We start from the raw sequence: 72,089 nt of genomic DNA, 5'->3' as shown, positions 1-72,089 counted from the left end.
GATATGCAGAAGGAGTCTTAGGCCGCACCTGATCGGCTTATTTCCACTGGTCTCGTTAGTGGGATCAAGGTATAGTGTTCTCATCACTTTTAAGCATGCTTCATTTTCCTTTTGTTGTCTTACAGTAACATCTTGTTGATCATCTTGCAGTTTATTCAAAAGATGATTACTCTGGGCCAGAAGTTCCAGGACGCTGATACTGAAAGAATCACGCTGTTGAACAGCAACACCAGGCTGCTCCGCACCATATCTAGACTGGAGAGAGAGAGAGAGACAAAGCCAAGGCAGACTTTGAAGAGGCCAAAGACAAGCTTGGGACAGCCGAAGATAGCCTCAATCAGGCTTTGGTTGAAATAGAAAAAACCAAAACAGCTGCTCACGAGGAAGGCTATCAGAAGGGGTTTGATGCTGCTACAGCCAGCTACGTGGAATAGATGCCAGCTATACAAGACCAGATCTGGGGTGCCAGCTAGGAGGCTTGTCTGACAAAGGTTGGTATTGCTAAAGACTCTATCCTCTGGGTAGAAAATGATCTACCAAGCCGCCAAGCTGCAGCCCCTCAAGAGCATGATGTTTCTCCTACTGATGATGTTGATCAGCAGATCGACGATTTTGCAGATTCTGATGAAGAGATACAAGTAGAATCGCAAGATGTTGTCGAACATTTGTCTGTTCGGGAAGTGACCCTCGAGACTGTTGTTCCAGAGGAGAATGCTGCTGCTGGTGGTAGTTCGGCCGGAACTGATGTTCTCCCAGAGATTCAGAACCTAGACTGGATTTGCAGGCAAGTATTTATAAGTTTTGTTTTTGACTCAAACAATTTGGCTGGTCCTGCGTGACCATGACATTCGAGCCCTGCATGGCACAAGTACTTTCTCTATTTGGGTAATTTTTCGGTAATACAGGTATTCGGCCCTTTGTGGCATAACCATACAATTTGCTCGGCTCCTCTAGTATTTGCTTATGTTCGGATGCAAATAATTTTATCTAAGTATTTCGTACTTGGATCCATTTAATCACATGTTTGCTTGCGTATAAGCATTCAGTATTTAGCAAAATACTGTGAACATCATTCCACTTTTTGTTCTTTCTAAGTTTATCGTACTTAAATGCTTTTCTAAGTCTCTTGTACTTTCAAGTTTCACGTACTTAAAAACAATACAAGTGTTTCATACTTGTACTCGTTAAGTTTCACGTACTTAAAAACCATACAAGTTTTTCATACTTGTATTCGTTAAGTTTCACGTACTTGAAAACCATACAAGTTTTTCATACTTGTATTCGTTAAGTTTCACGTACTTAAAAACCATACAAGTTTTTCATACTTGTATTCGTTAAGTTTCACGTACTTGAAAACCATACAAGTTTTTCATACTTGTATTCGTTAAGTTTCACGTACTTAAAAACCATACAAGTTTTTCATACTTGTATTCGTACACCATTTAAGTTCCACGTACTTAAATGTATAGGTGCTTGTGCCCTCTGCTCCCCAATACGAATAAGGGAAACGAAGCTCGTAGTTTGTATTTTAGACAAATACCAAGAATGCAATATATATACTTCAAAAAGTGATTTTATTCATAATCTGTGAAACTCAAGAGGGCGTTATTCGTACCCCTTGCAACTAAAATGACAAAACTAGAATAAGGGAATTATATTCGTAATTCCCACACAATCACGGAGTGCAATCTAAAACAGAACTTAATGCTTCTAAACAAAGAATTTTCGTAGATTATGGACATTCCAAGGCCTCAGAATTGGATTACCATCCAAATCTGCCAATTTATAGGCCCCTATGCCTACAATCTCGGTTACTCGATACGCGCCTTTCCAGTTGGCCCCCAGCTTGCCTTCGTTGGCCACCTTGGTGTTGCCGAGCACCTTCCGTGGTACTAGATCTCCAACACCAAATTCTCGAGGATGAACGTGCTTATTATAGCTCTTCATCAACTGTTCCTGGTAGGACGCCAGATGGACCAAGGCCCTTTCCCTCCTCTCCTCGGCGAGGTCAAGCTCAATTTCAAGGGCCTTATCATTGCCCCCACTTTCGACTAATGCAGTCCTATTGGTCGGAAGACCAACTTCCAGAGGTATGACAGCCTCTGTTCCATATGCCAATGAATAAGGGGTCTCTCCCGTAGACCTCCTAGGTGTTGTTCGGTGAGTCCACAGTACTAGTGGTAACTCGTCAGGCCACTTCCCCTTGGCTTTGTCCAACCTCTTCTTGATCCCGTCAAGGATAGTTTTATTAGTTGCCTCTGCCTGCCCATTACTCTGAGGGTAAGCTAGGGTTGAATAATAATTTCGTATTCCGTACTGGACATTAAAAGCCTTGAATTTCTTCTGAAATTGGGATCCATTGTCTGTAATCAATGAATAAGGACCCCAAAACGAGTGATGATGCTCTTCCACACGAACCTTTCTATAATAGGTTCAGTGATTTTGGCCAGTGGTTCTGCCTCAATCCATTTAGTAAAATAGTCTGTTGCAACTAGCAAGAATTTTTGATTCCCAGTTGCTTTGTGTAGTGGACCCACGATGTCCATTCCCCTTCGAGCAAACGGCCAAGGACTTGTCAAAGGCACCAGATCCTCGGCTGGTGTTCAAATCATTGGTGAGAATTTTTGACATTTCTCACAAATCTTTACATACACCTTTGCATCTTCCTGTATGTGTGGCCACCAGTAGCCTTGGGTAATTGCTCGGTGGGCAATAGATCTGCCTCCAGCATGGCTTCCGCATGTTCCCTCGTGGATTTCATGAAGAAATCTCTGCACCATCTCAGGGTGTACGCATAGCAAATACAGGCCCGTGAAGGATTTTCTGTATAACTTACCCTTTGGGGACAGCCAAAACCTAACAGATTTGGTCCTTATCTTATAAGCCTCCTTTTTGTCTGAAGGGAGTTTCTCGTCTCGTAAAAACTCCATGATTGAGTCCATCCAACTTGGTCCTTGGTTCACGTCCAAGACCAAGTCCACACTTCTCCCAATGCTCGGCTCACTCAGATATTCTACTGCCACCTTCCTTTTAAACTCAGTTGGTACAGCTGCAGCCAACCAAGCTAATGAATCTGCATGAGCATTCTGTCCAGAACTTATCTGTTCAATTTACACCCTTTCGAAGGTATCAAGCAGGTCTTTGGCTGCCTGTACGTAGGCTACCATTTTTTCACTTCGCGTTTCGTATTCCCCGAACAGTTGATTGACCACAAGCTATGAATCACAATACACCCTAACTCGTTCTGCTTTTAGGGTTTTTGCACTTCTCAAGCTAGCTAAGATTGCCTCGTACTCCGCCACATTGTTGGACGCACTGAAACCAAGCCGAACAGATAGTTCGATCATTACTCCTTCAGGAGGAAAAAGGACTATCCCAATTCCTGATCCAGTATTACATGCTGATCCGTCAACAAATAGCTTCCATTCGGTGGGGTTCTGTTCGGCTGAGACATGTTTCCTCTTGGGTGATGTCTTAGTCTCCTATTCCTTTCTCGTAGGAGGCAGGGGAGCTACTGCAGGAGAAAACTCTGCCACAAAATCAGCCAACACCTGGCCTTTAATTGCCGTACGCGGTTGATAATCGATATCGTATTGGCTTAACTCGATGGACCATGTCGAGATCCTTCCCGAAAAGTCTGCTTTTCGTAGCAGTGATTTCAATGGAAACTCAATATAAACCACAACCTTGTGGCTTTGGAAGTAGTGTGGCAGTTTCCTTGTGGTTGTTCTAAGTGCCAGGACAAGTTTTTCTAAGGGCAGATATCTCATCTCTGCATCTAGCAGTGTCTTGCTAACATAGTAAATAGGGATTTATTCGATTCCCATATCCCTCAACAAGACTGCACTTACTGCATGCTCAGAAACAGCTAAGTACAAAACTAAAGACTCACCTGGCTGTGGAGTAGACAATAGTGGGGGCTCGGCTAGATACTTCTTTAGGTCCTGGAAGGCCTGTTCGCACTCTGCTCCCCATTCGAATCCCTCCCTTTTTTTCAATAGTTGAAAAAAGGGTCTGCACTTGTCACTTGACCTGCTGATAAATCTATTAAGTGCTGCAGCCATTCCAGTCAACCTCTGGACTTCCTTAGTGGTTTTGGGACTTTGTAGCCTTTGTAGGGCTGCAATTTGATCAGGGTTAGCCTCAATCCCTCTCATGGTCACCAAATGGCCCAAGAACTTTCCTGAACCGACTCCAAACGCACATTTCGAGGCGTTGAGTTTCAGTTTGTACTCCTTTAGGATTTCAAAAGCTTCTTTTAAATCAGCTATATGCCCCCGTTTATATTGACTTTTCACCACCATATCATATATGTAAACTTCCATAGTCTTTCCAAGGAGCTTTTTGAACATGATGGTTGCAAGTCATTGGTATGTTGCCCCAGCATTCTTTAGCCCAAACGGCATAACACTATAGCAGTACAACCCTCGTGGTGTGATAAACGAAGTCTTCTCTTGATCAGGGCCAAACATAGCAATCTGATGATATCCTCGATACGCGTCAAGAAAAATCATTCGCTCGTAACCAGCGGTTGCGTCAACCAACTGGTCTATCCTTGGAAGGGGGAAACTATCCTTTGGACATGCCTTGTTTAGGTCTGTGAAATCTACACAGACACGCCACTTCCCATTCTTTTTCTTTATCACCACGGTGTAGGGAGGTATTCCTGAGCACATACATTTAGTTGCCGAACACGTGATATTCGGGAGCATGTGGTAAGTACGACAGGACTTACCGCCGGGCAGTTCGGTGAACAGCGATATGGACCAATGATATGAGAAGTCATGGCTATAAATAGACTGTTCGGCAGTTAGAAACATTCTGATTACATTGGACCAAGTTACATGTGAAGTAGTTGGTCCAAGCAGACTGTTCGGTTATGATACAGCCGAACAGATGATGTAAAGAACCAAGCACGTGATACGACGGATCATGGGTTAGAAGCAATACAAATGGTACGTGGGACCATAGTTTGAATATAGACAGGACAGTCATCGTGCTAAACAAGTGTTCAGCAATATGGACCAGTGACATGAGAAATCAATGGTCCAGGAAGGTTGTACGGGCTCAAGGACCAGTTACATGTGAAGTAACTGGTCCAAGCCGTCTGTTCGGCCATGAGATGGCCGAACAAAGAAGGTGCTCCAATCTGGAAAATTCCAGAATAGTCATGTCCCATAAAGGAATAAGATCCCAAGAATATAGATCTGAGAAAGGTACCCAACGAGTATGGGATGTTCGGCTCTTTATGGAAAAGAATCCTAAAAGGACTTTTTTCCATAAACTGATAAAGGAAACAAGAATCCTTGATATCCTGGGTTTCCTATACGAGTTAGGAATCTTATGACAACAGGAATGCTTGGGCAACAAGCATACACATATCTATAAATATGAGGTAAACCTAGAGGCAAAAGGTACGCGATACTTGGCATTCTTATTGCTTTCCTACTGAGAATTAGGGTTTAACTGCTAGTACGTGATACTAACTTTTGCATCGGAGGGCCTTTGCCACGAGAGGCAAAGGTGCGCTCACCCCCTGTCTATTTTGCAGATTAGGGTTCCGACAATGAATTAGGGTTCCGGTGAAGAGGCCCGAGAAAGCCGTTGCAGACCAGTTGATCTGAAGCATCAATTGTTTTCATCCCCCTACAATTGGCGCCGTCTGTGGGATACGAAAGAGTTCCCTTTTGAAATACGACCATGGTGGAAGTAACTCCAGCAACACCGCATGACCCAAAGGATGTGTTAGATGAAGGAAGGGACAAGTCACCACCTGGGGCTCCGAGAAAGCCCCAGGGTGGGCACAGGAGGACAACGAGTAAAGACCGCCCCTTACCGTCCATCACAACTCCAAAAATAGAGATGGGGAGACGGCTTCGAGATCCACGAGAAGGAGTAAATCCCATCGAAGGGATGAATCGATCGCGCACTCCAGGAGTGTGCACCCTAGCGACGACGTTCTTGATAAAAAGAGGCAAGAAGTCGAGGAGTATGCTCGTCTGATTAAAAAATGAGAGCATGAGATCAGAGAATTAGAAAGAATTAGGGAACATCCGGAGGATTCCGGACTATCTCGAAGAAATTCTAGAGGCAGTGGGTATGTTGTGGTACATTACAGAAAAGCTCTTTCACGCGGAAGAAGGAGCAGAAGCAGAAGTCCAATCCCAAAGCGACATAGGGCTTCTCCACGTAAAGAGAGGAGCAAGACCCGAACACCCGAGAGAAGGGTTTCTTCACGAAAAGGGAGGAGCAGAGACAGAAGTTCCACCCCCAAAGAGGAGGGAACAAGAAAACACCATCGAGACAGGTACGAGAGACCTGATGCTGATTGGGCCAAAGCCGCAGCTCACAAATCCAAGGAGTTCGAGGATGGGACAGTGACTGCACGAGAAGCAGCACGCAAGGCATTAAGTATTATTGCGGCCTCCCCATTTACAAAGAGGCTACAAGAGGCTAGGTTGCCAAGCAGAGTGAAGCACGGTGCGTTCGTACTTTACGAGACAAATACGGATCCCGTGGCTCACATACAGCATTATCAACAGGATATGTTTATGCATGAAGGGGATGATTCCATCTTGTGCAAGATGTTTCCCTCCAGTCTTGGCAAGGTGGCTTTATCCTGGTTTCATAAACTAGCCCCACGATCCATACGAGGATGGAGGCAGTTGGCCGAGGAATTTACTGCTCGGTTCTTGACAAGCAGAAAAGCCCCAAAGACCTTTGAGAGTCTTTCCACCATGAAACAGGAGGAGAACGAGCAGATCAGAGATTATGCAAAGAAGTACTGGGAGACCTTCAACGAGATTGAAAGTTGCAGTGAGGAGTACACAATTGCTACCTTCAAGACTGGTTTGCCTGTTCGGGGAGAGCTGCGCCGCTCATTGAATAAACATCCGGTAGCCACATTGGCTAAATTGATGGAACCGATAGAGCAACACGCCAGAATGGAGGATGACATACTCCGTGAGGATGGCAGGACAGTTGCCGAACAGCCGAAGGCACCTGCCAAAAAGGTGGATAAGCCAGAGCCCAAGACTTATAGAGAGAGAAGGGAATATGGACAGTCTAAGAAAGAGCCATACAAAGATAAGCAAGCTCCTGATCCAAAAGCTTTCTTTTCTATCACTACAGTTTGGAAGGAACCAATATACAGGATTCTTTATCGAATAAAGAATCAGCCATATTTTAAGTGGCCCCCGAGTCTAGGCGGAGACAAGGATGCAAAACGTGCTACGAATCAGCACTGCAGTTACCACAAAGATTGGGGCCACATGACCGAGGATTGTGAGATGTACAAGAGGCACCTTGATGATTTGGTCTCTCGGGGCTATCTCAAGGAATTTATCCAGGAGGATCCTAAGGAGAAAGGGAAGGCTATGGAGCTGGGTTACAAGCAAAACCCTAAAGGAGTAATCCATATGATACATGGGTTGGCCACACCTTATACGAGAAATGAGGTTAGGCTGTTACAAAGGCAAGATAAGCACGATCAGCACGTGATGCGATTGGGAAACAAGAGAGGGCGAGAGACTGATGTATGCAATGAGAGCTTGGCATTCAGTGATGATGACCTGGGAGAGGTCCAAATACCCCACAACGATGCTTTGGTTGTAACCCTACGAGTTGGGAAATATGACATTGAGAGAATTCTAGTGGACTCGGGAAGTTGTACAGAGGTGTTGTACTACGATGCGTTCAAGAAGCTGGGATTGGCCCAAACAGATTTAGAGCAATCTACAACACCCCTGATCAGCTTTGGTGGAGGAGCAGTCTGGCCCCTTGGAATGGTAACACTACCTGTTCGGGCTGGGACAGTGGTGTTGAGGACGGATTTCTTAGTAGTCGATGTTCCCTCTTCCTATAATGCGATTATAGGAAGGACATGGTTGCACAAGATGAGGGCAGTTTCCTCGACTTATCACCAGATGGTAAAATTCCCAGGATCGAATGGGGTTGAAATATTAAGGGGCAATCAGAAAGTGGCCCAACAATGTTTAATCTCCATCATTAAAAGAGCCCCAAACGTCCACCATGTCCATACATTAGAAGTACCAGACCAACCAACTATCGAGGATGTTGGAAGAAGTCCGGCTGAAAAAGTGGTAGAAGGCTTGGAGAAGGTTCAGATCAACGAGACTGATCCTGAGAAATATTTTTTAATTGGGGAATCATTACCAGCAGAGGAAAAGGCTGAATTAATAAGATTTCTGAAGGAATATGTTGATGTATTTACATGGATACCCGAGGAGATGCCCGGAGTGGATGCAGATGTGATCTGTCACCATTTAAACATTGATCCTCAACATAAGCTGATCATTCAGAAAAAGAGGAGGGCAGCCGTGCAGCATGTGGATGCAGTAATAGAAGAGGTCGATCGTTTATTGGAGGCTAAAGCGATACGCGAGGTCTACTACCCAGAATGGTTATCTAACACCGTTGTGGTGAAGAAAAAGAATGGGAAGTGGCGTGTCTGCGTAGACTTCACAAACTTAAACAAATCATGCCCTAAGGATAGCTTTCCTCTGCCGAGGATTGACCAATTGGTTGACGCAACCGCTGGTTACAAGCGAATGAGTTTTCTTGATGCATATCGAGGATATCATCAGATTGCCATGTTCGGACCTGATCAAGAGAAGACATCGTTTATTACACCGCGAGGGTTATACTGCTATAGTGTTATGCCGTTTGGGCTAAAGAATGCTGGGGCAACATACCAAAGACTTGCAACTATTATGTTCAAGAAGCTCCTTGAAAGGACTATGGAAGTCTACATAGATGATATGGTGGTAAAGAGTCAAGAGAAACGGGGGCATATAGCTGATTTGAAAGAAGTCTTTGAAATTTTGAGGGAGTACAAATTGAAACTCAACGCCTCAAAATGTGCGTTTGGAGTTGGATCAGGAAAGTTTCTGGGCCATTTGGTTACTATGAGAGGGATTGGGGCTAACCCCGATCAAATTGCTGCCCTACAGAGGCTTCAGAGCCCAAAAACCACTAAAGAGGTCCAAAGACTGACTGGAATGGCTGCAGCACTTAACAGATTCATCAGCAGGTCAAGTGACAAGTGCAGACCCTTTTTTCAATTGCTGAAAAAGAAGGAGGGATTTGAATGGGGAGCAGAGTGTGAACAAGCCTTCCAAAACCTAAAGAAGTATCTGGCTGAGCCCCCACTTTTGTCAACACCGCAACAAGGTGAGTCTTTAATTCTGTACTTAGCTGTTTCCGAGCATGCAGTAAGTGCAGTCCTGTTGAGGGACTTAGGGATGGAACAAATCCCTATTTATTATGTTAGTAAGACACTGCTAGATGCAGAAACGAGATATTTGCCGTTAGAAAAGCTTGTCCTGGCTCTTAGAACAGCCACAAGGAAACTGCCACACTAATTCCAAAGTCACAAAGTTGTGATTTACACAGAGTTTCCATTAAAATCACTGCTACGAAAAGCAAACTTCTCGGGAAGGATCTCGACATGGTCTGTCGAATTGAGCCAATATGATATCGATTATCGGCCACGAACGGCAATCAAAGGCCAAGTTTTGGTTGATTTTGTGGCAGAGTTTTCTCCCACGGTGGCTCCCCTGCCTCCTACGAGAAAGGAGCAGGCAACGGAGACATCACCCCTGAAGAATCAACCCTTAGCCGAACAGGATCCTATGGAATGGAAGCTATTCGTCGATGGATCAGCATGCAATACTGGTTCTGGAATTGGTGTTGTCATTTTTCCTCCTGGAGGAGTGCTGATTGAACTATCTGTTCGACTTGGATTCAGTGCATCGAATAATGTAGCAGAGTATGAGGCACTCTTGGCTGGATTGCGGAGTGCAAAGACCCTAAAAGCAAAACGGGTTAGGGTGTATTGTGATTCACAGCTTGTGGTGAACCAGCTGTCCGGCGAATATGAAACTCGAAATGAAAAGATGATGGCCTACGTACAGGCAGCCAAAGACTTGCTTGATACCTTCGAGAGGGTGTATATTGAACAGATAAGCTCTGGACAAAATGCTCATGCAGATTCATTAGCTTGGTTGGCTGCAGCTGTACCAACTGAGTTCAAAAGAAAAGTGGCAGTAGAGTATTTGAATGAGCCGAGCATTGGGAGAAGTGTAGACTTGGTCTTGGACGTGAACCAAGGACCAAGTTGTATGGACCCGATCATAGAGTTCTTACGAGATGAGATACTCCCTTCGGACAAAAAGGAGGCTCATAAGATTAGGGTCAAATCTGCTCGGTTCTGGTTGTCCTCAGAGGATAAGTTATACAGGAAATCCTTTACAGGCCCATATTTGCTATGCGTGCATCCTGAGATGGTGCAAAAATTTCTTCATGAAATACACGAGGGAACATGTGGGAGCCATGCTGGAGGCAGATCCATTGCCCACCGAGCAATTACCCAAGGCTACTGGTGGCCACACATGCAAGAAGATGCAAAGGTGTATGTAAAGATTTGTGAGAAGTGTCAAAAATTCTCACCAATGATTCGAACACCCGCCGAGGTTTTGGTGCCTTTGACAAGTCCCTGGCCGTTTGCTCAATGGGGAATGGACATCGTGGGTCCACTACACAAAGCGACTGGGAATCAAAAATTCCTACTTGTGGCAACTGACTATTTTACCAAGTGGATTGAGGTAGAACCATTGGCCAAAATCACTGAACCCATGATAGAAAGGTTCGTGTGGAAGAGCATTATCACTCGCTTTGGGGTCCCTTACTCTTTGATCACAGACAATGGATCACAATTTCAGAAGAAGTTTAAGGCTTTTTGTGCCCAGTATGGAATACGAAATTATTATTCCACCCCAGCCTACCCTCAGAGTAATGGGCAAGCAGAGGCGTCTAATAAAACTATCCTTGACGGGATCAAGAAACGGCTGGACAAAGCTAAAGGAAAGTGGCCTGACGAGTTACCATTGGTTTTATGGGCACACCGAACAACGCCTACGAGGGCTACGGGAGAGACCCCCTATTCATTAGCTTATGGAACAGAGGCTGTCATACCTTTGGAAGGCGGTTTGCCGACCAACAGGACCGTTTTGGTTGAAAGTGGAGGCAATGACAGGGCCCTTAAAATCGAGCTTGATCTCGCCGAGGAGAGGAGAGAAAGGGCATTGGTCCATCTGGCTTCATACCAGGAGCAGCTAATGAAGAGCTATAACAAGCATGTTCACCCTCGAGAGTTTGGTGTTGGGGACCTCGTACTACGAAAAGTGCTCGGCAACACCAAGGTGGCCAATGAAGGCAAGTTGGGGGCCAATTGGGAAGGCCCTTATCGAGTTACCGAGATTGTTGGTATAGGGGCCTACAAATTGGCAGATTTGAATGGTAATCCACTTCCGAGGCCTTGGAATGTCCATAATCTACGAAAATTCTTTGTTTAAAAGAATCATTAAGTTCTGTTTTAGATTTGCACTACGTACTTGTGTGGGGATTACGAATATAATTCCCTTATTCTAGTTTTGATTATTCTAGTTGCAAGGGGTACGAATAACGCCCTCTTGAGTTTGGCAGATTATGAATAAAATCACTTTTTAGCATACCTACTGTGTTCTTGGTATTTGTTTGAAAAATACGAACTACGAGATTAGTTTCCCTCATTTGTATTGGGGAGCAGGATATATATTTACGAACATGCAACTTAAACTTGTATGCCTTGTTTAAGTACGTGAAACTTAAACGCAAGTATGATTCTTTAAGCACGTGAAACTTAAACGAATACATGTATGAAAACACTTGTATGGAATTTACAGTACGAGACACTTGTAAATGTTTATTGGTGTGGCGTAAAGCATAACGAGTATATGTTAAGCCACACTAATTCAAGTACGTGAAACTTATATTTGGTTGAGTACGTGAAACTTAACACCTGTATGAATTGTTTGTAAACAGTCTATTGCAACAATTTTAAGTACGTGACACTTAACATATTTTCAGTACGAGACACTTAACAAGTATGAATACACTTGTATGTATTTACGTGAAAAAATACAAGTATGAAATAACTTGTCAACAGTACGAGAAACTAAGAAGCAAATGATTTTAAGTACGAGAAACTTAGATTCAGTACAAATAATCATGTTTGTAGGATTTGCTAAAGTACGAAATACTTATGCAAACAAGCAGACATATATGATTAAAATGATCAAAAGTACGAAATACTTAGATTAAACTGACTTGCATCCGAACGAATGCAGCAAACGAGGGAAGCCGAGCAAAAGTATAGCTATGCCACGAAGGGCCGAATACCTGTGTTATCAAAATAAAGATAGTACTGATGACACGTAGGGCTCAAGTATTATGATCACGTAGGACCAGCCAACTTGTTTCCAGGGGGTTTTCAAGCAAACTTACCAAACCATTAATCCAAGTTCTGGACATCCACAAGTGTTCTGTCAGGTTCCTCCGTTGGAGCATCATCATCTGTTGCATTCTCCTCCAAATTAATGGGCTCCAGGGTTGAATCCCGAGCAGGAGATTGAACAGGGTGCACATCGGTGGGTGTCTCTTCATCAGCATTAACATATTCTTCAATCTGCTGTTCAATATTGTCCTCTGGATGCATGGCTGGATCTTGAACGTTTTGAAGACGAGTGCTTGGCAAGTCATTCTCAACCCAGAGAGGAGAATCATCAGCAACTCCAGCCTTTGTCAAACATGCCTCCTAGCATGCGATCCATATTTGATCTTGAATATCAGGCATCTGTTCGACGTAACTTGTTGTTGTGGCGTCAAAACCCTTCTGATAACCATCTTCAAAGGATATGCCTATTTGGTGCTGTCCATCTCGGCCAAAACTTGATGAAGGCTCTCCTCCGTGGTCTCAAGCTTGCCTTTTGTCTCGGACAGATCAGCTTTAGCTTTATCTCTCTCCCTCTCTAATCTTGTGACTGTTCGGAGCAGCCTAGTGTTGTCATTTAAAAGCCTGATCCTCTCGGCTTCAGCTTCTTGGAATTTTTGGCCCAGTACGACCATTTTTTGGATAAACTGTAGCAATACCAAACGTAAGTAACATTTCTCTTAAATGTTACAAAGATGGGGCTTTAAAACAAAAAGAGAAGTTTTTGTTACCTTGATCCCACTGACGAGACCAGTGGACACAAGCCGATCAGGGGGAGACGAGGACTCCTTCTGCAAGTCAACAGGGAGTAGCAACCCTTGAGCCAAAGCAAGTGCTGTTTCCGACGAACTAGCACTATCCCCGACGTGAACGGGACGGTCTCCTCTAGTGAATGGAGGAGTCCATGTTTGAGGAAGTACTTGGGTAATTGGTGAAACAGGGTGATGTGTTTCAGTATCTGCTTGAGAAGCAGTACCAGTTGGGTCTTCTGATCTAGGCCGTTTGTCTCTGTGAGCATCACTGGCCTCTACGGTAGTATCCACTTCACGAGATGAAGTGGAGTGGGTAGAACCTCCTCTGTTACGACGGGGTACAGGAGGAGCGTTCCTTGTGGAAGCTACCCGACCAGATCCCCGTCCCCGAGAAGAGACGGTGAGGAGGGAGCTGAGGTTTAAAGGCTGACGTGTCATAATGCTTGAGTTTGGAGGAGATTGAGAATAACCTGAAGAGGAGGATTGGCTAGTTACACGGCTTGGAGCTGGCTGTTCGGATAGTGGTTGAGAGGCAGCCTGACTCCGAGAGGGTCTTCGAACTCTCACTCGAGGTAACGGAACTCCTTCAGAAATAGGGATTTCACCCAGTTGACCAGCTACTGTTACTCCAGCGTTAGCTCTTGTGCTCCTAGACTGAGGAGCAGTTGATGTAGAGGCAGCACTAGTGCTGGGGTGGGCAAGTCTTCTGTCAATGACCCCTCTGTACGAAGGGTCGTAACCCAGCAGCACGTCAGCGTTCCGGCCCCGACCTGCTGTTCGGGTACCAGGTTCTCCTGTGTATTTTAAAATAATATTTATGTCTTCTGTTCGGACGTTGCTTGGTACACGTCTGGGACGATGGTTAGCGTTTTCAGCTGCGAGGTCCGAATTGAAAACAACCAAAGTTAGACATATAGCAAAGCTATGAGAAAGCAGTAAACGAAAAATTGCAAAAGATAAAAAGCAAGAGCATACGTGGATAGCCCCATATGTGGGGGCAATGGAGCCCCAGCACTTGGCCATCCTCTCCTAGTGGCTCAAAGGCTCCAGTAACGTAAAGAAAACCAATCTCATGATCCCGAGCAGAATCTGGCAAGTTGAGCACGAGACGCTTGTCTACTTTCCTAACTTTGAAGTAATAAGTGTTATATTCAGGGTTTAGTACAATACTGTACCACCACTAGATGTCCCAAATTCCTAGCTGGGTCCCTAAAATCCTATTCAGAGCAACTACACCCATTATCAGCCTAAATACGTTTGTTGATACTTGCATGGGGGAGAGACGGTACCAGCTTAAGATTTGGCGGAGTAAAGGGTGAAGGGGAAATCAGACTCCACCTTCAACAATGGCCACGATTGGGATACACATTCTATCCCATGAGCCACCATCCCTATCTGCTCCTAAGGGGGCGAGTTCGAGCCCCACATTATCAGGGATGCTATACTCAGACCTAAATGCCGCCATGGCAGTTGGGGTTTCACAGAGTTTCCTAAATTTACTGGGTCTAGGAGGGCTATCATTATCATCCGCCATGGATATATTCGAAGAGAAAGTAAAACTGGGAATGGGAGCGACTGAAACCCTAGAAACGACCCACAAATCTGAGAATGAGATCTCAGATGGAAACCTAAGCAGAAGAAATGGAGTAAGAACAAGGATCTTACAAAGATACTGTGACGATTCCCTGGAATGCAATCGAATTTGCAGACGGCGGAGATGGCGGAAGGCTTAGAGAGAGAAAGACTGAAAGTTCGAGTTTTTTGGGTGAAAACCCAAAAGGAGCCCTTTCAGGGGATTAAGGGCGAGTGACGGAGACGAAACGTCTCCTCTCACGCCGTTATAGGTTAAAGTAATGGAAAGCAAAGACCGTTCTGACGCCGTTTCAAAGAACGTAGGTTCGAAATTAATGATTGGCATACGAAAACGTGCCACGTGGAGTCATTGCTCCGAAATGGTATAATGATGGAGGCGCCAAAGGGCGTCAATGAAATATTGAAATTATGACTGCATGGGATCAGAAGAGTCTGGTCTAAATAAAATTCTGTTTCTAAGCTTCATATATTGCCCCCGAACAGTGGTAAATAGATGAAACTGGGGAGCAATTGTAGGGAGGTATTCCCGAGCACATACATTTAGTTGCCGAACACGTGATATTCGGGAGCATGTGGTAAGTACGACAGGACTTACCGCCGAGCAGTTCGGTGAACAGCGATATGGACCAATGATATGAGAAGTCATGACTATAAACAGACTGTTCGGCAGTTAGAGACATTCTGATTACATTGGACCAAGTTACATGTGAAGTAGTTGGTCCAAGCAGACTGTTCGGTTATGATACAGCCGAACAGATGATGTAAAGAACCAAGCACATGATACGAGGGATCACGGGTTAGAAGCAATGCAAATGGTATGTGGGACCATAGTTTGAATATAGACAGGACAGTCATCGTGCTAAACAAGTGTTCGGCAATATGGACCAGTGACATGAGAAATCAATGGTCCAGGAAGGTTGTACGGGCTCAAGGGCCAGTTACATGTGAAGTAACTGGTCCAAGCCGTCTGTTTGGCCATGAGATGGCCGAACAAAGAAGGAGCTCCAATCTGGAAAATTCCAGAATAGTCATGTCCCATAAAGGAATAAGATCCCAAGAATATAGGATCTGAGAAAAGTACCCAACGAGTATGGGATGTTCGGCTCTTTATGGAAAAGAATCCTAAAAGGACTCTTTTCCATAAACTGATAAAGGAAACGAGAATCCTTGATATCCTGGGTTTCCTATACGAGTTAGGAATCTTATGACAACAGGAATGCTTGGGCAACAAGCGTATGCATATCTATAAATATGAGATAAACCTAGAGGCAAAAGGTATGCGATACTTGGCATTCTTATTGCTTTCCTATTGAGAATTAGGGTTTAACTGCTAGTACGTGATACTAACTTTTGCATTGGAGGGCCTTTGCCACGAGAGGCAAAGGTGCGCTCACCCCCTGTCTATTTTGCAGATTAGGGTTCCGACGACGAATTAGGGTTCCGGTGAAGAGGCCCGAGAAAGCCGTTGCAGACCAGTTGATCCGAAGCATCAATTGTTTTCATCCCTCTACACACGGTGTTAGATAACCACTCTGGGTAGTAAACTTCACGTATTGCTTTGGCCTCTAGCAAACGATCGACCTCTTCAATTACTGCGTCCACATGCTGCACGGCTGCCCTCCATTTTTTCTGAATGATCGGCTTATGCTGAGGATCAACATTTAGATGGTGACAAATCACACCTGCATCTACTCCGGGCATTTCCTCTGGTACCCATGCAAATACATCAACATATTCCTTCAGAAATCTTATTGATTCAGCCTTTTCGCCCGCTGGTAGTGATTCTCCGATTAAGAAATATCTTTCAGGATCAGTCTCGTTGATCTAAATTTTCTCCAAGCCTTCAACCACCTTTTCAGCCGGACTTCTTCCAACATCCTCGATAGTTGGTTGATCTGGTACTTCTAATGTATGAACGTGGAGGGCCTTTGGGGCTCTTTTAATGATGGAAATCAAACATTGTTGTGCCACTTTTTGATTGCCTCTAAGTACCTCAATCCCATTCGATCTTGGGAATTTCACCATCTGGTGATAAGTCGAGGAGACTGCTCTCATCTTGTGCAACCATGTCCTCCCTATAATCGCGTTATAGGAAGAAGGAACATCGACAACTAAAAAATCTGTCCTCAATACCACTGATCCAGCCCAAACAGGTAGTGTTACCTTTCCAAGAGGCCAGACTGCTCCTGCACCAAAACCAATTAGAGGTGTTGTAGATTGCTCTAAGTCTGTTTGTGTAACAACTCCGATTTTTCGTTCAATAAAAATCTCGTTGTTATTTGAAATTTCTTAATTTCTCTTAATTGCTCGTTGATTTTCTTATTTGATTCCTAGTAGTTTGTATTCAAGCAATTGAATGCCTTATCATCTTAATCCTCGTCTAGTAACCCTAATTGCACTTTAGCCCTTCAGAATCGTTTCTTGACTTTCAAGCCCTACTTAGCAAGCCTAGTTAGCTTCTAACCGGCTTGATGGAGTAACCAAACTAGAAAGTCACCTAGTTACTTTTCCCTAACAATAGATATACCGTTTTGCCCATCTTGAACCTTTTGAACCCTTTCAAACCCTAGACTAGTAATTGTTTAATTATTTTTCTTTTATTGTTTTGGTTATATTCTTTACCCTTTGGACGATAAATGTTAGGGGAACTATTATCCATTGGATAATAGAAACCCATTTCTTTATATTAAAAGGATTTTGAAAGATTTAAACAAAGTACTATGATAGACATTTATAATTATTTTGAAAAGTACTTTTAATTATTTTTTCTAATAAAAGTACCCTAGTAGCTATGGTCCATTGGACGATAATCGTTAGGGTAATCTTTACCCATTGAACATAGAGCTGGGCAACAGACACGAGACACGACAACACGATACGAATCGGACACGAAGTTAGCGGGTTAGGGTTGAACATTTCTGACACGAAACACGAAAATGACACAACTCGAGAACATGAATTCTAAATGGGTCGGGTTAGGGTTGAACACGTGAGACACGAAATTGACACGACCAACACGGTTACGAATCTGTGTCACCCATTTTCACGAACATATATACATAATATATGGTATATCTGCAATTCTATATAGAGTTAGGCAACAAACACGATAACACGACACGAACCGGACACGAAATTAACGGGTTAGGGTTGAGCATTTCTGACACAAAACACGAAAATGACACGACTCGAGAAACACGAATTCTAAATGGGTCGGGTTAGGGTTGGGTGATTTGTGACACGACACGAACACGACCCGACACGACCTGTTACCCAGGTCTAATTGAACAATAGCCTTTTCATTATTATATTTGGTTAAGTACATATATATATATATATATATATATATATATATATATATTACAAAGGACATGTAGTCTTTTTAAGACTTAATTTATTATTTAAGTACTCGTACCTTATTATCCCTTGGTTAATAACCGTTAGGGGATTTATTATCCATTGGGTAATAGGTCCATCTTCCAACTAAGTACTTGACCCATTAAACTAATGTTTTGTTAAGATTCCCGGAAGTACAAAAGTACATTATTATATTAATTAAAGTACTCGTACCTTTATATTAGTTTAAAGGGTAAATCTTGACCTTAAATCCTTTTAGATTTTAAAGTACCAAAGTACCCTTTTATTTATGTGTGTTCTTACATATTAGTACATACATATATATATATATAGCTAGTACATGAGAGAGAGAAAGGAGAGAGAGAGAGAGAGAGAGGAGAGAGGCCGAGAGAGAGATTTAAAGTACCAAAGTACCCTTTTATTTATGTGTGTTCTTACATATTAGTACATACATATATATATATATATATATATATATATATATATATATAGCTAGTACATGAGAGAGAGAAAGGAGAGAGAGAGAGAGAGAGAGAGAGAGAGAGAGAGGAGAGAGGCCGAGAGAGAGAGAGAGGGAGAGGGAGAGAGAGAGAAGGAAGGAAGAAGGAAGGAGAAGAAAGATGGGACTTGTACTTTGATATTCTTCATCTTTTCAAACTTGGAAGATGAATATCTTCCATATCTACCACCATTGTCCTCCTTTGTACCACTTTCAATTGTTTAAACCAAGAATCTTGTACCATTGTCTCCAAATCTTCCATCATATCTTCCAAAAATCCCATCCAAGGTATTAAGACTAGCCATGCAAGCCTAGATAGCCCCATGGCCTAACCCATCAAGATTTCAATCAAGCTTGACAAGTGAAAGAAATCAAAGATGTAGAGAGAGAGAGAGAGAGATTCGGTTGAGAGAGGGAGAGGAGGAGCCTTGGCCTATAAATAGCAAGCCATTCCAAGCTTAAACTCACACCTTCAACCATTGCTCTTCCTTCTCTCTAGAAATTCTAAGTGTTCTTGCTTCCAAAGTTCTTGTTTTCTTGTGTTCTTGAGTGTTCTTGAGAGAAACCACCAAACCACTTCCAAAACCACCTTTAGATCGTTTAAAGTAGCTTAGTTAAGTTAGAAAGTTGTTTCTAGAAAGAGAAAAGATCAACTCTCTTCCTTTCGAAGCAAACCGACGCCGTTACGCCGCCAAAATCCAAAACCGACGACCGAATCTTCGTAACCGACTACTACCGCCAAGAAGCAAGGTAGGATTTCCTTATCTTCCATCCCAAGTAGTTATCCTTATCTACTATTCCAAATATAAGTAGTTTTATACCCTAAACACTAATTATAAGTTCATTAGAAAGTAACTTGATCATTTTATTTAAAATAGATAAGGTTATCTTTTATTGGAAACATATGAAATGCCTGATATTCGTTATTAGTATTTCAAGCATGTTATGTAGCCTTGTTTGATTCATTTAGAGTTTCGATAAATGCTTGTTATGTGAAAGGTCCTACACCATGGAGTCTATGCATGATAACGTGACACGAGAACCAAGAAAGTAGAGACATGGCACCTAGGGTGTGTTAACGAAGATGAAAATGAGTTTATCCGAGGGAGAAAAATATTTTGAAACAACATAATGACCGGTTTTGGGTGGCATTATGTGTGTTATGTGTGTGTGTGCCAATGGGAACCCGGCGCGGCGGAACCATTGTGAGGATACTCGGGAGACCAGCGCGGCGGAACCGAGGTTGGGTGAGTTAAAAAGGGAGTTTTGGTAAAAACGAAAGTGAAGTAAAAACATGGTCTACGATGAGTCTAAGTAATGAACACAACGTTAGTCGAGTAAGGAATGTGGATTAGAATACTTGTTTGGATTATATGCATGATCTAAAGTAGAATTGTTGTTATTATGATCTTTCGTTCAAATTGTTTAAGGGTTAGAGGGTTTTGGATAGTTCTATTGAGCTTTGTGGCTCGCGGTGTTGCCTTTTTGGTGACCCTGGCATATTATATCGGTGGCGACGCTGGTATAATCTGTCAGATTTCATAGATGAGCAGGGCAAGCTTTATACTTTGGAGGCCTTCGGAGCCGAGGAGCTAGCTGTGATGGAAGAACAAGCGGAGCAGTAGTTAGGAACCTTAGTTCCCTTCCCGTTTGTAATAAAAGTACTTTTAAGTTTTGTTGTAATAAAGAGTCTGACTCAGTTTATTTTCAATAAAATTACTTATTTAACGTACCCAAAATTCGGGGCGTTACAGTTTGGGCCAGACCCAGCTTCTTGAACGCATTGTAGTACATCACCTCTGTACAACTCCCTGAGTCCACTAGAATCCTCTCAATGTCGTATTCCCCAACTCGTAGGGTTGTGACCAAAGCATCGTTGTGGGGTAGTTGGACTTCTCCCAGATCATCATCTGTGAACGCTATGCTTTCATTGCACACCTCATTCTCTCGCCCCCTCTTGTTACCCAATCGCATCACGTGCTGATTGTGCCTGATTTGCCTTTGTAATAGCCTGACCTCATTTCTCGTATAAGGTGTGGCCAACCCATGTATCATATGGATTACCCCTTTAGGATTCTGCTCATAATCCAGCTCCATGGCTTTCCCTTTCTCCTTAGGATCCTCCTGGATAAATTCCTTGAGATAGCCCCGAGAGACCAAATCGTCAAGGTGTCTTTTGTACATCTCACAATCCTCAGTCATATGGCCCCAATCTTTATGGTAACTGCAGTGCTGATTCGTAGCACGTTTTGCGTCCTTGTCTCCGCCTAGACTTGGGGGCCACTTGAAATATGGCTGATTCTTTATTCGATAAAAAATCCTATAAATTGGTTCCTTCCAAACTGTAGTGACAGAAAAGAAAGATTTGGGGTCAGGAGCTTGCTTATCTTTGTACGGCTCTTTCTTAGCCTGCCCATACTCCTTTCTCTTTCTATAAGTCTTGGGCCCTGGCTTATCCACCTTTTTGACAGGCGCCTTCGGCTGTTTGGCAACAATCCTGCCATCCCACGGAGTATGTCATCCTCCATTCTGGCGTGTTGCTCTATCCGTTCCATCAATTTAGCCAATGTGGCTACCAGATGTTTATTCAATGAGCGATGCAGCTCTCCCGAACAGGCAAACCAGTTTTGAAGGTGGCAATTGCATACTCCTCACTGCAGCTTTCAATCTCGTTGAAAGTTTCCCAGTACTTCTTTGCATAATCCCTGATCTGCTCGTTCTCCTCCTGTTTCATGGTGGAAAGACTTTCAAACGTCTTTGGGGCTTTTCTGCTTGTCAAGAACCGAGTAGTGAATTCTTCTGCCAACTGCCTCCATCCTCGTATGGATCATGGGGCCAGTTTATGAAACCAAGCCAAAGCCACCTTGCCAAGACTGGAGGGGAACATCTTGCATAAGATGGCATCATCCCCCTCGTGCATGAACATAGCTTCTTGATAACGCTGTATGTGAGCTACGGGATCCGTATTTGTCTCGTAAAGTACGAACGTACCGTGCTTCACTCTGCTCGGCAACCTAGCCTCCTGTAGCCTCCTTGCAAAAGGGGAGGCTGCAATATTACTTAGGGCCTTCCGCGTTGCTTCTCGTGCAGTTACTGTCCCATCCTCGAGCTCTTTTGATTTGTGAGCCATAGCCTTGACCCAATCAGCATCAGGCCTCTCGTACCTGTCCCGATGATGCTTCCTTGTTTCCTCCTCTTCTGGAGTGGAACTTTGGTCTCTGCTCCTCCTTTTTCGTGAAGAAGCCCTTCTTTCTGGTGTTCGGCTTTTACTTCTGCTTCTTCTCTTTCGTGGAGAAGCTTTGTATCGCCCTACGATAGGACTCCTGCTCTTTCTTCCTCGCGAATGAGCCTGCTTATGGACTACCACAGTCCATCTGTCTTTCTGGGAATTTCTTCGAGAAAGTCCGGAATCCTCTGGGTGCTCTCGTACCCGTTGTAATTCTTGTATCTCGTACTCTCATTTTCTAATCAAACGAGCGTACTCCTCGATTTCCCTTCTCTTTTTATCGAGGACATCGTTATCATTGTGTATACTTCTTGAATGGGTGACTGATTCCTCTCTTCGATGAGACTTACTCCTTCTCGTGGAACCAGTGGCAGTTTTGTCTCCTTTTTCTTTAGAGTTATCTCTGTCATGTCTACCAGTGGGCTTTCTCGGAGCACCTGGTGGGGATTTATCTCTTCCCCCACCCAACTGGTCTTTTGGACTAAACGGCGTGACTGGATCTTCTTCCATCATGATTATTTTTTAGAAAAATTGGTTTGTTTCCCACAGACGGCGCCAATTGTAGGGGGATGAAAACAATTGATGCTTCGGATCACCTTGGATTGCAACGGCTTATTCGTGCCTTTTCACCGAAACCCTAATTCGTCGTCAGAACCCTAATCTGCAAAACAAACAAGGGGTGAGTGCACCATTGCCTCTCGTGGCAAAGGCCCTCCGATGCCTAAGTTAGTATCACGTACTCAGAGAAACCCTAATTATCAGTAGGAATGAGATTATATCGTAATCAATTGCGTACCTTTTTCCTTTAGGTTTACCTCATATTTATAGATTTGTGTATGCTTGCTGCCCAAGCATCCCTGTTGCCCTAGGATTCCTATCTCGTATAGGAAACCCTGGATATCAAGGATTCTCGTTTTCCTTATCAATTCATCCTAAAAGAGTCCTTTCAGGATTCTTTTCCATTAAAAGCCGAACATCCCATTCTCGTTGGGTATCTTTCTCAGATCCTATATTCTTGGGATCTCATCCATGACTACTCTGGAATCTTCCAGAGTACTTCCTCTGCTCTTGCTCTTGATTGGAGCTTTTTCCTCGTTTGGCTGTATCATAGCCGAACAGTCTTCCTGGACCAGCTACTTCACATGTAACTTGGTCTAAATGTAATCAAAATATCTCTATCTGCCGAACAATTAGTTTACACCAATGACTTCTCATGTTACTGGCCTTTATCGCCATTCAACGCACTGATCGGCGATCAGTCCTGTTCAATCTTTTACGTGTTCTTATACACCACGTGTTCGGCAACTAGATGTATCTGTTCGGGAATACCTCCCTACACCCAGAGCTAAGTCCTTTGCCAAATCCTCCATAACCAATCTCTCCCATAAAGCAGGGTCTTGAGCAGCAACATCCTCGAAAGGTATTCCTGGGTTGGTAACAAATGGAACATCCTAGAGACCTCCATCCACCAAAGCCAAGTTGATAGTCCAAACCTCATCGCCGACGGTAATGTCAACAACCATATCGACATCCCAGAGATTAACAAGGTGGTGAGGTTTTACCAACGTCAACAATCTCGTCAACCTCCCAAAGATCATCGGGCGGTGCAGCCTGTAAAACCATGACGCTACAATCATCACCGGGAGCGGTAACAATAGGACATGGTTGTTCCATAGAAATAATGATGAGAGAAGGATCGAACTCGCGGATGCGGTCATCGTTAGCGTTTGAAATTGAGTTTACTAAAGGGAGCATAGCTCCAAGTGGATGACGCACATCAGGAACAGACTCCCCTTCCCCATAGTAACTCCAGTAATGTTCATCAATATCACTTTGGTCCAAATCGGTCTTGAGGCCCCATGATATCTATCCTGCATCAGGCTGTGGGTCCCATACGTATTCCTCGACTTCTTCCTCGGGATTGGCCAGTTTAGGTTATTGGTAGAGCATGAACAAAGAAAGGCCATCCAAAGGATCTGTTTGTGCTACATTACATTTATCTTCCCAATGGTTTAACCACACTTGATTGACATGAGGGTAAGTAGGGAAACTCATATTGTACTACTTAATCCAGTCCTCAAAGAGCTCCTTCCATTCCTCGACCTTGTCTTCCATTTTCCAACCTACTGCCATCATGTTGAAGCTTCGTTCAATCGAGATGGTTACAATTGGCTTGGGGTGGCTTTCTGGGACGATATAGTGCGTAGGATTGAATGTGGTGGAGCTTAGGCCATTTTGAGTGGAGCTTGGGTTGGTTTGAGTGGAGTTTGGTTTGGTTTGAGTAAAGCTTAAGGATATTTGGTTGATCTGCAAGCCAAAGTTGTGTTTAGGCATGGAATTGGTGATGACATTTGGTTTTGAGGGAGGTGGGGTTTGAACAATGCCATCATCTATCAAGACTTGAATCGCATGACGAAGGCGATAACAAGAATTGGTGAGATGACCGGGCATTTGATGGAAGGCACAGAAAGCATTAGGGTTATGGCTAGGAGGTGGATTTTAAGGACGAGGGGTCGGAGTCAAGGGCTTGAGATGGCTGGATTTGACTAACTTTTCTATCACCAAAGAAAGAGGAGCCTCGAAGATGGCAAAGTTCTGGGGTTGTTGGGTTCTGTTTCGGCTTTTCTGTGGAGTTTGGACTTGGCTGATATCTGCAGCGCAGTTGGAGGTTTGATTGGTGGCATTGTTTCCATTGGAGGCCACATTGGCATAGTTGTTGCTACTAGACAAAGCAGCGCTGCTTCCTGTGTAAGTACGGGGCTTAGCCTTTTGAGTTGAGGTAGAAGAGGAGTCACTCCTTGGCAGAACCCCAGTTTGAAGAGCTTCTTCGATGGCATAACCAGACTCAAAGAAAGTCTCGAAGTTAGCTGCTTGAACCAACACAAGGTTCTTGGCATAGTCAAGCTGCAAGTTGAGGGAGATGATGAGGATCTAATCCCTTTCACTCGGGCGATCAGTCATTAGGGCGGCCTTACTCCTCCACCTTTTGATAAAGTCAGCAAATGACTCCTTTGCATTCATTTTGGTGGACTCCAACTCTCGGATAGTCATCTTGAGCTGAGAGTTGTAGTTATACTGAGTGACAAAGGCTGCTCCTATGTCCTCCCAAGTTTTTCTTTTGGAGATATCGAGAGACAGAAACCATTGGAAAGCTGGACCAGAGAGTGTTTGGGGGAACAGCTGAGCCATTGCGTCTTCTTCGACCACCAGCAACTTCATAGCACCTAGATAACCCAACAGATGAGTTTTTGGGTCATCGGTTCCATCGAACTTAGTGAAGTCCAGCATCTTAAACCTTTCAGGTAGTTTGGCATTTGGAAAGAGGCAAAGTCGATCCATGTCCAGACCACCAGCACCAATCTTTTCGGACTTGGAAACAACTTCCTCGAGATTATCCATCTTTGCAATTAGAGCAGCCATTGGGAATAACCGCTTCGGGGGGAGGAATTTCAGGCTCGGGATTGGCTCTTTCTTCCCCTGCTGCTCTCGCTGGGAGTCGCTCATTTATCAAAGCGCGCAGGTTGGCCATAGAAGTCTCGGCCTGATCAGCCCTTTGCTGCATGATTGTCATATTGTGCTGGAGGTTAGTAAGAATAGTAGCTTGATCCTAAGGAGCATCGGCCATGACGAATGCTTGGATGGCTTTCGGTGATGACATTGAAGAAAGGAAGGACCGAGGTGTTTCGTGCGTTGTAGTTGATGTTGAATCTGCCTTTGATGGTGAACCAGCTAGAGTTTCCGTTGTTACTGACTGAGGAACAAGCCTAGCAAGTCTTCTTCTGTATGGACCCAGTGGATGCTCCCAAGCAGGTTTGGCTCTTCTTTTCAGTACTTTCTTTGATGGTGCAATGGCTTAAAGCTAGACAGTAAAGTAATTGAAAGCTCAGTGGTGTTCTTGCAGCAGTTTATTGAAAGAATTGAAAGAAAGAAAAATGCGCACGTCATCGTCGTCAGTGTCCTCCTAGACTCTATAGCTAAAGATGAGTCAATCTCGTGATATTCAGACACTGCCAAAATCCTCGGATTTCTTTTCGAGGGCATATCGTTTGCTTGAATCGACTAACACTAAGAGATGTCAAAATAGTCTAAGCCATTGACTATTCTGTTCTCGAAGTTTCAACTTTGGAGTCGGAGCAACTCGGCATAGATGACGTGATACTAGAACCGGGACGGCGTAAGCAGCACTGTGCTGGAGCCTAAGTGGTGTAAGTGAATAGCACTTAACCTGGGTGGTGTAAGTATCACGACATTCTCTCCGTTGCTCCTAGTTTTCTGTTTGAAACCTCAATCGGGCATTTAGACAAAGACTTAGAAATCACGATTTTCCAAAGTCTCGTTGATCTAAAGATTTTGAAATTTGATAATGCGCACCATCGAGATGCACAACTCTTCATCGGGCCATGGCAGCGTCCTAATAAACATAAGACAAACTCGACAATAGACAACCTAGAAGCCTCCCTAAACATGCTCCTACGCAAAACGGTATGTATGTACAATGCATGCGATAGGAAAAACAATAACACGTAGACGGTATATGGGGTTAGATGCAAGTAGATCTTACCCTGCGGGTACCTATCCTAGTTTGGAGAGTTCTAGTGCTTTGTACATGTAAAGGCCTATTTTGGTTTGAGGGGGTTCCTCAGACTAAATGTAACATCCTATAAGGTGTAGGTGCTTAAGTGTTCTTTTTAGAACTTGAGGGAGGTGGAGAATAATTACCTTAACTGCATGTGTGTGTTATGCTCTCCTCATAACACCTGTTATCTTTAAAGTTTAAAAGAAAAGAAAAGAAAACCCAAAGCAAGAGGATTCCTATTCTACGTTAGAGCGAGAGAGAGAGAACTGACGAGAGAGAAGAGAGAGAGTTGCCGAGAAGGAGAGAAAGAGAGTGGGAGATTGAATTCTTAATCTTGGTAAGTAACTTCTAATCTCTACATATGGTAATCAATTTATAGGTTCTTGAATTGGGTTTAGGTGCCCTAGAAATCAAGTCTGAGCCTATCCTTATCTTCTTTTTCTATTGGAAGTACATAGGGATTATACTTGCTGTTAAGAGTTGACTGTTGTCATTAGGTTGTCAAAAATGCTGAAACCTATATTCTTGATTGTTGGGACTGCACCTTAAAGCTAGAAACATGATTTAGAAACTGAAATTATGGTTTAAAGTGCAAGAATTGATGTAAGCATGCTGAAAACTGAAGCTTAGTTGCTGAAAATGCAACTTTAGAGCTAAAAATGGTTATTTAGGTGCTCAAACTATTAATTGGTTACTGAAAATTGCTATATAGATGTTGAAATATTTATCTCTGTAATTGCTGGAAATCACCGCCGAGTGCAGAAGTGCAGGAATTAGGTGTAATACGCTGAAAACAGGTTGTATCTGACTGAAATGGATGATTTGTAATTAATTTGGTTAACATGGGAAGTTAAGAAAAGGAAACAATTCGGGGCAGTGCCTTTACGCCGTTGCTGCAAATGGTTGTAATTGGCAACCATTTTGGAAAATTATCCTATGTGGGAAGTGATGAATTCATCACGCACGTTAGTTGGGAACAAGCCTAATTGGAAGAAGTGCAGAAGGGTGGGAATTACGTGTAGTACGCTGAAAACAGGTTGTATCTGATTGAAATGGATGATTTGTAATTAATTTGGTTAACATGGGAAATTAAGAAAAGGAAACAATTCGAGGCAGTGGCTTTATGTCGTTGCTTGCTGTTGCTGCAAATGGTTGTAATTGGCAACCATTTTGGAAAATTATCCTATGTGGGAAGTGATGAATTCATCATGCACTTTAGTTAGGAACAAGCCTAATTGGATAATTTCTTTATTATGTAATGACCTTCTCTAATGTTTATTTTTCCATTGTATTGAATCGTGTTCTTGGGGCTAGGTTGGGAGGGTTATGATGCTAGAGTACTTGTCTGTTACGGAGGAATTTGGAAAGAGAAAATTGTTGCATTTCTTCCATTTTATGAATATCTCAATGAGTTTACTCATATGTGTGGATTATATGCTAGGTTCGGAGGCAGCAACGAGTACCGCTACTCCACGTAGGGAGTGAGCTTGTGTTGGTTTTTCTTTTTGTTGGAGACCAAGGTGAGTGTTCGATTCATAGATGTTCTTCAATTGGATTGAACTTATGATATTGAACTGTGACTTCATGTCAAAGAGTAATAATGGCTATTAGCTGGACTTAGTGTCGTGTTCCTGACTTCGTGTCGAATTCTTTGGCTTTATGCCAAGTTAATGCCTTCGTGTCAGATTTAATGACTTCGTGTTAATAATTTTCTTAACGCATATTTATTTGTGATGCTAGATTTAATGTTTTCATTGAATAGCATCCATGTCTCATATATACTCCTGGAACTCGTTTGGGGTTCCAGTTTTGCAGGTATAGGTCAGTGCCCACTACAGGTCGCGTTTTGTGTTTGTGACTTGCTCGAGGAGTGCGTAGTTGAGGCCTGTGGGAGTCTTTGTCTCTCGGAGCATAGTTGATATTTGCTTAGTTTAGTTTTGGACAATAGTTGGTTATGTAAAGTTTATTTTCTTGATTGACTTCCACTGTAGTTTGTAAATGACAGTTATTTTGAGATGTAAATAAAATGTGGCTGTTGAACTTCAATTTTTAGTTATTCTCTGGATTTGCTAGTAGCTGTCGTTGGGTTGTAGTCACGTGTTGTATTGGGATTGGCTGATGTGGTGCTATTCCGAAACGGCGCATGACACTAAAGCCATGATATACCTCCCGCTGCAATGCGTATTGCAGAGCAACGGTCGAACGGTAGTATGACTTATCATCGTCCAAGGTTGTTGAGCATTCGAGGACCCCGGGCTCCAGTAAACTATGTCGGTTACCCAAATCACCTCAACGGGGCTAGCCAACATCGATGCACATGAAAAATGCCAAAAAGATTGATAAATGAGAGAGAATCGCAACATTTCCAAAATGCCTTTTAAAATGTGGCTCACTTTTATTAATCGATACTTGGAGAAAACTACTCAAGCGAACAATCAAAAAAGTCCCAGTCGGGATTGGTCGGATGCGAGGATCCTATTGAATAACCATTCAGTTCTTCAACAACGCGGAGCTCACTGTTTTGACAGACTTTTACGGGGTTGTTCCTAAGAGTATTAATTTTTAAGTATAGATTAATGCAATAACTCCCAGCAGAGTCGCCACTATGGGCACATGCCCCTAAAAATCTGGTTTTGTCAGGTGTGCCCTTTTGGAAAAGTGCGGCGAAACGCTCAATTCAGAGTCGCCACTTGGGTTTTGAAGGTATGCCACCCAAGGAACCGAACTTGAAACACTTGTTACGTTGTTTGATTTTGAAAAGGTGTAAACTGGTCCATCGTCACCTTGATATCCAAGGTACGGGAGCCAAGTAATGAGAGGGGAAGGGTTTTAAGGCACCCCTCTCACCCAATCCGGCGATCGGTCTCTACTCGAGCATTTATAAAACATTTGCACTTCTCTCTCATTAATCGATTTTTAGCCAATTAGGGCGGGGGAACAATGTAAAGGGGATTAAAACTGTAACATATTGGCAGGATGTGATAGATGGCATGTTTGATTTTATTGAAACAATTAGTATATGATGAAAACAAACTGATGTGGGAGTTTTAAACAGACTGGAAGGCTCCTGTTTTGGAGTATCGTGTGCAGGAAGTAACCAGTATGCACTGATCAAATCACTGCATGCTGACCAAACCTGTGCACGCCACACCAACACCTGCGAGCGCCAGTAAGTTTAAACCCACAGCTCTTATTCTCAACCCTTTGGGTTCTGCAAATGACCAGTGCACACCTGGGACAAACCAAGCAGATTATAGGCAACTAATATACAGTTACAGACAGTTTAAATGGGCTCAGAGGCCTCCAAAAGAATAAAACACCCCATAAACAGTGTGGTGATAGAATAGGGGCCAAGGCCTAGCTACCCAAGCAAGGCCAGCCAATGGTCAAAACGTACCTACGCGTGCGAGTAAACCACTGCAACACGTAGGTTGAACCCTCTGATCAGTGCTTGGTTTTACATTTTCTGAGTTCTGAGACATGTTCAGAAGGACCCTAGGGGTATTCCATTACAACAAATATGAGTATTGAAACTAGACAAGCAATTCTAACAAAAGAAAGCCATAGGTTGATTATTAGCATGCTGATAATGGTGATTGTAGAAAGGAGAACATAAAATAAGCAAGACACTAGTCCCCACGTGAACCTGCACGCGCAGCCACAAAGTGGCGCATGCATACTTTCGATCAACGTGCGCCAGTTCTTACCACAACGGTTTTGAAACCTTGCCAGCTTTAGGGCCAGGATTGGTATTGATTATCAGCCTTGACCCTGTCAGCCCCCCTTAGGGATCAGAACAGAACATAGAATAAAGGTGTTATACCTTTTGTTTATGAGTTTGAGAGGTGTTTAAGCTTTGAACTTGTGGTGTGGATGATGAATGTGAAGTTGCTTGCCTATGTCTTTCTTACACAAGAAATAAATGAACAAGTATGGGGTTAGGATTTGGTAACTATTGTAACTTTGTCAACCAAACTTCTTAACCGTGTAACCTCTTGGAAGGACCATGGAGAGGGGGTATATATAGGAAGAGATGGAGTGTAACCAGCCAAAGGAAGGCTGGTTGGCTTGGAGTATAAGTCTCCCTCTCATTAAATGAGAAGGAAAAGGTGATAGGAGGCATGTGTGAGAGGGGGAACATCCTCTGCTCCGAGATCAACTTTCAGATGAATATACAGAGCCTAGGGCGCCCCAAAAGTCTTGTGATCATGGCTAAATAAAGGTGATGGGACAAGGTTTAACCAGCATGGGCAAGTAGTTGACCTGCATGTGCGGGTCCAAGATGCCCTGCCCTGGTCAACGGTCAAAGCTGACTGATGACTGACACGTGGCAAATAGACCAGCGCACGTTGGTTGTAGACTGGCATATGCAGGTAAGATTTTGGCCAAGGCATTTTAGGTTGGGTTTGAAGGGTTTAAAAGGGGTTCAAACGCTCAAAGCTCAAACACACTAACATTCCCGGGGTGCTCTTGATCTATTTCATCATCGGGGAATCAAATATTGTAACTAAACTAATCTGGGAAGTCTAGATTGGGGTGTCTACAGTTGGTCTTAAAAGTGTTATAGAACTTGGTTCTCTCAACATACCTCTGCATAACATACCTCCTAAGACCTTTCATCATGGTTAGAATGGGTTGGTCTCTCACCTTTTTAATGGCATTGTTGAAGGACTCACTCAAGTTGTTAACCATTCTATTGGTCTTGGCCCTTGGACTGTAAAAACACCTTTCCCAATATTTAGGTGGTTCTTTCAACAGCCACTCATGTGCCTTCACAACAACTACCCTTGCTTCCATCATCTTTGCACGAAACTCAGGTACAGTGTAAGCACTTGCTGCCCCCCACATAAGGTCCTCCAACTCCTTCCCTTTATGCACTTTCTGGAAGTTGGAATACATATGCCTCATGCAATACCTGTGCACCACACCGGGGAATAACAAATTCATAGACTCTGTAAGTCCCTGCATAAGAACCACAAATTACAAATGGATATAAACAAATAAATGGCTTAAGTAATTGTTAAAATGTGTATAACAAACAACATGACACTTACCTTTTGTCCGTCAGAAATAAAAATCCATCCTTTATCCTCAGGCTTGCCAATGACATATGTGAGAAGTTCAAGAAACCAAGTCCAACTGTCCTTCAGTTCAGATTCCACAACTGCCATTGCAATGGGGTACATTTGGTTGTTATCATCTCTCCCAACAGCATGCATCAACTGCCTCCCAAATGGACCTTTCAAGAAACAAGCACCAAACCAATAATGGGCCTACAGTTGCCTACAAATCTCTTGGCTTGAGCATTAAACAAAACAAACATCCTCTGAAAAATAGGGTTTCTATCTGGCCAAGGTCAATAAATCTTAAGTTTTGCACAACTTCCAAGGTTCTCATTTCTTATCATCTCACAATAGTCCCACAATCTATGGTATTGTTCATCTTGTGCCCCATCCACCATCTATATAGCTTTCCTCTTAGCCCTATAAATTTGCATTTCTAAAACATCCAACATCCATTTTCTCTTAACATCATTTTGCATTGTTGTCACCTTCCAATCAGGGTCATCATTTACCTCATTCACATACTTCTTGGCCAACCACTCCATAGATACCCACCAGTTATGGTAAACCCTGGGACAAGTATGTTCCCCTTTAAGTCTTTTAATTTGGTAAGTTGTGTCATCTACCCTAGATGCATAAGTCTCCATTGACAAGGAGGTTCCCCTTCTTCATCTTTGCACTTCACAATTACCCTCTTAGATTCATTTTTTAGGTACTTGTATTGACAACAATGTCTAAGATGAAACTCCTTCAGGAAAGCCCTAAAAACCCTAACATTGGGAAACAACATCCCTTCCACCAATTTGGGATTTTCCATATCTCTTTCTTCTTCTTCTTCAGATTCTCATCATCTGATGAGCTAACCACATTAACATTTTCATCATTACTGTAACTTTTCTTGAAACAACTCCGATTTTTCATTCAATAAAAATCTCGTTGTTATTCGAAATTTCTTAATTTCTCTTAATTGCTCGATGATTTTCTTATTTGATTTCCTAGTAGTTTGTATTCAAGCAATTGAACACCTTATCACCGTATTCCTCGACGAGAAACCCTAATTACACTTTAGCCCCTCAATGATCGTTTCTTGACTTTTAAGCCCTACTTAGCAAGTTTAGTTAGCTTCTAACCGGCTTGTTGGAGAAACCAAACTAGAAGGTCACCTAGTTACTTTTCCCTAACCATAGATGGACCATTTTGCCCATCTTGAACCTTTTGAACCTTTTCAAACCCTAGACTAGAATTGTTTAATTATTTTCTTTTATTGTTTTGATTTTATTCTTTATCCTTTGGACGATAAATGTTAGGGGAACTATTATCCATTGGATAAAAGAAACCCAATTCTTTATATTAAAAGGATTTTTGAAAGATTTGAACAAGTACTATGATCTTTTAGAAATAGACTTTCATAATTACTTTAAAAGTACTTTTCAATTATTTTACTAATAAAAGTACCCTAGTAACTATTGTCCATTGGACAATGATTGTTAGGGTAATCTTTACCCATTGGACCAAAGCCATTCCAATATATATATATATACACACACATGTGTAATTACAAAGGACATGTAGTCTTTTAAAAGACTTAGTTTATTATTTAAAGTACTCGTACCTTATTATCCCTTGGTTATTAACCGTTAGGGGATTTATTATCCATTGGGTAAGAGGTCCATCTTTCAACTAAGTACTAGTCCTATTAAACTAATATTTTGTTAAGATTCCCGAGAGTACAAAGTACACTATTATATTAATTAAGTACTATTACTTTTTGTATTAGTTTTATGGGAGAATCTTGACCCTTTTAACCCTAAAGTACATTAGTACATATGTATATATTATATAAGTACTTGGATGATGTAATTTGCCTTAGTACACTTGTACCCATTTATTTGTTTATTGAGAAAATCTTAGTCTTTTAAACTTCTTTGATCTTTAGTACAAAAAGTACCCATTAATTTATTTTGTGTCTTGCATTAGTAGTACATATACATATGTATATAGCTAGTACATGAGAGAGAGAGAGAGAGAGAGAGAGAGAGGCCGAGAGAGAGGAGAAAAGGGAGAGGCCGAGAGAGAGGGAGAGAGGAGAGAGGAGCCGAGAGGGAGAGAGAGGGAGAGAGAGAGGAGAAGAAAGAAGAAGGATTTGATGTTTACCTTGACATTGGTCTCCCTTGTACTTCAAATCTTTCGTGATTACTCTTCCTAACCAAATCTTAACTCCATTGTCCTCCTTTGTACATCTTTCAATTGTTTAACCCAAGAATCATGTACCATTGTCTCCAAATCTTCTAAAATCCCATCCAAGGACTAACCTAGCCATGCAACCTACCAATTAGCCTCCAACCTTTCAATCAAACCTTGACATATGAAAGAAAGGTGAGACTTAGAGAGAGAGAGAGAGGGGCCGGCCAAAGAGAGAGAGGAGGGAGAGTTTGCCTATAAATAGAAGCTCACCCCAAGCTTGAACTCACACCTTCAACCATTGCTCTTCCTTCTCTCTAGAAATTCTAAGTGTTCTTACTTCCAAAGTTCTTGTTTTCTTGTGTTCTTGAGTGTTCTTGAGAGAAACCACCAAACCACTTTCAAAACCACTTCTAGATCCTTAAATTAGCTTAGTTAAAGTTAGTAAGTTGTTTCTAGGAAAAGAAAGTACAACTCTTTTCCTTTCGAAGCAAACCGACGCCGTTACGCCGCCGAATTCCAAAAACCGACGACCAAATCTTCATAGCCGACTACTACCGCCAAGAAGCAAGGTAGGATCTCCTTATCTTCCATCCCAAGTAGTTATCCTTATCTACTATTCCAAATATGAAGTAGTTTTGTACCCTAACTCTAAATATAAGTTCATTTGGAAGTAACTTCAATCATTTTAAAGTAGATAATATTATCTTTTGTTGGAAACGTATGAAATGCATGATGTTCATTATTAAATGATTCAAGCATGTCAAAGTAGTTTAGAATGGATGATCTTGTTAGATTGAATATTACAATGAATGATATCGTATATGAAAAAGTCCTACCACGGAGTCCATGCATGAGAACGAGACACGGAAACCAAGAAAATAGAAACATGACATCTAGGGTGTGGTTTATGAAAAGGCGTGTTTGAAGGGTATGAAATGTTTTGGAAACCGCAATGAGGCCGGACGTAGTAGCCCATTGTGTGGTGTGTGTTTTGTGTGCCAATGGGAGACCGGGACGACGGAACCATTGTGAGGATACTCGGGAGACCGGAACGGCGGAACCGAGGTTGGGTGTGTGGCTTGGTTATCCGCGTTACGGAGCCAATGCAATGTGTGCCAATGGGAGACCGGGACGGTGGAACCATTGTGAGGATACTCGGGAGACCGGAACGGCGGAACCGAGGTTGGGTGTGTTAAAAACGGTTTTTTTAAAAAGGCGATACGTGAAAAATATTGACATGGTCTACGAGGAGTCACGTAGGAGAAACTCATAAATCTTGGACACCAACGTTGATTGATTTTTCGAATACGGATGTATTGTTGTTAGTTAAATTGGTTAGACGAGCATGCTATGTGGAAATCTTTGACTATATGTTGTATTGTTGTAAGTTAAGGGTTAGAGGGTTTGGATTATTCTATTGAGCGTTGTAGCTCACGGTGTTGCCTTTTGGTGACCCTGACTTATTATATTGGTGGCGACACCGGTATAATATGTCAGACCTCATAGATGAACAAGGTGAACTTTACACCTTGGAGACATTTGGAGCCGAAGAGCTAGCCCGGATGGAGGAAGAAGCGGAGCAGTAGTTAGGAACCCTAGTTCCCTCCTTGTTGTTTTAAATTACTCTTGTAAGACTTTTGAGATGTAATAATGAGCCAAACTCTTAGACTCTATTTCAAATTTCAATAAAAATTGTCTTTTAACGTACCCAAAATTTGGGGCGTTACATTTCTCAACCTCAATAATTACCACACCTTTTCCCAAGTCCTTCTGCAAATTCCTAACTAGAAGACACCCTCCTTCATCATCATCCACACCCTCATTCACTACATATTCTATGTCATCACCATCAGACCTTAACCTCAATAATTACCACACCTTTTCCCAGGCCCTTAATCCACTGTAGGTAAAATCACTATCACTATCCCCATTAGTATGATTATCCCCACCATTACCACTTTCAGCAACACTGCACCCCTCCCTCCCTATCTCTTGCTCCTCCTCCTCCTCCTCCTCATCAGCATTTTCAACACCAGGATGTCGCCCCCAATTCCCCAAGTACTGAAGATCAAGTTCTTCTCCCTCCCACCCCAACCACTCCTCATCATCCTCTTCAACATCAAGATGGGTAACAAAACACTCAATATCCTTATCCACACCTTCATAGAGAATAAATATTTATGTTATAGCTACATCACTAGTAATCTCAGATAACCCATTCTCTATACCATGACCTGGTCTTAAAGACAAAAATGAGCGCCATGGGTGACACCCTATTTCTTGCATTACAGTCACTAAGTCAGCATAGGAAAACTCATAAGGTATCACTCTTGAATAACATATATCCCCATCAATGTAGATAAAGGGCAAAACATCCTTGAAAGCTAGAAACACTGCTCCTTCAACTTTTTAAAACAAAGGAATAAGACTCTTCAAAACAACCTTAGCATGCATTATCTTTAATTATTTAAAACCTCTTTTAAATAATTTCAATTTTAGAAGAGGGCGATGCATCCGTTTTATCAAAATAATTTCTTTCTCGATGCGTGGAGGGTAGAATGGACACATCTTTTAAAGTACAAATGATAATGAAATGAAACCAATTGGGTCTTAAAGTCAACTCAATCGGCTTTCTAATGCTTTAAACCATGCGCAAAACGGATCGGGAGTGCCCGGGGTAGCCTTGCAAAGTTTGGTTTGCTGTGCAATTAAACTTGGGCACTCAGGTCAAACCTGAGTGTTGACCAGCCAAACTTGAGTGCTCAGGACCCACTCTTGAGTGCTCAGGTCAAAGATTCTCTGCAGGTGTCAGGCAGGCCTGTCAGACATCTTTCTGCAGGATGCTCTCTTATGCAGACAGCTTGGCAGGCACATTCTAGTGCTTCCAGACAACGTTTTGGATCTCCAAGCCTTGACCAATGATGAATTCCACTTTCAAAAACTTCTATAAATACATGCATTGTGTTTGAGAAGAAGAGGGCCATTTTCCTGCAAGAGATAGGTCGATTTTTTTGTGAAAAAATCCTACTTTAGAGAGAGAGAAAGCCGAAAATCTATTTTGAGTCAATCTTCCAAACTAAAAACACCTCCAAAACCTCTCCACACACCAAAAACCTTAGCCTATAAACCAGTTTTCAAACCACAAACAAAGGAGTGAGTGTTTCAAGCAAAGGAAAGGTAGAAAAACCTTTCGAGTCGCTGTTTTCTCAATCTGAGGGGAGCCACCGGGCTCAAGTCAGTTCCTCATATTGACTTTGAGCTCGATCGACCTTTCATGCAAATCAAAACAATAGGACAAGACCTCTACACTCAGGAATACTCTTGAGTGCTCAAGAGCACTTCTGAGCGCTCAAATCCATATCCTTGAACTTTCTGGTCGAATCAATACTCCCAAGTCCAGGGTGTTTCTATTTAGTTTTCATGATTTTTAACATTCTGTTTAGTTTCTGAAAATATTCTAAAAGCTCTTACTTCCTCAAGTCTCAATAGTTATTTGCTTTCTCAGCTCAAACCACTAGTTCATTTCAGCACTTGCATCTTCTGATCATTTTTCAAGATTGTTGTGAGCCTCGCATCTGAGCACTCAAGAGCAATTCTTGAGCGCTCAGAAGTATTGTTAAGCGCTCAAAAGGGGTTTTAACACTAGCTTCTATTTTGTTGCATATCCTGCCATCTCATGTCTCTGGTTATAATCTGTACATCACTCACATGTATACACTCACGTACAATGTGTTTACAGTTTTTAACCCCCTTTTATTGTTCCCCCTCCTTTACTTGATTTAAAAGTTAAGTTGCAAAATGGTTTTGAAATCCCACAAGCACTAAGTAAAGACCGACCTTCTTGTCGGGCGAGAAGAGTGCCTTAAAACCATTCCCCTCTCGTAACCTGGCTGCCAAACTTACGTTGTCTTTGGTTATGATGGGGCGAGAAGAGTGCCTTAAAACCATTCTCCTCTCGTAACCTGGCTGCCAAACTTACGTTGTCTTTGGTTATGATGGACCGGTAAAAAGAAATAAAGCCTTTTCCAAATAAAAGCGATGGATGTCATTCAAGTTTGGTTCCTCGGGTAGCAAACTACTAAAACCCAGGTGGCGACTCCAAATTGAACACGCAGTTTGCAGATTTTCTTATTAAAGAAAAAAAGACGGCGCTTACTGCAAGACTGGTAGCCCACACTCGTACCACGTCCTCCTCAGTATATGATTAGCGACCCTCCCCAATACCTTTCTCACCTAGCCTACCCAGCTATCAGGATATGGACATGCTTTTAGTAAGGTCGTTCGATCCCTGTACTAAACAATTCTATAGCACTCAACCAACAATATCATGGTCAATTAACAATTATTCCACTTTTCAATAATATTCCGTAGGATTGAACAAATACCATGAGATAATCAATAGGAGTAGGAAACGAGAATAAAGAAAGGATTCCAGAAGTGGGAAGCATATCATATACTTCCCAGATTACCTCAAAATATGTTCGGTCGGTATGCCTACGGATTACATCGTCATGATCAAATGCCTTAAAAAATTTCCACCTTCAGACTAAAAACACCACTGACCAACCAATATTCATTTGAATAAATCTACCATTCAAAACATCAATAGCTATTCATAAAATGAACTCTCAAGCTTTTTCCCTCTTCTCTTTCTCTCTCTCTAAAACTCAATCAATTGGAAACAAATAAGTGAACAAGTGAGGTGTGAGAAATGGTATGGAAAAGCCTTGTATGTATAGGCAAAGAAGCCTCTCTCTCTCTCTCTCTCTCTCTCTCTCTCTCTCTCTCTCATGTACTGTACAATTTTAATTATGTGTTTAACCGAACTGTATGAATAATGTGGTGGAGAAGGACATGGGATCATTGTGTAAGAGTATATTAGTTGTGTCAATTGATGAAGTGGTTTTGTGGTTGAGGGGTGTCAGAGTAATTTGTAGTACATCAGTCATAAGTCGAGAGAAAATTTCATTTTTATGCCCTCCCTCACCTCATGTTGACTCTCCCTCTCTCACTCTCTAAACTCCATGTTTTCTTTTGCTCTCACATTCTCTCTACGATTGCATGTCCTTGGAGAGTGATTTTGGAAAAATCTTGAGTATTAAAGTTGTTTTATGGAGCAAGAGCTTTCTACGGATCACTTTGGGGTTCCACACATTTTTGGTTTGCATGATTAAACAATCAAGAACTTGTGCAATCGCGTGATCAAGCTTGAAGGGAGTTGTTCTTGATGGAAATCGCTTGTTCTAGGTTGGAGGAGGAGTTTTGTTGGTTGATCTAGATCAAGTTTGGAGCTTAGGGTTTGGCTTGGATCTTTGGGCTTTGTTCAAAACCCTTGAGGTAGGGATTTCTCACTCTCCTTATATGTTTTTGAGTTAATTTGGTGCCTTTTTGTTATGTTTGATCGCTTGTTTCAAGCCTAGACAAACGTGAAATGGATGTATGGAGTCATGACTACCCAGAATGTGAAGTGAATAAATGAGGTTCTAGCTACCCAGAATGTCTCTAGGTCCACCATTCGATGTGTCACTGGGTATTTGCCATGATACATTAAGATTGAAAGGAAAACATGACAAATGTGATACGGAAGTTGATAATTTGAGATGAGATAGAATAACGTACATGGGATGGAGTTAAAAGGCATATTTGATATATTCCTTTATTTGTTTCGATTTCACAAGTATAAGTCTTGTTCATTGAACTTGTATTTGTGTGTGGCTGATGCATCCTTTGGCATGCTAGGGCTATGAAAAGTATTTCCCTTGATATATTGTGGTTATCCTTGTTGTTTTCTATGAGTTGAATCTACGATAAATGTGAGACTATATGTGTTTGGTACATGATGTATATGTGACACGGTGAGGTGTGAGGATCTAATGAAAGTTTACATTGACATTTGCACATTAAACATATAATAAAAACTTGGAAGATAGTAATTTGGTATATGATAAACCTTGAGATTAGAATGAAAGGCGTGTGTAAGTGTCTATGTGGGTCTTTCATAACATATTGACTTTGAGATGAAATTGTACAAAGATGGAATTTGATAAATGATACCAAAGGTGTTAACTTGAGATTTGAATGACTGATTTGGGTAGGCGTGTGAGTTCTTGATGTCGTGTTATGGTATTTGTCGACGTGTCATTGCTCGCATTATGTTTTTCTTTCTTTTGCGTAGTGCGAATATTACGATGAGGAGTTGGTTAGGAAAATGGGACAAGAAAGAAAAAATGGTTGTTAAAGAGTCCAGAATGTCCCTACGCAGCTGAAATGGAAATTTAATAATAGGAATTGATATTGGTGATGGCAAGCTGAGACTTAAAGTAAAAGGTGTGTGTATGTGTGGGTGAGAGTGCTGGGGTGTGTGTAGAAGAGTTCTATAATTCTAGATTCGATATGAAATGGTACGGTGAATTGATTTCGAAGACCAACCTATTGAGATACAAGAACTAGTGAGCATAAGGGTCGAGTAATTTTTAAAAAAAATCAAAAGGGAAGTTGGCGTTGGCTAATGAAGTTTCCATCTTGAGTTTGACTTCACTGTTATCGTTGTTTGTCGTTCTTATATTTGTTCGGGGATTGTTTGGTATGAAAGCATAGTTGTGGTATGTTGAGGTGCAATACATTGAAGAGGGCCTTCATTTGCATTAGCAAGATAGACTAATAGTGGAGATTAGACGATAGCGATTTATTAGATGAGAAATTGAGATGGAAAACACATGGGGTGAGTGTTTTTGCGTGTGTTCAAAAGAGAGTTTTATGTTAGATGGAAAACACATGGGGTGAGTGTTTTTGCGTGTGTTCAAAAGAGAGTTTTATGTTATCTAAGGCAAGAGTAGTGTTGTAAGTTCTAATTTCATTTAAAACGAGATTGCTCTTATTAAAATATTTTCTTGGCATGTGTCATCTCATATGCATTTAAAGTTATTAAAATATTTTCTTAGCATGTGTCATCTCGTATTCGTTTAAAGCTATTACAATATTTTCTTAGCATGTGTCATCTCGTATTCATTTAAAGTTAGTAGAAAATTTTCTACTGGGTTGGCGTAGCTCAACCCTTCATTTTTAGATACTTAACATGGTGTACAACTTGAAGAGCTTAGAGTGTGTTGGCGGATGATCTTTTGAAAGCTTACTTAGGAGAGTTTATTCTACTCCCTCACGTAAATTATATTGAGGGTAAATGAAAATGTAACTTTAATTACAATCTTTTGATTTTGGAGGGATGTAATGGATAATATGACTTTCTCTTTTGCATAGTTGTGAAAGGTTCGGTTGGAGTAAAGTGGATTTATAATTCAAAAGATGATGGCTTTGGAAATGAAGGACAAAAAATAGGGTGAATAAAACAAAAAGTGGTGTGAATTCTTAAATTTCCAATAATTAAAATAATTCCTGGATAAATAAATTTTCCTACCAAAATGTTGAAACCTGCTACCTAGAGAACCAGTTAGAGAGAGATGGGTAAAAAAGACGTTGAAGTGTAGCTTTTAATTGTTGTAAGTATGTAATATTTTGTGAAAAATGTTAGCATAAGATATGGTACGTAGAGCTAGTATTCATGGTAAACATAATGACGTTTCTTGGGAGAGAAAACATAAAATCACCTTACTTTTAGGAGGTGGTTTTGATCCAAAAGCTTAGATTAACCTAAAACTTGATCTAAAGGTTTTTATTTACTGGGGCATCAATACCCCAATACTCAATACCACATTGGGCCATCATAGAAAAATTCCTCTCTCTCTCTCTCTCTCTCTCTCTTGAGCGGAGGAGGCGACCTATTGATGAGCATATCTAGATTGATGTTGACACTCAAAAACAACAACAAAAAAAAATTCAATTCATTCTTAGTTCCTAAGTTCAGTGGTATAAGAAACAAAAAAAAAAGAGACACAAAAACGCCTCCCATAATATGGAATGTGCCCTCTGAAGAATCTACTCCTTGTTCTGTGCATACCCATTGGTGTTGGTAACAGTAATGCTTCTACCCAGACATTCGGATACAGATCCAGACACATCATAGTTTTCTAATGCATGTGGGTCACATAGTGCATTTTGTGACCCACATGCGTGTCCCTTCCACTGCTTGTGTCTGTACACGTAGATGTGCAGATCATATAGACCTTCCACTGCTTGTCTGTACATGTAGATGTGCAGATCATATAGATTAGATTAAAGTATATTAAGAAAGTCCATGACCAACTGAACGAGAAAAAAGGTAAAAATCCATATTTTCTGGACCTACAACACACTCGTGAACAATAACCATTTCCAGTCACATCCACTACTATGAGATTTAACGCTACATCTCCATTCATGGGTAAAACCTGTTGAAGTCCATAAACAAAACGCAAGCCCCCAATCTCCTAGAGAAGAATGATGATTAAAAGAAGGTACAAGCATTAACAGAATCAGAAGAACACAATATGCTTATTCAGGTCACTAAGTGCCACTTGACCTCCACTTAATGTACAAAGTATCCATCAGTATCAATCTACATTTCAACATTGCCCAAGCTAAATATGCTTGCACTTTAATATATCTTTTACATGATTGCTGACTACCGTTTAACCTCACATTATTACCAGCTAGAAGTGAACTTGCCTAACAAACAAGAAGCGGCAAAAGAAAAACTTAAACGTAATTGGATAACTATCTGCATCTCCATAAGCAATTAATGTAAACCCAAATTAATAATACTATCCAAGGGTAAAATAAGGTTAAAGGAACATCATATACATTATTTGGTGCAAAATTTGCAATTCAAAAACTACGTACCTATTATTACACCAATTGGCAGAAAATCCAAAACAGATGTCTGCATGACCTGCAGAGCAAGGCATCAAAAATACACCAAGGTGCAGGTTCCCATTCAGGAGAGCATGTTATGACAAGCAATCACTGACAAGCTGGTTTGAAAACCCTTTTAACCTGTCACATTCATACATTCTTGGTGTGGAACATAATTTCTATTAAATTTTAGGTCTGCTACACAGTCCTATAGGGTCTCTTAGTTGAACCTTCATTAGCCACCTACTCAGGCTGTTCCTCATTCGCAAATGAAAATATTGCCAATCCTTTCACCAAAATGGCAACATGAAGCCATCGTAATCCAAGACAATTTGCATACTACATAGTTAACTAGAAAAATTGGCACCCCTAAGGAATTTGCAATCTGAGAATGAGTAGATTCAGTGGAAGGATAGCAACGGCTGGTTTAGCCATCTAAAGAACACAGAACATATGACTATGTAGTGTATGACATGCAAGATCCTCAAATGACTAAACCCCAGTAGCACAACACGCGCACATATTAGACCCTCTCATTTGTTCTTACTGTGCAATGACACAACTAATCTATCACCCTTTCTAATTGTAATTTAAATTCTCCAGAGGACCTATTGGTAGCATAATAAATTACCTCAAAAGAGTCGTGATTGAGTGTTGTGGCTTGTCTTGTGGAGCCATAAACACAACTTAATAAAAATATGTGATGCACTTGATCAGAAGAGCAATTTGGTATTTGTCAAGTCTCGATTACCAAAGAACGCTCACACCCTAGCAAATTGTGTCTTGGAGTTCGAAACATGGCACACCTTCAGTTCAAACAAAGAATTCAGCCATCCAAAGCAGTCCCCAAAATTCTTTTAAAAAAAAAAATTTCAAATGTAAATACGCTAAATATCAAGGGACATCTAAAAAACGGCTAGTATTTTCCGAGAAATGGGTTTGACATAGTTCAAATGGAAGCTAATTATCTATTTTGCAAGTTTACCCTTCGGAAGAAGAATATTCTAGTGTCATAATCAATAGAAGGTTATCCCTATCATAGAATAATTAAAGGCATGAAGCATAGAATTTGCATTCCACTTAACCTAGGTTCAAACCAATGAGAGAGTACATAGCATGGTCGACGAGGACAGAAACCAAGAAGAACAGGAATGATAGTAAAGGAATTTTGCTAGTGGAACTTATACACTGAGCACAACTAAAGAGCTTTGACAGAAAGATGTTACCAATAATAACAAATGGTAAGAACTAATGGAAGAGGTAGACCTGCAGAGGAATAAGGGAGAGCCTAGAATTTCCCTTTTGAAGCAAAAGGATGTCCTAAATAGCACTTATTTCCATAGTCTGCAAGCCAACATAATACTAGGAGCTATTGTACTCTTGCCATACGGTGCCTTGACATCAGTGTGAGAGGGTTACCCAACACATTTTACAACCCAAATCAAGCCAAGCTGTGTCCCAATCACCTAAAATGCTTTTTAGAGTCAATTACCCAGGGAATGTACTTTTCCTATCAAACACTCTCACATTTTCATTTGTACATTAATCAAAACACCTAAGAGGGAAAAGATATCGCTAAATGGAAGCTTTCAAAAGTAAATCTCTCTTGTTTGAATAACAGCACACCATCATTGGTAGAATCAAATAGGGATGTCAATTGATAATCCATGTGTATCCTCAAGGATCCAAAGGTAAATCGATGCACACCATAAAAGTAATCTTTCCTTTGGTTTACTTTGTATTCAATCTTCCTAGTTCCTTTCGTCACTCTTAACACAATCAAGGCAGCAAAGCTATTCATGCACCAGTGGTATTTTTACCACAGTTCCATTCCTTATGAAACAAGGGTTTCCTATCAGCATCCCCTAGCTTGTCATCCCTTTCAAGGCCATCCTCGCATCATACAGACATATTTTGCAGTTCTTTTTTCATTAACAATTAACTAAAATTTTAAGCAGAAGACTTGCAATCTTCACCAAAGACTAGTACCTAACGCTGAAAATTTGTGTAGCTCCCTGACGTTAAAATATCATTTTTGCGTTGTTCCAACTAATCCTCATGCATTTTCAAACTAAGAAATTTTAAAAGTGTGTGTGGCTTATCATAGAAAGAGGACAAACTTAAACTAACAGTTAGCATAAGCAATTAAAGTAAATTTAGGTGAAAAGAACCAACAAGATAATGCAACAAGCAATAGAAGCAAGAAATGAAAGATAAATGAAGGCACAACAACGTACATAACAAGTGTCACCTGTATTATATGGGATTGATCCCCACCCCCTTCCCAACCTCAAAACAGACGAAATAAATGAAAAAGGAGTAAAAGGTTTGCGCACACAACTAGCCAACAAATTCACATTTCCCACTACCACTTTTAATGTCAGTTTGAGATCAAGTTCTATCTTATAAAAGGTCACAATTGAAAGTTCTAAGCAAAAGACCCAAAATCCTTTTGTACACTTCAGTTAACCGTCACACTCTAGCTACTATCATACACTAGTATTAAACCATTATCATTTCACACACCAAGTACTCTTGTTGTTTGTCTTTGTGTTCCCCAAACTTCATTTGCCAAAAGCAACTAACTTCACTTCGCCGAAACCAAAAGGGTAGATCAATTCATTAATTTCTTGCTTTTCACAAGTACTTCACTCTTTTGAATTTATAGAGTTACTAAAACTGGGTAATAGAAAATATCTCCCAGTTTGAAATAATCTTTCCCAACATCATTCCCTTTTCTTTTCTTGCTAAATTTTTTTAGAAGTTTTTGATGATTGAACACATGTCCATACTAACCACGCTATACTACATAATATACTAGTTGCAACAAAATGCCTTTTTTTTTGAATGGCAACAAAGCGCTTTAAAATCTGTTTTATTTAATATTCGTAGGTTATTCCGATTCTTGGAGAAGCATATCTAGTTCCTCAACTTCATACTTTGTGATAACTCACCAGGCTTCTTGAAACTAATAGTACCATATCTTGAATAATCAAAGCTCTACCACAATATATTGGACAAGTCGTCATTTATAAAAACCATGATCTAAAACATCATCCTAGCACGTTTGCTTTTTTACGCAAATCATGATGTAAAATTTAAGTAATGACGCAATGATGCGAATATCACTTTCCGTATCGTAGAGCTATATTCTTTGCAATAAAGCTACAGCACAATGACTGAGCATCAAATATCTGATTGCATATAAGAGTCAACAGAACAGTTTAAAAAAGAAAAGTTTAGAAAAACTATTCCCTTTATTTCACAATGAAGTAATTCAAATACACACCCTTATGAAAATATAACCTCCTATATCTGTACAATGCAAACATAGAGCAGTTCTGAATAATCCACAACTACCTTTGCCACAAATTTGATTGAGAACTCAAAGAGATTGTCAAAAGAAGAGAGAGAAGAAAGGGACGAGGGACAGAGCTGCTAGAACAAACAACTTATAATATATCCATTGTCTAAATAAACTATACCAAGAAACCAAATGAGGAATGAATACTGAGATCTAAAATGAGGATAACTTTTCCTAAAACAAGATGACGGGATCAAAGAGTTGTTATATTGAGCAAATTAGGAGAGAACAGGGGACTTTTATTCCTTTTTACCGAATCTCTTGGCAATGATGGGGCGAACATCATCAGCATCAACTAGTGTCTCAAGGAAGGGAAGTAATGAAATTAGTGCAGAGTCAGATGGGTCATCAAACCAACTCTTAATAGGTATCCCATTATTCACTTGCAACCGAAATACCTGAAAAAAGCAAAACAGAAGGATTTAATAGTTACTTCTCCAGCAAAAGAAACTTCTGCAACAGAAACTTGCACTACTTGCTTGTCTATATTCCTTCAAGGCATCCCCAAATGTTTCATTATGTCACCAAAAACAAAAGTAGAGGCTCATTTTCTTCTCACACTCCAAATTCCTAAGTGAAACAATTAAATCGTCATTAGGTACTGTCCTACAACACTCTAAGCCCCAGTGTCAAATCTTTGCAAGTTTTATCTCATATGTGTTAGCTACCTTCTTACACAGGCCAACTGTTTCAAGGAGTGGGTCACAGCCAAACATCCTCGTCGTGGTGAATTTGTGCTAAAAGTATTAATTAAAGTAAATACTACTGCAATGTGTTCATCCAACAAACATATCTTACTCTCACCTATCAATTTTTGCCTAACAAAAGTAGAAAATATATGTACATGTACAAGTCAGAACGAAGAAAAACAGGTCAAATCCAATGGGCAGGTAATCTACCTGTGGGGAATTATCAATTATAGCAACTTTAGCAAGATCCACACCTAAAACTGTCAAGTCCTTAGTGTAACTTCCATCTGAAAAAATGCATGATTCACGATAAGCTCGACGAGCAATAAGTTTTCCATCTGGATCCAGTATATCCAGAAGTTGTTCAGCATAGATGCTTTGACTGGCTGTGAACACCACTATTTCAAACATCCCAGCAACCCTCTCCAGGAACATCCGAAGGTAAGGCCTCTGTTTCACGTACACTTTGTGCTCCTTCATGTTGAAGAAAACTGGAAATGTGAAATCCGCATCGTCACAATGCTCCAGTGTAGAATGGACAAGTGTTTCTGTAGAAATGAAAGCCATTGTGACAAACCTTTGGAAGCATTGAAAAGTTCTTGAAATAAGTTCTATACATGAAAGCAGTCAACAAATTATAAGTGTTGTTGGAAATTGTCCCACATTGGTTAATTATCTCCACCAAAACTAGTATATGAGCCTGAGCGGCATCTCCACTCATTGCCAATTGGTTTTGAGTTAGATGCTTCAACATGGATAGGAGCTAGGTTTTCATAGGCGTTTTCCCTTTGTTTGTGCCATAGTTGCACTTTGTTTCGTTGTGATCCGCGTGTTCTGGATCCTTTGTTGACCGCTCCACGTGCAAGTCGAGGGTCGCACATGAGGGTGAGTGTTGGAAATTGTCCCACATCGGTTAATTATCTCCTCCAAAACTAGTATATGAGCTTGGGCGGCCTCTCCACTCATTACCAATTGGTTTTGAGTTGGATACTTCAACAAGTGCAATGCAAATGTGGGTTTTGAAATATCTAAGTATAGTATGTAATATGTAAAATTCTTCTTGACAAATAAATTGGATCACATAGAAGGCTAAGAAGCACGGATATGGATCGGATGCAGAAATCAGCAATTCTAAATAAATGGGGACACAAAAACAGCAGAGTACATGGCAAACAACAAGGGTTTATAATTTATAACTGTACATATTTTGCTGTTAATCGTTTGAATACTGTATCCAAAATAACTATAATTTGAATTATAATTTGCAATTACCATTTAATATTTGGATACTACAATTTCAAGGAGGGTGACTTTAGTTGCAATTTTTGCCTTCTATTCTTTTTTAATATTAAAAAGTAAAAACTAAGACCACAAATTTATCCGTCATGTCTCCACCTATGTCTTATTGACAAGGGTGTCCCCAATGTGTCCCCTGCTAAAAAATTAGTTGGACAAGCCACCTGGCATGTCCCAAACATTTCCCATTGTGCCATGTGTCACCAATGTGTACGACACATACGACAAAGATATGGCAACCAGTTAGATGTGTCAGTCCTTCCTAAATAAATGGAAATAGAATCAATGTCACTAGAAAAAAGATCCAAAGATCCGACTTTTCTCACCATCCAAATCAAGTACTAGTGTAACCGATTTCGTTATCCGGGATCCCTTAGGCAACATGGTGGGCGGAAAAGTTAGTGGCACATCTGGTAGGTCAGGCAGATTTCTGATAAACATATGTGGATCAAAGCTCTCTAATTGATCAGAATCTGAGTAGGGATTCGCATCAGGTTCCTGGTTGCAGGATCTCAATTGATGGATTGCGACATACAAGCTTGAAGCATCTGAATTTGAGGTTTCCTCGCATTTTCTTCCATCAAGATAACTGCTTGCCTCCAAAGTATCCTCCAGGAAAGGCAATATCATGCATTCCTCAGCCACATCAAACAACATACTTGGTTCATCACATTTGTAATCAAGCATGCAATTAGTATCTTTCATGTCGTCATAAACTAAGTTGCCTTCGACGGGTATGCCTGTAACAATCATGTCAGAAATGTAGAAATCTGAGACATTGCAAGTTTGATATTCACATGAGCTTGTGCTGTTATCGTCACTTTCATCAGTTCCCAAAACCGGTGAATCAAGATCTTTGTCACTCCCTAGACAGAGTGAGAAAAACACAAGGGGTTTTGTAGTCAGTTTTGATCCCATTTTGGCATGAAATCTTTGCAAACCTAAGACATGCTTGAAATGTTTCAGAACATAATACAATAAACTGATGTATTCCGCCTTTCAAAAAAAAAAAACTGATGTATTCCCTTTGAGAACAACCAATAAATGAAAAGCTTTTTTGAGATGCGAAAATATAATCCAAATAATAAATGTATGTTCTTTGAAAAAATCCAGTAAATGAACCTAAGACGTGCTTGAAATGTTCAGAAACAACCCAACAAATGAACAGAATTATGCACATTTGCAGACAATCTCGACAGTACTCCCATCTCCAAAATGTTTATCTTTATTCAAAGAAGTAGAGTTGGAATGTATCTAATACATTATTGAGGTGGTGGTGTTCAGGAAACAAATGGACCATGTTTTAGTGCAATTTCTGGCATAGTGGTGATATAAATGCATTTGCAATAATGTGAACCCAATTTCTTTAGAGAGCCTTCCACAGGAAATTTTGAGCTATGGGAAGCTTTAAGCATCAATATCGCATTTAAAACAACAAAATGAAAATAATGACCATGCCGACCATTTTCCGGAAACATAAAGAAGTGAATTTGAACATTCTCATTTGCACAGGTGGAATAAAGTGACAATTTGCTGACATTTCAAAAGTAAACCAAAAAAGAGATCATTCTCATGTCAAAATCAAACACTCTGAAGCAAGCCTCTGATAAAACTTAAAAACATTCACCCACTCAAAAGGACAATACAGAATAACCAATACAAATATAAATATACCTGTATCATTGTTCACTTCACTGCGAATTTCAACTGACTCCAAAATAGGTGAGAATATTGTCTCCAAGTTTGACGTACAGGTGGCTGGTGAAGATTCCTGCAATCAACCATCATTTGTCACTTATGGCAATCCTTAAATTCAAGGATTATATTGTCACAGTTTTTAAGGATTAACAGTCGTAAAACACATGAGAGGAGCAGAAACAAGAAATAAATAAATCGTCAGCTTATATTCCCCTTCAATAATTAGTTCAAGTTTGTAGTTAACCAAATTTGGCATATTGACACCCTAGGCAACCTAAAGTTCATATTCTGCAAGTCTCCAGAATTTCTTCAGATAATTAGAGGAGGAAATGCCTCCAAAAAAATCCATGAGATCCTATGAAAATAAGAGGGACTCTCTTTATGCTAATGTGATGAAAGGTGAGAAGGAGTATGGATGGTGAGAGTATGGCAAGAAGGTGAAAACCTGGCAGAATCGTACAAGAGAAAAGAAACCAGAATGAACCAAAAAAGAAAGGCAAGAACTTCGTAGGTTCCAAGAATATAGAAGAAGCCCAGCATAGCATAGAGTTATAGGAGTAGAAGGGTAATCCATTCTGCTATGGTTATGGGTGACTTATGTGCAGTTGTGCACAGCATGAATCTAATGAGGTTCATGTTATTTTCTCTTGTTTTATTTTAATCATTAAAAGAAGTAATTTCTCCACAAAAAAACAGCAGCAACAAAATGAAATGGGAGAAAAGTATGCAGCAAAGATTGTACGTATTAAATCATGAAATCACAAGCTATACAAAATGAATAACCTTTATTAGGTAGCGATTATACTATTCAATAAAGATGAGAATTATGCTTTTCCTTACCATTCTCCTAGAGATTGCAGAATCTATTATAGGCAATAGGTGCTTTTCGGATGGAAGATTTTCTTCAGCGAGCACTTCATGATGGTCAACAGCTACGTCATCTATGTTCTCCTGAGCATGTACTTTATCGCTAAGTGAAACTACAACAATGATAGGTGTGATTAGAAGAGGATCCCAAATGAGGCCGTGGCAAGTAATTTTTCTTATTTCAGGAAAAGGTGTACAAATAGTGTACACAACTGCAAAAACTATGGGAACCAGTTAAGGCTGAAGATTGATAGGCTTTCCAAACGATACTACATATATTTTGTTTTTGTTCATTCCATTTGATGCCCAGACACCAAGTTATGATGAATAGTCCAAGGGATGTAATTGAGCATTATGCAATAAAATCGAGTTGTTATTGCCATTTCTGCAAAACATAATTTCTTAAGCATCTTTCTTTCCTTCAAAAGTGGGGGCCAAAAAAGGAAAACATTCTCACAATCATTTTGGCTATGAACCGAAGATTATGCTCAAAACTATATTAACTTAATTTCAGCTCAACAGCTGTACAAACATAAAACATATGATAGCTGTAAGCCTGTAACTTTCACTGATATACCAACTAGATAGTTTAAACGTCAAGTAGAATAGTAGCACACAGTTTTTACTCCTACAACAAGAATAGTATATGGATTCTCCCTAAAGTGAAACTTTGAATCAGAATTTAACGCAAGCCTTGGATTTCTGATAGGACACAAAACCAGATCTCAGATTTCAGATATAGAGAGAGACAGTCTAACTTAGCAACTTGATAAAATTTGGTATCATCATGGTTTGAAACATCCCGAGTAGTTTTCCAAACTGTCACTTGTCCATGCATTTTGAATTTTTTATGACATTGGGTTGAAAAATTCTGTGTGCTTTTAGTATATAATGCAGAGTGACTATTATCATTTTGATGCATTTTTTCTGAAATCACATAGAAAATGTCAAGGCTATTGCCACCCCAATAGGGTGCAACAAAAAACAGATGCTAAAATGTGATTGGATTACAAAGTTGGATCAGTTCTACCATATAACCACATGCCACAGCGCTTCTCCAATAGATACCATATAGCCTCTATTGACACCAACAAGACATTATTTTCCCCATTAGTTTTTCATTGTAATTGCTAAAATACCACACTTACCATCTTGACAATGTTGGATGCAAGCATCACATCCTTTTGCATGTTGAGAAATCTGGACACGAGAGCAAGAATTCTTGGATATCCTATTCGACTTCTGGCATACACGGAGACCATTTTTGTTCCTTAAACACCCTGTGGTTGACTTGGTCTTCATTTTTAACGATGGCATTTGATCTGTCTTGATAATATGTACCACAATCTTGATTTGAGTGCATCAGTGGAGGAGAGAACACCAGTCCAGCTAGACAATCAATAGAGTGGCAAGAGACTGGGATAAGAGATGATTACTAGATTCAATATAACATGAACAAGATAAATCATAGAAAGTTTAACCAAAAACGGAGTCCAAATTGATAGAAAGGTCAATACTGCATTAACCCTCCAAAAAGAAATACATAACCTTGTCGGACACCCCATTCATTTAGAGTTCGATTGGGAATTCTATTTCTAACTTTGGCATGTTCATATGCAAATAGTGATAAGCAAGCTTGATAGTTGACCATGTTTCAAAGGATGGGAAGTTTCTCTGCAAGCTATCTTAGACTACCGGATAATTATTTCCACTGAAAATAGAGACAACTGCTGGAAGTGACAAGAACAAAGGATTTGTTTTATCTTTTGGTTTCATTTATCCAACACATAAAGATAAAAATACAATTGTTGTCTGGATTATGCAATCTTTTCTCATCATTTGGAAACAAGCGATCACAATGCAAGTGGAAGGAGACTGATATAACCCCTTCCATGCACAAGCCAGTCACTATCACAAGGTAAAACAACCCACCCCTCCGTATTTTAACTTTATCTTGCTTGTTTCAGCTATAAAAAGAAAAAGAAAAACTGGAAACAAAAAACTAGATTTATGTCTCAAAAAGATTTTCCCATCCCTCTCCACTCCATCTGTACCAAATGATAATGGTCAGTAATGCACATCTCCACCTCACACACATAACACAGACAAAAATCTTAAACTTTGACTTTTGCAAGTATTTATCTCGGATAAAATAATTTTTTCCCTTTCTCCTAATAAATTCAAGAAGAGAAAAACTAGCCTAGTCAGATTGGGTAAAGTTGAAAAAATTTAACATTACATAAAAGAGAATCAAATAACAGAACTTTCAGAGTAAGACATGTACACAAATATCCCAAACAAACCCAGTAATACAAGGATATACCCCAAGGTGAGAATATTACAAATTGACTATAAAAAAAAAGAAGATATTATAACACAAATAGTAGCGCCACAATCTCGAATTCTCATTCCAGAAGAACATCAAACATATTCCAAGTAAACAACGAAGTCAACCCAATTGACTACATCCAACAATCATAAGTAACAGAATCGAATCCCCCCAAAAACAAAGCCCAGAGACAATTCACTAACACGCAAACAGCAGCAATCATCAGAGAACCATTATTAGAAGCAATCTACAAATCAAAAACCCTAGAAATAGACCAAAAACTGACTGAACAACTGCTTGTTCAGTTGAATAAATCTCTGTTTTTCGGTCATATATACACACGAAACAGAGAAATGAATAATCAACTGATAATATAGGTGTAGAAAATAGTAAATTCTAGAACATAGTACATATGTCGGAAGCGATCAGAGGATCAAAGAAGAGAACTTTCAGATTACCAAAATAACCCCCGTAAGACCAGACTACCCAAGGTAAGAAATCATAAATCAGCGCAAAAGGAAGAACAAGAATATAACGAAACCAGTAGCACAAAAGCATCGAATTCACATAGCAGAACACCAAAAGAATTCCAAGTAAACCCCCCGGAAAAAAAAACGAAGTCAACCCAATTGACTGCATCCAACAATCTTGATCAACAAACGGCACAAGAACAAAGCCACACAACGACTCAGAACCACAGAAGCAATAACAATCATTAGAAAAATTCGTAATTGGAAGCAATCTACAAAACTTAAACCCTAAGGAACAGAAACAGAGCTCAACAGCAGGTTATTCAGTTGAATTCATATCAGTTTTCCAGTCGATGTAGAAACATAAAAGAAGAGATATATTACTAATCATCAAGTGATAATTTTTGGTGTAGAAGAAATAGTGAATTCGAGAACAACTACTTGTGCATACCTGGTTAGCAACCAACTCTCTCTCTCTCTCTCTCTCTCTCTCTCTCTCTCTCTCTCCATACATATATACAATGACGCGCTTTCTCTCTCTAAAGCACGCATACACTTTCTTCTCTCTAGGGGGGACCTTTTTAACTCCCGCGTGGGAACGGTCAGGAAGCAATTTAGCATATGTTATGAGTTTGACCTGGGTTGGGGATGGGATGGACGGCAGCGATCTAAAGTTGAGGTAAGCTGGTTTCAGCCGGTGGGAAGTTGCCACGTGGAGAGAGGGTCCAGTACACGTGCAGGTTCGCTGAAAGAGAGGAAGCCGTGGAAGGGGAGGGGAGGGCTGCTCACAACGAGGGATGACAATCTCGACTGAATCGATAGGTACCAAAATAATAATCAAAATTTTTTCTCAAATCACAACCGAAATTTTTCCTGCGGGCACGGGTATGGTTGAGGTATGGGATAACCAAACGGACCCAAACCGTAACCGATAACTGAATCGAAACGAGTTAATTACAAAAATACACAAGCATATATATAAACATACACGTACGTTAGACTAGGGTTTCTCTCATTTTGGCTCCACGCCTCCACACCTATTCTCACTTCTCATTTTGACGATTCCAAATCTGAGTCTCTGTTTCTCTCTCTCTCTCTCTATTCGTCCGACGACTCTCACTCTCAGAGACTCAAACCTCAGTCATTTCTCCATTCCTCCATAAAAAGGTTAAGACCAGACGTCACCAGAGAGCCGAGAGCGGCAATCGTGATTCGTGAGAGATCTCTATGTGTGTGTTATTCTCTCTCTCTCTCTCTCTCTCTCTCTCTCTCTCTCTGTGGCCGATTTTGGTATTTCTGTTTGACCAAAAGAAGAAAATGGTTAGAGGGTTTGAATTTGTTGAATCTGTCTGAATATGTAATCTTCTGAATCTGTAATTGAAATTTTAGCTTGAATCTGTAATTGAAATTTGCTGAATATATGTAGATAAATGGATGTATTATGTTGAATTCGTTGTCGGTTTGTTTTCACTTCACATTATGATGTGAGTTGTATTTGCAGTGAATGTTGGGTTTTTTCTCCTTTTTTTTGATCTGGTTCGGTTACTCATTCGGTTCGAGGATTACCCGAAAACCAAATGGTTTGGTTATGGTTCGATTTCCTTCTCCCCGTTCAGTTATTGGGGCAAATATGGATAGCATATCAATTTGGGGATCGGGGACGGAAATTTCCATATCCACCTCAAATGCCATCCCTACTCACAACAAGGTGGTGCGCGTGTTTAGCACGCACCTACAGTTTATGAGTCAATGGTCAATGACAAATGAGTGAGTCACTACCCTATTATGACCCATGACTCAAGGAGGGGTCGCCTTGTTTCCGCTCAAACACCTTTCAACTTTTATGTTAAATATTTACACTCGCAGTCGAGTGTTTGGTTGTAGGAGTATCTCTTTTTAGTGGCCATAATGTTATAAGGACGGTAGGGGTGTAAACGATTTGGTTTGATCCGGTTTAGGTATTTTTTTCAAGCTAAACCAGATATTTTGGTTTAGTTTGGTTTGATCGGTTTATACCGATTTTTCGGTTGGGCAAATTACAGTTAACCCCCTCTAATTATGGCTCAGAGACACTTTACCCCCTCTAACTATTATTTTTTGCACTTAACCCCCCTCTAACTAATGGAAACCCTTATCCAACTAACTTGCATAACGAAGCCACCTTAAGTTACCATTTTGCCCTTCGAAAATGTGCATATGTTTTGTTTTATTTTCCTTTCTCTTCTTTATCGCTATGTGTTGCTCCATTCATAACAGAGCAAAACACCAGATTCCCTTTTATCTCTCTCTCTCTCTGAACTCAGAACAAATCACCGCATGGCATTAGAATTCGGTCGACCCTATCCTTAATCCAGCGACCAGAGCATCGATGTACCTTACTCCCTCATCTATCGCATAAATTGGTTGTTGTGGCGGCTAGGTTCAAAAGTTGTACCAGTGTGGGATTAGGGTCTAAGCTGGACTGGAGAATTGCTTGGAAGGCAATGATATAAATCTATGGAACCACGGCAATCGATGCCTCTATTGCCGACGTCGATTTCAGCCGTCATCTAGGTTTGTTGGGTTTTACCTCGGTGAAGCAGTGGTGGCGGTAGGAGTAAACCCACTTTACCTTTACCCTATTAGAGTGCAAGAGACTCAATCTCCTGACCATGTAAGCGAAGTCCACGTCGTCCGTCATGAAGTACCTCTGCTCCAGCGGCCTTAAGAACTTTCTTGCCGACTTCAAACTCCATCATCTCTGATGACACCGCTGCTCCAACCGCCGAAAAATCTACCTGTTATGACCCTTTCTCGTCCATTATCTCCTTCATCCTCTCACTTGGGTTTGTTTGGTTAAAGGTGGTTTGGTGCGAAATATGGTGGCTAATTGTGGTGGACCTGGTGTGTAACGCCCCGAATTTTGGGTACGTTAAATAAGAAATTTTATTGAAAAATAAACTGAGTCAGGCTCTTTATTACAACAAAACTTAAAAGAAGTACTTTTATTACAAACGGGAGGGAACTAAGGTTCCTAACTACTGTTCCGCTTGTTCTTCCATCACAGCTAGCTCCTCGGCTCCGAAGGCCTCCAAAGTATAAAGCTCGCCCTAGTCATCTATGAAATCTGACATATTATACCAGCGTCGCCACCAATATAATATGCCAGGGTCACCAAAAGGCAACACCGTGAGCCACAAAGCTCAATAGAACTATCCAAACCCTCTAACCCTTAACTTATGAACAAGAGAAATGTAACAACTTCGATTTTTCATTCAATAAAAATCTCGTTGTTATTCGAAATTTCTTAATTTCTCTTAATTGCTCGATGGTTTCCTTATTTGATTCCTAGTAGTTTGTATTCAAGCAATTGAACGCCTTATCATCATACTCCTCGACTAGAAACCCTAATTACACTTTAGCCCCTCAAGGATCGTTTCTTGACTTTTAAGCCCTACTTAGCAAGTCTAGTTAACTTCTAACCGGCTTGTTGGAGAAACCAAACTATGAAGTCACCTAGTTACTTTTCCCTAACCATAGATGGACCATTTTGCCCATCTTGAACCTTTTGAACCTTTTCAAACCCTAGACTAGAAATTGTTTAATTATTTCTTTTATTGTTTTGGTTTTATTCTTTATCCTTTGGACGATAAAAGTTAGGGGAACTATTATCCATTGGATAATAGAAACCCAATTCTTTATATTAAAAAGATTCAATGAAAGATTTGAACAAAGACTTTTATAATTGCTTTAAAGGACAATTTTGATTATTTTACTATAAAAGTTCCCTAGTAACCTTTAACCATTGGACAATAACCGTTACGGTAATCTTTACCCGTTGGACAATAGCCTTTCTAAATATTATATCTTGATAAAAGTACATATATATATACATATATGTTTTTGCCTCATGTAAAAGGACATGTAGTCTTTTTATAAGGCTTAATTTATTATTTAAAGTACTCGTCCTTTATTACTCTTTGGTCATTAACCATTAGGGGATTTATTATCCTTTGGTCCATAGGGTAGTCTTGTCAACTAAGTACTAATCCTATTAAACTAATCTTTTATTAAGATTCCCGAGGGTACAAAGTACACTATTATATTAATTAAGTTCTAGTACCTTTTGTATTAGTTTAAAGGGTGAATCTTGACCTTTTTAACCTCGAATCTTGTACTTGGTACGTACTTATATATATTAGTCTTCCTTAGTACTTATATACATACATATATATGTGAGAGAGAGGAGAGGAGAGAGAGGCCGAGAGAGAGAAGAGGAGAGAGAGGCCAAGAGAGAGAAGAGAGAGGCCGAGAGAGAGAGAGAGAGGGAGAGAGAGAGAGAGAGAGAGGAAGGAGGAAGGAAGAAGAAGGAGATGAGACTTGTACCTAGTTGTTCTTTCACCTTTTCAAACTTATGGGTTGAATATCTTCCAAATCCATCACCTTTTGTCCTTCAATTATTCTTTAAACACCAAATCTTGTACCATTGTCTCCTTTCCTTCCAACAAATCTTCCAAAATCCCATCCAAGGTACTAAACTAGCCATGCAAGCCTAAAACTAGGTGGTTAGTGTGCAAGCAAGTCTTAGCTTCACCCATCAACCTATCAATCACCATGACAAGTGAAAGAAAAGTGAGAGAGAGAGAGATTCGGCTAGAGAGAGAGAGAGGGGAGTCTTGGCCTATAAATAGAAGCCATTCTAAGCTTCAAACTCACACCTTCAAGCTTTGCTCTTCCTTCTCTCTAGAAATTTTAAGTGTTCTTGCTTCCAAAGTTCTAGTTTTCTTGAGTTTTCTTGAGCAATACCACCAAACCACCTCTTAAAAACCACCCATAGATCTTTAAAGTAGTCCACATTAGTTAGTAAGGTTGTTTCTCGAAAAAGAAAGTACATCTCTTTTCCTTTCGAAGCAAACCGACGCCGTTACACCGCCGAATTCCAAAACCGACGACCAAATCTCCGTAGCCGACCACCGCCAAAAAGAACGGTAGTTATCCTTATCTACTATCCTAAGTATAAAGTAGTTGTGTACCCTAACTCTAAATATAAGTTCATTAGGAAGTAACTTTGATCATTTATTTAAAGTAGATAAGGTTATCTTTTATTGGGAACGTATGAAATGCATGATGTTCGTTATTTATGATTCAAGCATGTTAAGTAGTTTAGAGTTGGATGATCTTGATGGTTTCATTTTGAGTTTCGATAAATGCTTGTTTATGTGAAAAGTCCTACCGCGGAGTCAATGCATGAAAACGAGACACGAAAATCGCGGAAGTAGAAACATGACATCTAGGGTGTGGTTTATGAAAAGACGTGTTTTGGAAAGGGTGAAATGTTTTGGAAACCGCAATGTGGCCGGATGTGGTAGCCCATTGTGTGGTGTTTGTTTTGTGTGCCAATGGGAACCCGGGACGGCGGAACCATTGTGAGGATACTCGGGAGACCGGAACGGCGGAACCGAGGTTGGGTGTGTGCTTGGTTATCCACGGAGAGGAGCCAATGCAATGTGTGCCAATGGGAACCCCAGACGGCGGAACCATTGTGAGGATACTTGGGAACCCGGAACGGCGGAACCAAGGTTGGGTGTGTTAAAAACGAGTTTTGAAATAATGAATGGGTTATGAAATGAGGGAAACGAGACCCGACTTACGAAATGTCGCGTAGGAGAAACTCATAACTCTTGAACACCAACGCTGATTGAATCTCGAATGCGGATATGTCATTGTTAATTATTTTGGCTAGATTAGTATGTGTTATGTGGAAATTGTCGACTTTATGATATATTGTTTATAAGTTAAGGGTTAGAGGGTTTGGATTATTCTATTGAGCGTTGTAGCTCACGGTGTTCCTTTTTGGTGACCCTGACTTATTATATTGGTGGCGACGCCGGTATAATATGTCAGACCTCATAGATGAACAGGGTGAACTTTACACCTTGGAGGCCTTTGGAGCCGAAGAGCTAGCCCGGATGGAGGAAGAAGCGGAGCAGTAGTTAGGAACCCTAGTTCCATCCTTGTTTGTTTTAAAGTACTCTTGTAAGACTTTGAGATGTAATAATGAGCCAAACTCTTAGACTCTATTTCAATTTTCAATAAAATTGTCTTTTTAACGTACCCAAAATTTAGGGCGTTACAAGAAACATAACAAGTAATAAATCATGCGTAATGACAACAGTTAATCAAATCCACATTTCTTACTCAAACTAACGTTAACGTTGACTTTTCTGACTCATTGTAGACCGTGACTTTATTTCCATTTTTTTCTTTTCCAAAACACCTTTCTAACTCACCCTACCTCGGTTCCGCCGCGCCGGGTTCCCGAGTATCCTCACGATGGTTCCGCCGCGCCAGGTTCCCATTGGCACGCAATTGCATTGGCTCCTCTCCACGGATAACCAAGCCACACACCCAACCTCGGTTCCGCCGCGCCGGTCTCCCGAGTATCCTCACAATGGTTCCGCCGCGCCGGGTTTCCATTGTCATACACACACAACTCACATAATGCCACCCAAAACCGGTCATTATATAGTTTCAAAATATTTCCTCCCTCGGATAAACACATTTTTATCTTCGTTAACACACCCTAGGTGCCATGTCTCTACTTTCTTGGTTCTCGTGTCACGTTATCATGCATAGACTCCGTAGTGTAGGACTTTCCATATAAACAAGCATTTATAGAATACTCAAAATGAATCCAACAAGATCATCCAATTCTATACTAGTTAACATGTTGAATCACCAATAACGAACATCATGCATTTCATACGTTCCCAACAAAAGATAACCTTATCTACTTTAAATAAAATGATCAAGGTTACTTCCTAATGAACTTATATTTAGAGTTAGGGTACAAAACTACTTTATACTTGGGATAGTAGATAAGGATAACTACTGTTCTTCTTGGCGGTGGTCGGCTACGGAGATTTGGTCGTCGGTTTTGGAATTTGGCGGCGTAACGGCTTCGGTTTGCTTCGAAAGGAAAAGAGATGTACTTTCTTTTCATAGAAACAACTTTACTAACTAACGTGGACTACTTTAAAGATCTATGGGTGGTTTTAAGAGGTGGTTTGGTGGTATTGCTCAAGAACTCAAGAAAACTCAAGAAAACTAGAACTTTGGAAGCAAGAACACTTAAAATTTCTAGAGAGAAGGAAGAGCAAAGCTTGAAGGTGTGAGTTTGAAGCTTGGAATGGCTTCTATTTATAGGCCAAGACTCTCTTCTCTCTCTCTCTCTAGCCGATTCTCTCTCTCTCTCTCTCTCTCACTTTTCTTTCACTTGTCATGGTGGATTGATAGGTTGATGGGTGAAGTTAAGGCTTGCTTGCACACTAACCACCTAGTTTTAGGCTTGCATGGCTTGTTTAGTACCTTGGATGGGATTTTGGAAGATTTGTTGGAAGGAAAGGAGACAATGGTACAAGATTTGGTGTCTAAAGAATAACTGAAGGACTAAAGGTGATGGATTTGGAAGATATTCAACCTATAAGTTGAAAAGGTGAAAGAACAACTAGGTACAAGTCCCATCTTCTTCTTCTTCCTTCCTCCTTCCCTCTCTCTCTCCCTCTCTTTCTCTCTCGGCCTCTTTCCTCTCTTTCTCGACCTCTCTCTCCTCTTCTCTCTCCTCTTCTCTCTCTCGGCCTCTCTCTCACATATATATGTATATATATATATATATATATATAAGTACTAAGGAAGACTAATATATATAAGTAAGTACCAAGTACAAGATTCTAGGGTTAAAAAGGTCTAGATTCTCCCTTTAAACTAATACAAAAGGTACTAGTACTTAATTAATATAATAGTGTACTTTGTACTCTCGGGAATCTTAATAAAAGATTAGTTTAATAGGACTAGTACTTAGTTGGCAAGACTACCCAATGGACCAATGGATAATAAATTCCCTAATGGTTAATGACCAAAGAGTAATAAAGGACGAGTACCTTAAATAATAAAATAAGCCTTTTAAAAAAAAAGACTACATGTCCTTTGCATGAGGCAAATACACATATGCATATATATATGTACTTATCAAGATATAATATTTGGAAATGCTATTGTCCAACGGGTAAAGATTACCCTAACGGTTATTGTCCAATGGTTAATGGTTACTAGGGAACTTTTATAGTAAAATAATCAAAATTGTCCTTTAAAGCAATTATAAAAGTCTTTGTTCAAATCTTTCATTGAATCTTTTTAATATAAAGAATTGGGTTTCTATTATCCAATGGATAATAGTTCCCCTAACTTTTATCGTCCAAAGGATAAAGAATAAAACCAAAACAATAAAAGAAATAATTAAACAATTTCTAGTCTAGGGTTTGAAAAGGTTCAAAAGGTTCAAGATGGGCAAAATGGTCCATCTATGGTTAGGGAAAAGTAACTAGGTGACCTCCTAGTTTGGTTTCTCCAACAAGCCGGTTAGAAGCTAACTAGTCTTGCTAAGTAGGGTTTAAAAGTCAAGAAACGATCTTTTGAGGGGCTAAAGTGTAATTAGGGTTTCTAGTCGAGGAATACGGTGATAAGGCGTTCAATTGCTTGAATACAAACTACTAGGAATCAAATAAGAAAAATCATCGAGCAATTAAGAGAAATTAAGAAATTTCAAATAACAACGAGATTTTTATTGAATGAAAAATCGGAGTTATTACAACCTATCCCCCTTAAACAATTTCGTCCTCGAAATTAGGTAAATGCTAGGATTCGAACAAATGAGGGTATTTTGCCTTCATGGTTTCTTCTCTTTCCCATGTGGCTTCACCAGAACCGCGGTGCTTCCACAAAACGTGTACCAATTTAATCGTCTTGTTCCGGATAGTCTTCTCACTTCGGTCTTGAATCTCTATCGGTTCCTTTTCGTATGTCGCATCTTCTTCGATTGTGATGTCTTCCCAATTGAGAACATGGGTGGGTAAGGCTAGATACTTGCGAAGCATGGAAACGTGAAACACGTTATGCACTCGGTGCAGCTGGGGTGGCAGTGCCAGGCGGTATGCAACCTTCCCGATCTTCTCCACGATGTCGAAAGGTCCGATGTAGCGTGGAGACAGTTTTCCTTTCTTCCCAAATCTGATGACTCCTTTCTTTGGTCTGATTTTCAGGAATACACGATCTCCTACCGCAAAGGACAAAGGTCGGCTCCTTTTATCCGCATAACTCTTCTGTCGGCTTTGAGCGGTCTGGATCCTCTGTATGATAGTCTTGACCTTCTCTGTGGTATCTCGTACTATGTCCGGCCCGATCAATCCCATTTCCCCAGCATCGGTCCAACAGATTGGAGATCGGCAGGGTCAACCGTATAGAGCTTCGTATGGTGCCATCCCGATGCTTGCTTGATAATTGTTGTTGTAGGCGAACTCCACCAACGGTAAATGCTGCTCCCAATTTCCAGAGAAATCCAAGGCGCAAGCTCTCAGCATATCTTTCAGGGTCTGAATAGTCCTCTCCGTTTGTCCGTCTGTTTGTGGGTAAAAGGTCGTGCTAAGCCTTACGTCCATTCCCAATGCTTTCTGCAATCCCTTCCAAAAGTGTGATACAAAACATGGGTCTCTGTCAGATACTATCGAGATTGGTACTCCATGGAGGCGTACGATTTCTCGAATGTACAACAGGCTTAGTTGCTCCACGTTTTTTGTCATCTTGACAGGCAGAAAGTGTGCAGACTTGGTGAGTCGATCTACGATCACCCAGATGGCTATGTTGGATTTGGCAGATCTTGGCAGTCCCGTCACGAAATCCATCGAGATGTGCTCCCACTTCCAGGTCGGTATTGGTAAGGGTTGAAGATCTCCTCCAGGTTTCTGATGCTCGGCCTTGACTTGTTGACACACCAAACAGGTAGATACGAACCGTGCTACATCCTTCTTCATTCCTTCCCACCAGTACGTTCTTCTCAAGTCGTGATACATCTTTGTACCGCCAGGGTGAACTGCGAAGTTCGAATGGTGAGCTACTTAGAGTACGTCTTCTCGAAGGGTTCTAACATTAGGCACGAATACTTTTCCTTTGAATCTCAAGCTGTCATTCTCCTCGATAGTCCATCCTGGCACCGCCTTTCCTTCTTGGATTCGATGCCGGACGAACTCACAGTTCTGCTCGAAGGTTTGGGCTAGTAAGATTTCCTGATGAAGTGCTGGCTCCGCAATTAGAGCATACAGTCGTGCGTTTCCAATTTCTGATGATGATCGCAGGTTGAACTCGTTAAGGGTGTCCGCCATTTCCCATTCCTTGATGGCAGTCTTGACCTTCTGTGCTCTGTCCTTTCGACTCAAAGCGTCAGCTACCACGTTGGCCTTGCCGGGGTGATACTGGAGCGTAAACTTGTAGTCTTCCAAGTATTCCATCCATCGGCGCTGTCTTAGGTTTAACTCCTTCTGAGTGAACAAGTACTTGAGGCTCTTATGGTCGGTGAAAACTTCGAATTGTTCTCCCCACAGGTAGTATCGCCAGGATTTGAGGGCGAACACTACTGCGGCCAATTCTAGGTCATGAGTGGGGTAGTTCTTCTCATGCGGTCGAAGTTGTCGAGATCCGTAGGCTACGACCTTCCCATTCTGCATCAGCACGCATCCCAAGCCATCTCTCGAAGCGTCGCAATAAACAGTATAATCTACTCCTCGTTCAGGGACGATAAGTACCGGTGCGTTGGTCAGTCTTTTCTTCAATTCTTGGAAGGATTTCTCACAGGCCTCATTCCAATCCAGCTTCACTCCTTTCTGAGTCAACCTGGTCATTAGCTTGGCCAAGGTTGAGAAGTCCGGAATGAATCTTCGGTAATACCCAGCCAATCCTAGGAAACTCCTGATTTCGAACACTGAGGTCGGTTGTTTCCAGTTTAGCACTGCTTCGACCTTACCTTCGTCCACTGCAATCCCTTCCTTGGATACTACATGTCCTAAGAACTTAACCACTTCTAGCCAAAACTCACATTTACTTGCCTTGGCATAGAGTTGGTTATCTCGAAGTACTTGTAGCGCTATCCAAAGGTGCTCTTCGTGCTCCTCCTTGTTGGCGGAGTATATCAATATATCATCAATGAACACCACTACAAACTTGTCTAAGTAGGGTTGAAAGATCTTGTTCATGAGACACATGAATACTGCCGGAGCATTGGTCAGCCCGAATGGCATCTCTACAAACTCGTAGTGGCCATATCTGGTACGAAAAGCCGTCTTGGCAATATCCTCGTCTCGAATCCGTAATTGATGATAGCCTGATCGGAGATCGATTTTAGAGAAGCAGGTTGCTCCCCTTAATTGATCAAAAAGGTCATCGATCCTAGGCAACGGATATCGATTCTTGATGGTGACTTGGTTCAACTTCCTATAGTCGATACATAATCGCAGCGTCCCTTCCTTCTTCTTCACGAACAGAGCAGGCGCTCCCCACGGTGAAGTACTCGGCCTGATAAATCCCTTGTCCAACAGCTCCTGTAACTGGGTCTTGAGCTCCTTTAGTTCGGCCGGGGCCATTCGGTATGGCGCCATCGAGATTAGGGCCGTTCCTGGTTGAAGTTCTATGGAGAAGTCTATCTCTCTTGAAGGTGGTAAGCCAAGAAGTTCCTTAGGGAAAACATCGGCATATTCGCACACGATGTGAGGTAATCCTAACTCCATCCTGTCAGTTTCTTCCATTTAGAGACTAGCTAGCCATCCAAATAGTTGATTCTGCCACCTAGATCTTTTCGTTGTCAAACTCGCTGCTTCTCTATCTCCCTTAAAACGGAAACGAGTTCCCTCCGGAGTGTAGCCGTCACTGTCTTCTGATGACAGTCTATGACTACTCGGTGAGCCGATAGCCAGTCCATGCCCAAAATTACGTCGAAATCCACCATGTCGATCATTCTGAGATCGCAAGTCAGGCGCAGGTTGACTACTTCTAACTCGCACCCTCTACACACTAGATTAACAGTTATGCTCCCTCCCATTGGCGATACTACTTTCGTACTTTTGCTCAGGGGTTCCGTTTCTAGTGCTAAGGTAGTTACGCAAGTAGTAGATATAAACGAGTGCGATGCTCCAGAATCAAATAAAGCTTGTACGCAGGTGCTATACAATAATAGCGTACCTTGGATCACAGAGGGATCCTGCTCCTGCTCCTCAGTCTGTAGGGCAAAGATACGTCCTCCGGTGCCTTGCTGGGTTCCAATGGGCTGCTTTCCCTTGTTTTGCCCGTTCTGCTGCTGCTGCGGTGGGCCTCCAGGGTTTTGCTTCACAAAGCCAGTCTGTCCAGGTTGTTGGGTTCTCTGATTCTCAAAGTTTCCATTCCTTTCTCTCTGAGGTTGGGGGCAGTCACGCTTGTAGTGGCCCATGGCCTGGCAGTTGAAGCATTGCACCGATGCTTTGTTCTGACCGCCTCTCTATTGTTCACCACACCAGGATGCAGCAGACCTCCAGGGTTGGTTGTTTTGCGCTGGGGTGAAAGGCTTGGTCGGGTAGGGTCCGCGATTGTTGTTGGATGGCTGGGTTCGGATCGGCCCGCCAGTGTTGCCCGTTGCCTTCCTCCATCGAGTTTTGAAGTCAGCCTCCTTGCTTTTGTAACGCCCCGAATTTTGGGTACGTTAAAGAAGACATTTTATTCATAAAATCAAATGGAGTCTGGCTTGATATTACAACAGAACTTCCACACGAGTTCAATATTTACACAAATGGAGGGAATCCTAGGGTTCCTAACTACAGCTCCACCTGCTCCTCCATTCTTGCCAGCTCCTCAGCTCCAAAAGCCTCCACGGTGAACTGCTTACCTTGATCATCTACAAAATCTGACACATTATATCGGCGTCGCCACCCATATAATATGTCAGGGTCACCAAAAGGAAACACCGTGAGCTATAACAGCTCAGCAGGACAAACCCATACCCGCTAACCCATAACTTATAAACAACAGGAAATAATAACACATCGATTTCCACATGATACATATATACGCAGCTAATCAATGACACATCCACATTCGTTAGTCAACTATCGTTGGTGTCCAAGATTTTCGGTGTATCTCCTACGCGACTCGTCATAGACCGTGTCATCATTATCATTTACAAAACAACTTCTCAAAAATCATTTGTTTAACTCACACAATTTGCATTGGCTCCGTACCGCGGATAACCAAGCTACACACCCAACCTCGGTTCCGCTGCGCCGGGTTCCCATTGGCACACATTTGCATTGGCTCTGTACCGCGGATAACCAAGCTACACACCTAACCTCGGTTCCGCCGCGCCGGTCTCCCGAGTATCCTCAAATGGTTCCGCCCCGCCGGGTTCCCATTGGCACACAAAAACATTTTTTTGCATTGGCTCCGTACCGCGGATAACCAAGCACACACCCAACCTCGGTTCCGCCGCGCCGGTCTCCCGAGTATCCTCACAATGGTTCCGCTGCGCCGGTCTCCCATTGGAACACACACAACCTCACAATGGTTCCATTTTTCCCGAATTCCCATTGGAACGCACACACACCTCACACAATGGGAAAGTCCGGCCACATTGTGGTTTTCACAATCCACGCAATGGGCTACCAAGTCCGGCCACATTACGAATTTTCATACACACAACGGCTACCAAGTCTGGCCACGTTGCGGTTTGTAAAACATTTCAACCTTTTTAAATGTTTCGTTTACACAGGCACACAACTCACATAATGCCACCCAAAACCGGTCATTATGTAGTTTCAAAAATATTTCCTTCCTCGGAAAACATTTCCTTTCATTAATCACCCCCTAGGTGTCATGTTTCTACCTTCACGATTCTCGTGTCTCGTTTCATACAAAGACTCCGCGGTAGGACAATAGTAAGCATAAAACATTCTAACAAGATCATCCAATTCTATATTACTTATCACGCTCAATCACTACTTATAGCATAACGCCACATGTACGGACGCCTTTGGAGTGTATCACTTATGCTTTATTCAAAGCACAACGCCACATGTACGGACGTCTTTGGAGTGAAATCACTTATGCTTTATCACACCACAAGTAATACAAGCAATTCATATATGCATACTCATAACCATCTTAAATATCAAAAATACAATTACTTCGAGATAAGAAAGTAAATAGGAATAACCTACTTTATACTTGGGTAAGTAAGTAAATAGGAAGTAAGTAAGGATTTCCTTACCGTTCTTCTAGGCGGTAGTAACGGCTTACGGACGGTAATCGGCGGTCGGACGGAGTAACTTCCTACGGTGGTCTCCGGTAGCTTCGAAAGAGAAAGGTTTCTCTCGAAACTTCTACTTGACTAACACTACTCTACTTTATGGATCGAAGGGTGGTCGGGTGGCGGTTTAGTGGCGGCTTAGGTTGAGTTTCTTGAAGAACTCAAGAACAAAGAAGAACTAAGCAAGAACAAAGAAAGAAACAAGGAATTTCTAGAGAGAAGGAAGAGCAAAGCTTGAAGGTGTGAGTTCAATGCTTGGAATGGGGTCCTATTTATAGGAAAAATCTTGGCTCCCTCTCCCTCTCTAATGGCCGGCCCCTCTCTCTCTCTATATCTCCCATGGATTTGCTCCATTAAGATGACAAATCAAGCCTTTCAATCAAGTCATAGCCTTTTCTTCAATCTTGGGCCAAATCTTAAGTGTAAGGCTATGAAATCAAATAAGATCATTTAGGCTTTTTAGGTGAATCTAGGTAATTATAACCTAGGTCTAGCTTGTAGTCAAAATCTTAGGCTAATAAAGGCTAGGATAATGGCCCATCATAGGTTGTCATTAGGCAAAATAGACTTAGGCCTAATTAGGTAGCTTACATGGCTAGGTTAGTCCTTGGATTGGACTATGGAAGATTTGTTTGGAAAGAAGGAGACAATGGTACAAGATTTGGTGCTAAACAATAATAGAAGTACAAATGGGGAGTTATGTTTGGTTAGGAAGAAGATTTACCCATGGATTTGAAAGGACAATGGAAGATCAAGCATGGTACAACCAATCTTCCTCTCACTTTCCTCCTTCCTCTCTCTCTCTCTCTCTCCCTCTCGGCCCTCTCTCTCCTCTCCCTCTCTCTCGGGTTTCTCTCTCTCTCTCTCTCTCTCTCTCTCTCTCTCTCTAGTACACTACACATATATATATTTGCAAGAAAGAATAAGAAAGGTACAAAGTACAAGATTTACAAAATCAAATACCCAATAAAGAAATCCAATTAGGCACATGTCCCATTAAATAAATAAACTAGTGTACTAATGTACTCTAGGAAGATCAACTCCCCAAATAAATTAATCCAATTGGGTACAAAACCCCAATATAAAAGAGTACTTTTAAGAATCTTAGGCCTTAAAGGCTATTAAGGCTAATAAGTACTTTTATAATAAAATATTATGTACTTTAACACATGGGGTTTAAGAAAAAGACTAGTTTAATAAACCCATGTACTTGGTTGAAAGATTAAAACTTTTACCCAATGGATAATAAATCCCCTAACTTTTATTGTCTAATGGATAATAGCTACAAGGAAACTTTTATAGTAAAATAATCAAGGAGTACTTTAAAGCATGTGACAAAAGCCCTATATTAAATATAGGTGTGGTACCAAGTACCCCAATTAAATAAAAAGGCTAGGATTCTCCTCATTTAAATAATAATAAAGTACAAGTCAAATCAACTTTATTGGAAGGTTTTCTAGTCACATCGGTGCTTTGTTTGGTCAAAAGACTCTATTACCCAAGGGTCACTAACTTTTCTAACGGTTATTACCCCATGGATAATAATTCCCCTTGCGGTTAATAACCAATGGACAAAAGAGTACAAATACCTTTTATTTAAAATAAGATTTTGAAAAGACTACATGTACTTTTAATCAAATATTATAATGAAAAGGTTTTTAACCAATGGACAAAAATTACCCTAACCATTATGGACCAATGGGTAAAGGCAAAGGTTCAAAAGGTTCATCTAGTAACTAGGTGAGTTGGTTGCTCGGTTCCTCCAAGTAGTCGGTTGGAATCTAATTCGATTGGCCCTGAAGGACTAAAATCTAATTACGACGGAAATTAACAAGAAATCATATAGCCACTCAAGAGAAAATAAGTAATTCAAACAAAATTCAAATATTTAACAATATTTTTATTGACCAAAATTCAGGGGCGTTACAGCTTTCCAGGCGGAGAGCACACTGGACCACACCATTATAGGTGGTGAAGGCTTGTGCCACTACGGATCTCCGAGCGGTAGTCAGCCCCCACTCGAATCTTCTTGCCTTCCTGTCTTCTGTTGCCATAGCAGTTGGGGCGTAACGGGATAGCTCTTCAAATTTGGCCGCGTACTGGGTCACGGTCATCGTCCCTTGTTTCAGGTTCATAAATTCCTGCTCCTTGGCTAAGTGAAGGGGTGTAGGAAAGTATTTGTCGAGGAATAGGGTTTCAAACTCGGCAAATGTCATGGTGGCTATGGCATGGGTGGCCTCCATTAACTCCCACCAGTAGCGGGCTTCTCCCTTTAGCTGATAAGTGGCTAAGGCCACACGGTCTCCGTTCCGGGTGATCTCCAAGGTGTCTAGGATCACCTTGGTTTCTTTCAGCCAGGCTTCAGCCATGGTAGGGTTAGGATCTTCGTTGAAGGTCGGGGGTCGAGGCTTGCAAAATTCATTCATTGCCCAGGTTCGGGTCATTGGTCCATCATCGTGATTCTGGTTATGGTGGTTAGCGTTCAAGGTAGTTACAAGTGCTTGCATGACTTGAGCTAGGTCGGTGTTAGTGTTAGAGGATTCACCATTCTCGTATCCTAGTCCACTGCGTCGGTTCACCATCTACGAGTAAAAATTGTAAGGGGGTGGTTTAGTCTACTTACAAATTTTCCTTTTGTAAACGCCATTTATCAATTAATATACAACACTATTTTTGAAAACAAAGCAAACTTTTCATAGATTAGCAAGAGATTACAATCATAGAGTTCTACTATAAAATAAGTAGATTGAAAACAAGATTCCAAATACAAGTTGAGACGATCCTACTACATGGTCCCTCTAGCCTTAGTGCTTCAAGGGCAACTCAAGCTATCAGAATATTATTCTAATACTACTATTCTACTGACGAGGTGAAATGAGTCCGAATAACTCTCTCAGCTGCTCCATCCACTCTTTCTCTCTTATCTCGAGCCAACGCTCTCCCTTTCGGCGAATCTTCTCGGCTAGCTCTCTAAACAGTGGTTCCTGAGGGTCGAGTGTCAAGTACTGCTCCTCATTGGTGTAGGGTGTCATCACAACTATCTCGTATAACTGTTCACCAGTCTCGGGGTCGTGGACTCCCAAGTGTGGGATGGAAATAGGGCTCTCGGGTGCTAGCAAGGTCTTGTAGTACAACAGGTCTGCTACGGTGATACGGCAATCCATATCTACAATAAGGAAAGTTATATATTAGACTTAAGATGGCAGGAGGAAATCGCACGCACATAATTATACATAAACAGTGATCAAGTCTAATAGAGAACACAAGTCTTTCATTACTTAATAAACAAGTACAACATAGAAGGCTTACTAGCCACAACTTCCTACTAGAACTGACTACATTAAAAGGGTCCAACTACTACTTAAGCCTTCCTAACTTATTCTAGAAAATACTAGAAAATTCCACCTGATAAGCGCCTATGTCGGTCTCAAAAGGTGGTGGTGGCACATCTCCGGAGTCAGTGGTTATATCCATGACTTCGGGCTCCGCTCCTAGGAATGTCATTTCCTCCTCGTCAGACTCTCCAACCTCATCTTCCCAATTCTCTAAGTCTTCGTCGTCGGACGGCGCATCGAGATCTGGTCCTTGCATCAAGTGCTGCCAATCTTCCTCGGGATCCTCTTCGGGTTCTTCCATAGGTTCTTCCTCCTCTGAATCTTCCTCGGGATCCTCTTCGGGTTCTCCTGCAATCATGTTGATGGGTGGAATCATTGGAATTTGGGCGAGGGCTGCTCCCGCATCGTACTCTCCATTTCCCTCAATTAAGAATTCCACATCGTTGGGAGGTGCTATTTGGACTAGGACGGGTGCTGCTTCGGCATCATCCTCTACCTCGGGAAGTATGATAGTGCCATGTTCTTGATAGTAGTCATTGGTGTAGGGAAAGGCATAAGAAGAGTAAGGATCTTCTATTAGTTGGTTCGTCATTGACCTTAAGGTACTTGCGAGATGGTGTGCTTCGAGCTAGCAGGTTGACTTGGTATGAACTCAAGTGATTCATCTACAATAAAAGAATTCTTATTAGTCAAGTTTTGAAAGGAAGTTTTAGTAAAACTAAGAGAAAACTTTTCAGGTTTCTACATTCCACATTCGATTCTTGATTTAAGTCATCATCCAATTGTTCGGGAATTCCCAACTCGGCCGGACTGCCAATTTCCGTGCCTTGCTTCAATCCGAAGATTGTTTTGACAGAATTCCACCCAATTTGGGACGGTAAACTTAAACTCAATTCACGTTTGTGCAATGGTCAAACTTATCTCGTGGTTCTACCCATTCTACCCATGGCCGAGGTTTTGAACCTAAAGCTCTGATACCAAGTTGTAACACCCCAAATTTTGGGTACGTTAAATAAGAAATTTTATTGAAAAATAAATTGAGTCGGGCTCTTTATTACAACAAAACTTAAAAAAAGTACTTTTATTACAAACGGGAGGGAACTAAGGTTCCTAACTACTGCTCCGCTTGTTCTTCCATCACAGCTAGCTCCTCGGCTCCGAAGGCCTCCAAAGTATAAAGCTCGCCCTGCTCATCTATGAAATCTGACATATTATACCAGCGTCGCCACCGATATAATATGCCAGGGTCACCAAAAGGCAACACCGTGAGCCACAAAGCTCAATAGAACTATCTAAACCCTCTAACCCTTAACTTATGAACAAGAGAAACATAACAAGTAATAAATCATGCGTAATGACAACAGTTAATCAAATCCACATTTCTTACTCAAACTAACGTTAACGTTGACTTTTCTGACTCATCGTAGACCGTGACTTTATTTCCATTTTTTTCTTTTCCAAAACACCTTTCTAACTCACCCTACCTCAGTTCCGCCGCGCCGGGTTCCCGAGTATCCTCATAATGATTCCGCCGCGCCG

The 72,089-nt window shown here is 41.1% G+C and overlaps 2 protein-coding genes across 10 annotated transcripts; both read right to left on the bottom strand.

Moving 5' to 3' along the window:
- Positions 1 to 28,753: 28,753 nt before the first annotated feature.
- LOC131317406 (uncharacterized) lies at positions 28,754 to 31,926 on the bottom strand. The gene is made up of 4 exons (XM_058346961.1): positions 31,389 to 31,926; positions 30,905 to 31,296; positions 29,492 to 29,566; positions 28,754 to 28,880 (listed from the first exon to the last, which is right to left on the bottom strand). Exons 1-4 carry the CDS (start codon positions 31,551 to 31,553, stop codon positions 28,754 to 28,756), a joined length of 759 nt encoding a protein of 252 aa, XP_058202944.1. The 5' UTR covers positions 31,554 to 31,926.
- A 9,572-nt stretch (positions 31,927 to 41,498) lies between these two features.
- LOC131313585 (uncharacterized) lies at positions 41,499 to 53,695 on the bottom strand. 9 transcript variants are annotated; one of them, XM_058341973.1, is made up of 9 exons: positions 53,533 to 53,695; positions 51,431 to 51,671; positions 50,256 to 50,395; positions 49,392 to 49,488; positions 48,044 to 48,583; positions 46,632 to 46,969; positions 45,986 to 46,130; positions 42,357 to 42,405; positions 41,499 to 41,670 (listed from the first exon to the last, which is right to left on the bottom strand). In XM_058341973.1, the coding sequence occupies exons 2-9, from the start codon at positions 51,597 to 51,599 to the stop codon at positions 41,514 to 41,516; spliced, it is 1,635 nt and encodes a 544-aa protein (XP_058197956.1). In that variant the 5' UTR covers positions 51,600 to 51,671; positions 53,533 to 53,695; the 3' UTR covers positions 41,499 to 41,513. The 9 variants fall into 9 exon arrangements, 8 of the variants coding, with proteins under 8 accessions (XP_058197956.1, XP_058197987.1, XP_058197963.1 ...); XM_058342004.1 differs by having other exon boundaries at positions 48,044 to 48,457; XM_058341980.1 differs by having other exon boundaries at positions 51,431 to 51,698; positions 53,533 to 53,683.
- Between the last annotated feature and the right edge of the window lie 18,394 nt (positions 53,696 to 72,089).

This window comes from Rhododendron vialii, chromosome 2a, assembly GCF_030253575.1.
Source record: "Rhododendron vialii isolate Sample 1 chromosome 2a, ASM3025357v1".
In the NCBI taxonomy this organism is placed as follows: Eukaryota; Viridiplantae; Streptophyta; class Magnoliopsida; order Ericales; family Ericaceae; genus Rhododendron; species Rhododendron vialii.
Note: the sequence above shows the minus strand (reverse complement) of the source record. Positions and strands in the feature narration are given on the sequence as shown.

Excerpts from the sequence above, each read along its gene's own strand:
- LOC131317406 (XM_058346961.1), bottom strand. The coding sequence starts at position 31,553 with ATGCATGCTGTTGGGAGAGATGATAACAACCAAATGTACCCCATTGCA. Across the intron at positions 31,297-31,388 it reads TTATTTCTGACGGACAAAAG|GGACTTACAGAGTCTATGAA; the intron begins GTAAGTGTCATG and ends GTTCTTATGCAG. Across the intron at positions 29,567-30,904 it reads AGGTATGTTGAGAGAACCAA|GTGTGCACTGGTCATTTGCA; the intron begins GTTCTATAACAC and ends GGTTTGTCCCAG.
- LOC131313585 (XM_058341973.1), bottom strand. The coding sequence starts at position 51,599 with ATGCCATCGTTAAAAATGAAGACCAAGTCAACCACAGGGTGTTTAAGG. Across the intron at positions 50,396-51,430 it reads CATCCAACATTGTCAAGATG|TTTCACTTAGCGATAAAGTA; the intron begins GTAAGTGTGGTA and ends TCATTGTTGTAG. Across the intron at positions 42,406-45,985 it reads CATCATTGCCAAGAGATTCG|GTCATGCAGACATCTGTTTT; the intron begins GTAAAAAGGAAT and ends CTTGCTCTGCAG.